At 43.5% G+C, this 53,812-nt stretch overlaps 1 protein-coding gene across 1 annotated transcript; it reads right to left on the bottom strand.

Annotated features, from left to right (window-relative positions):
• Positions 1-2,846: 2,846 nt before the first annotated feature.
• Positions 2,847-16,464, bottom strand: LOC119307784 (dual specificity protein kinase shkD-like). Its single transcript, XM_037583866.1, has 14 exons — positions 16,189-16,464; positions 15,308-16,085; positions 14,263-14,698; positions 13,392-13,995; positions 12,639-12,679; positions 12,478-12,546; positions 11,974-12,074; positions 5,396-5,474; positions 4,831-4,929; positions 4,688-4,756; positions 4,508-4,557; positions 4,333-4,414; positions 3,601-3,695; positions 2,847-3,463 (listed from the first exon to the last, which is right to left on the bottom strand). The coding sequence occupies exons 2-14, from the start codon at positions 15,709-15,711 to the stop codon at positions 3,331-3,333; spliced, it is 2,262 nt and encodes a 753-aa protein (XP_037439763.1). The 5' UTR covers positions 15,712-16,085; positions 16,189-16,464; the 3' UTR covers positions 2,847-3,330.
• Between the last annotated feature and the right edge of the window lie 37,348 nt (positions 16,465-53,812).

Raw genomic sequence — 53,812 nt, 5'->3', positions numbered from 1 at the left:
GCCCGTCGGTGCCCTGCATATAGCGGGGGCGGTTGGTGGGGGGACATTTCAGCCCGCGCTTTTCCCCCACCAACCACCTCCCCTCTCCCCCTCGCCCCGCCGCCGCCCAAGATTCCAGCGAAAGTGGCCGGCGGGAGCACGTGGGAAGGCCTCCAGACGCACAAGGTAGCCCTCCGCCCCCCCTTCTGCGTCGGCGGGTCGGGACCTTGCGGATCTGCGGCATTTTCATCGCGGGCGGCCAGATTTGGCTTTCCCGGCTGCCAGCGGCTGCGCCAAGCTATGGAATTGTCGGGAAGCACCTCGCGCAGCCCCGGCAAAGGCTCATCGGCGCATGCGGGTGCGGGTTCGTCTGCTCGCCGCCGCCGACGGTTTGCCGGCATGGATTCGGCCGGCCATCTGCCGGGCTCGGCCCTCGCGCAGCGGCTCTGTGGCTCGCCGATGCCGCTCATACAGTGCGACGACTGCCCGCGGACAGTGCTGCGGCTGACTTCAGACACGCCGAAGCACCCCGGATGGGTGTTCTTCAAATGCGAAAACGACGGGGTACGTGTTGTTTTGCATTCGGCTCATTTGGATAGCTCATTATGTTTACTCATTTGGAACATCATCATGCATGTAGAAAAATGGATGCTCATTTTGGTTTTGGGAAGGCGAATACATTGATCTATTGATAGAAAGAAAATTGATAGATGTTCATGCACTCCTTAATGCAATCGAAGGCAATGAACCGCATGCATGCGCAACTAAAGGGGAAGCAACGGCTACATCTTTACCAAAGAAGAACAATGAAGAAGTAAAGATCAAGAATCCGCAGATCAACAATGAGTGCATGGAGAAGATATTGCTTCAACTCGTGGGAGCAGTTATGAAAGTTGGAAATCTTCTAAAATGCATACTTGTGGTTCTTGTTTTCTTTGGGCTTGCTTTTCTAGCAAAAATTTGGTGACGTCCTATGTATCCAATGTGGTTGAAAATGCAAAGAAATGCAAATTGAGTGCAAATTTACATTTGGCGGGTTAGGGGGAGGTCGGCCGCACAGGCAGACCCCGCAAAGCGATCCGTAAAACATGATGCGGGTCGGTTTTGCGGGGTCTGCCTCTGCGGCTTTTCGCTGCGGACTGCAAAACAGTTTTTTCACGAACTGCAAACGTGAAATGCGGGTCGGCGGGATACGGGGTCTGCTAGAGATGCTCTAAGCACCTTGGCCTGCAAAGATTCTTTTTCAGTATTCGGTGACAGCTCTAGCATGCATGAAGACATGAAGTTCATGTTCTTGTTGTTGACACGTACTCCCTCCGTTCCGAATTACTTGTCTTGGATTTGTCTAGATACAGATGTATCTAGACTAGTCTAGATACATCTGTATCTAGACAAATCCAAGACAAGTAATTTAGAACGGAGAGAGTACCTTCCGTTTTAAAATAGATGACTCAAGTGTGTATTAACTTTAGTATAAGGTTAAGTTAGTATAAAGTGACGCATTTCTGCTCCGTCGGGTGCCTCGAGGAAGGAGCGGGGGATTTCCTGCTCAAGCCCGTCCAGCCGTCCGATGTGTCGCGCCTCTGCAGCCGTGTCCTCCGCTGAGCGCTGCGTCCTCAGGTTGCACCGTTGACGGCATCACAAGCTACTGCATGGCGTATGGATTCTGTTATGAATGAATTACTTAATCCTGTCATCCCCGCTTTGTAACTAACGGACGGTTAGCATATATTGCTAACCGGCGCATCCCCTACTCACGCCTCTTGTAAACGTCCGTGACGGACACATCCCTATCAGTAATGAAGAGTCACTGTTCGTTCATTTTGCAATGGACTCTGCCAAGAACAACAAGGCCGGAAGAAACCGCAAAAGGCCATAAAAAGTTGCCATTCATCACATCTACCGAGGAGACGATGGCAAAAATAACGGATTCATCTCTTCTATTGAGCAAACGTTCGTCAACAAGAACAAGAACTTCTTCTAGACAATACAAGGATTAAGATGATGGCTTTGAATTAACGAAGCCATCAATTGACCTGGATTACAGTCAACATCAACACCTTGCTAAAACGGAAAGAAAAGCCAACGGCCAAAAGATACAAAGGTGCCTAGCACACAAGCTGAAAGAAAACAAAGAAGCTCCGCTTGTCGAAGAAGACGGCTTTGCTTGCTCGAATGACATGAGCAGCAGCAAGGAAACACCAGCTGCCCTTCAAAACGATCTCGCCATCGGCTGCAACGGGGGCCGAGTACAACGCACACACACCTATTCCTCGCCGAAGAGGGACCCTACACCATCGTCTTGGCTCGAAAGGCGTCACACCGTTGAACTTGTTCACCCTAGAATGAAGACAGGACAATCGCACACACTCCTATTCCTCGCCGAAGAGGGACCCTACACCATCGTCTTGGCTCGAAAGGCGTCACACCGTTGAACTTGTTCACCCTAGAATGAAGACAGGACAATCGCACACACACCTATTCCTCGCCGAAGAGGGACCCTACACCATCGTCTTGGCTCGAAAGGCGTCACACCGTTGAACTTGTTCACCCTAGAATGAAGACAGGACAATCGCACGCCGGTGGCCAAACAAGCGAAGGGCAAGCTGAGGAAGGACGCGCAGCAGCCAGAGAAAGAGAGAGCTCAAGGGAAGTCGGTCCATACTGCTGCTTAGACTCGTAAATTGCCTTTTCTTGTGTGCGAGTAAACTGGAAGGAAGAGAGGCACTACTCAACTACTCCCTCTCATCTAAATGATCTTATATTTCTTTACAGAGGGAGTAGATCGGAGAGCAGACAAAATAGCTACGTTTTGTTTTTTCTTACTAATAAAAGAAATAAAAGTAGAAGTACAGTAGCAGCTTCGGTTGATTTGTGCTGGGATTCGGAATTCCCGCCCAGAAAAAATGAAGAGCAGAAAAAGGCAAGGAAAAAAAACAAGTATGAATCTTACAAGGTTCTTGATGATTGGCAGCTCGTGTACAATTTGTCATCAGAACAATGAACAATCTACAAAGCAACACCGTCCTCTCCGTGTTACAAATGCAAGCCCGATCAATCCGATCGCGTGTTAGTCGCGCATCACCACGGAATGTAGAACCCCAAAAGCGCCAGCCTCGGCTCCCTACTCTAATCTTTGATGCCAGAAATTGCAGTCGGAGGAAGTTCAGGCATATCCTCACACGAATTCAGAGGACGCCTCATCTGCACAATCTTCAGCCTCGGCTGTTCCATGAAACAATCACACAGGAGGCACGAATCTTTTCTTGGGTTAAAACGTCACTCCATCGCCGACCGACAATATTCCCTCCTCACTCACACACCCACCGCCTTAGCAAGAGGTTGGAATCTTCATTCCTCGATGATGCTATTCTTCGCAGCGGCAGATGCATTTCGCTGCACCTGATTCTGGACAGCGTACTTCCTTTGTAGTTCCCTGAGCTTCTCCAGAAGTTCTTGGAACGACGGACGGCTTTGTGGGTCACTGCTTGCGCCAAGGACAATGGTAGTAAGAAAACACGACATGTAAGAAAACCAGCACAGTTCAAAATTTATAAGTCTGAAAAGGCAAGTCTTTAAGAAGAGCGAGAAAAAAAAAGGGATGGCAGAGATAGTACATACGTTTCCCAACAACTGAGTATAAGTGATGTCCAGTAAGGATCTGTTTCACTGGGAATCTCCAACCTTTGGTTCATGAAACCTACTGCACCAATGACCTACATAGGAAAGAGTTTCAGGAATTAATGTACAAATAGGCAAGGGTTTTCAACAATTAATGTACATTCTACCAAGCTTGTCAAATTCTGAGAAAACTACAGGTGATCTAGAAAAGAATTAATGAAATAGAGTTGTATTCTGCAATACTGAGCACCTATGCTGCTACCATAAGAAAATGTCACACTAATCCCGAGACAACTCAAGAACATGAAAACCAGTAAAATATGCTGCTTCTGGTAACTCCAGTTGTTGAATTCCTAGGTGACTAATAATACTAGAAATTGCAATCGCAATTAATGACTAACTTAGAAGCCCATCAACTGTATATTCATATGTCAACCAGCACATAAGTGTCACCTTTCTCATGTTGCTGTGCCAAATTGAAAGAAGCGACATAACCAATCCAAAAGGTATATATTATTCTGAAATTTAAGTCATTGCTTATTGTGAAGCTGCTGAAACAAATACTCCCTCCGTCCCAAAATAAGTGTCTCAACTTTGTACTAACTTTGCTTAGACACTTGTTTTGGGACGGATGAGTATTACTCTTAAGTCAAATCATGGCAATCTGTAACCAATATATGACCAAAACGTGAGGATATTGTCACAGATAAACTACATACAAGCAAAACATACCTGCATTGAATTGAGATTTTCCCAGGGTATCTTCTGAGTGACAAGCTCCCATAGGATCACCCCATAGCTATATACATCAGACCTATATATGTAGCATCACTGAAGTCATTAGCAATTATATACTTTGGCAGATGTGACTACGGGAACTTTGTTGATTAAAATATCTTGTGCTTACTTTTCATCTGAAGGTTCATTGCGCAATACCTCCGGAGCCATCCATTGTGGCTGCATTGGAAAGCGACATCAATAGAGTTAGGAAAACAAGATAATATTTATGCCAACCCCATGAATTTAAAGGATCCATGCTGTATATATCAAATTATCAATCAACCAAATAGATTTTGTTTGTACTTACCGTTCCTTTTCCTGTTTTTGTTGTCAGATAAGTTTCACGCTTGAGACGTGAAAGACCAAAATCTGCAACCTGATTGAGCAAGATGAAATGAGATGCAAGTAGGAACGTATTAAAAGGTTTGAAGAGCAAATGATTGTACTGACCTTAACAGTCCAGTTCTTATCAACCAGTAGATTTGACGATTTTAAATCTCGATGAATGATAGGTGGGCTATAGTGATGAAGATAATTCATGCCCCTTGCCTGCAGAAATGTTAATAAGAAAACGTTATGAAACTTCTTATTGTCCAGGAGATTGGGAGGTTCCTTACTTGAAATGAAATGCAAACTAGCCAAAACTATTCACAGAATTGGTATGTGCTCACTAGCATAATAATAATTCGAAACTTCAGTAGAATCCAGTCACCCAATGGGGGGAATGAATTAATATATTGAAGATACAAGATTCCATGGCCTTTTGCTTTTCAAATATGTTTCTTTCTTGCACTGAAACTACCCGATGTGGCCTTTTTACCTGGAATTCAACTTCTACACATGCCCATTTGCAACAAATACAAAATCAGGCGTCTAACATTTTACATTTTGTACGCAATCTAAGAATAATTCTCTGTTTTTTCCTTCATTAACTGCATTTCCTTTTGGACTAGTAGAAAGTAATCTGATATCTGTGGGAAAATCCACATTCTGCTATTAAAAGAAATGCACTTACAACATCTAAAGCCATGTGAACACGTCGTCTCCAATCCAACTTGGTAGTGCTTCTTTGAAGTAAGCGAAATAAACTTCCACTGCATTTGAGAAATAATGAACGATAATGAGACACAGCCTGTTTTTTCTGTAGGTAAAAAACCATGAAATCTGGGTAGTACGTAGTCATATTCTGTTATAAAAATTGAACAAAACCAATCTTGACGTGCCAGTGAGTACTGAAGCATAAATTCAAAAACTATCTTGATGTACTAGCATGGATAAAAATATACAACTGAACAGCCTACTAAACGGTATGGCCCCACAATTTTTTATCCACCTCTGTCAACAAGTATGGATACGCCATAAGAGAAAAGGAGAAATGTCTAAGTTAAACGAAGGCCAATAACTTCTGTTTAGCATCAAATACACACATTGTTGTACAGTTGCAGACATTCAACTTTAGCTTTTATTAGAATTTACATTGAACATTAATGGTCCTAGAAAATATTATGCAAACTATATGGAACATGTTGGTCTTTATATGCATGTGAGAGAAATCTAGAGAAAGGAGGTGTGATCTTAAGTACTCCCTTTGTAAACTAATATAAGAGCGTTTAGATAACTAAACTAGTGATCTAAAAACTCTTATATTAGTTTACGGAGGGAGTATTTACTTACCAGTGTATAGTATCCGCTATATTTTATAAATACAGAGTGCTTTCTTAGGTTGTGATAGGCTTGGCGAGCCAACGTAAAAACTAGCCAGTTCCATAGGTTTGAAACCCATTTGAGCGAGAGTAGTACTAGGATGGGTGACCTCCTGGGAAGTGTTAGACTGTATTTACATGTGTATATTGTAACGTTGTATACCACCTCATTATATATATATATGTGATAGGCCACCCCTAGAGGGTTGTGCCGGTTCCCCCCAAAGCCTATTGTCTTACATGGTATCACGCTAGGTTACGTCCGCTTCCGCCTAAAAACCCTAAACCGCCGCCGCCGCCACCGCCGCCGCCGCCGCGCCCGCCGTCGCCGTCGCCCGACTGCTATGACGTCCGCCGCTGCGTCCGGCTCCACCGCCACCGGTTTTCTGCCGGCCTCCCTCGCGGCACTTCTCTCGAGGCCGCTGGATGCCGCCTCCCTTCAGGCGCCGATCGGGACACGGAGCGTCGGCTCCCTCTTCGCGCTTCCGCCGGCTGCTACTTCGCCCGGGCAGGCGCTTGTGGCCCACACCGCCGCCGCCCCGTCAACCGCGGCTGTCGCGCCCTCGGCCACTGCGCCGCTGGTGGCGGAGGACGTCGCGCTGGCAGGCTTCGCGGCGTCAACCGCGGCCATCGCGCCCTCTGTCACCGCGCCGGCTGCCCCTCTGACTGTCTCCACGGTGGTCTCACCTCAGCCAGTCTCCTCGATGGGATCGCAGCCGCCGCCGCCGTTTCACTTCGGCCATCTCATCACCATCAAGTTGTCGTCGGACAATTACATCTTCTGGCGCGCGCAGGTTCTTCCGCTTCTTGGGAGTCACTATCTGCTTGGCTATGTCGACGGCTCTCTCCCTTGCCCTCCTGCGCTGGTTGACAGCGTGCACGGTCCGGTCTATAATCCGGCTCACCGTGTCTGGACAGGGCAGGATCAGGCGAACCTCTCCTCCATCCAGGGGTCGCTCTCTCCGGTCGTTGCTGGGCTTGTTGTCTTCGCCAAGACGTCCCACGAGGCATGGACTATTCTTGAGCGCTCGTTTGCGGCACAGTCGCAGGCTCGTGTATCTGGGCTCCGTCGCCAACTTGGGGAGTGTCAGAAGCTTGACTCCACCGCCACTGAGTTCTACAACAAAGTCAAGAGTCTCGCCGACACGCTGGCCTCCATTGGACAGCCCCTCACCGACTCCGAGTTCAACTCGTTTATTGTCAATGGTCTTGATGAGGAGTATGACGCCCTAGTCGAGATCATCAATGAGAGGGGCAACTCCACGCCCATGCCAGCACACGAGGTCTTTTCACGCCTCCTGCTTACTGAGCAACGAGTCGAGACGCGCCGATCCAGGGGCAACGGCGCCCTCTCGGCAAACGCCGCCACCAAGGGTGGTCGCTCATCTGCTTCATCCAGGGCTCCTTCGGGGCAGTCACCACCACCCGCCTCGGCCCCTCCTCCTACTGCGACGCTACCAGGGGCTGGCGGTCCACATGTGTGCCAGCTTTGTGGTCGCGATGGGCACTGGGCCTCGAAGTGTCACAAGCGCTTCCAGCGGGGTTTTCTTGGTCTTGGCAATGACGGGAAGGATACACGCAACTTTGCTCGTCAGGTCGCCATGGCTGATCGTCCGCTGCCGCAGAAGCCACAGGGACACACTCAGTCCTACTCCATTGATCCCCACTGGTACATGGACTCTGGGGCGACAGAGCACCTGACCAGTGAGATGGGGAAGCTTCACACTCGTGAACCCTACCATGGCTCCGACAAGATCCACACCGCCAATGGAGCAGGTATGCACATCTCTCATATTGGTCAAGCATCACTTCTCACTAGACATGCCAATAGGAGTCTTCAACTTCGCAATGTTCTTCGAGTTCCATCTGTGACACGTAATCTTCTTTCAGTTCCTAAACTCACTCGTGATAATAATGTGCTTTGTGAATTTCATCCTTTTGATCTTTTTATTAAGGATCGGGGCACGAGGGACATTCTTCTTAGTGGGAGGCTCTGCCAAGGTCTCTATCGTCTGGAGCATCCTGGCGTCGCTCGCGTCTTCAGTGGAGTTCGGGTATCTCCGTCACAGTGGCATGCTCGTCTTGGTCACCCGGCCACACCTATTGTCCGGCATGTTTTGCGTCGTCATGAGCTTCCTAGTGTGTCTAGTAATAAAGATGTAGCAGTGTGTGATGCTTGTCAGCAGGGGAAGAGTCATCAACTTCCTTTTTCGGAGTCCAGTCGTGAGGTGAAACATCCTTTAGAACTTGTGTTTTCAGACGTATGGGGTCCTGCTCAGACTTCTGTTAGTGGTCATAATTACTATATCAGTTTTGTTGATGCTTACAGCCGCTTTACCTGGCTTTATCTTATCAAACGTAAATCTGATGTGTTTGACATTTTTGTTCAGTTCCAAAAACATGTTGAACGCCTTCTCAAGCACAAAATTGTTCATGTTCAGTCGGACTGGGGTGGCGAGTATCACAACCTCAACTCCTTCTTTCAGTCGCTTGGGATCACTCACCGTTTAGCATGTCCACATACACATCAGCAGAATGGTTCAGTAGAACGTAAGCATCATCACATTGTTGAAGCTGGTCTGACTCTTTTGGCCCATGCATCTGTTCCATTTCGTTTTTGGAGTGATGCTTTCACCACTACATGTTTTCTCATCAATCGTACTCCCACTCGTGTTTTGAATATGAAGACTCCCATTGAAGTTCTCCTTAATGAACAACCGGACTACACCTTTCTCAAGGTGTTTGGGTGTGCTTGCTGGCCCCATCTCCGTCCATATAACAAGCGTAAGCTCGAGTTTCGTTCCAAGAAGTGTGTTTTTCTTGGTTATAGCTCTCTTCATAAAGGATACAAATGTCTTCATGTGCCCACTAATCGTGTCTACATCTCTCGGGATGTTGTGTTTGATGAGCATGTTTTTCCCTTTGCCAAACTCCCTGTGTCCACTACCGAGCCACCTGTCATGCATTCATCCTCTGTTGCTTCTGACCAATTTGATGATGTTGCATATTCTCCTCTATTGTTGCCTAACCATGGTGCAGGCACTGGTCGTGGGGCTCGTTTGGAGATTCTGGAAGTGCCATCTTCCTCTTCGTTGCCATCGCCTTCATCCTCGGCACCTTCTGTTGTGCATGAGGAGCACATGGCGCCCCTGCATGGCCTCGGTTTCCGTGCTCATGCACGGCCGATCGACGTCCTGGCCCGGTCGCCTCTGGCTTCTGGGCTGCCTTCGCCATCGTCGCGCCCTGCAACCCCGCCGACTGGGCCGGCCTCCTCGGTCCCCGTCTCGCCCAGGGCGTCGGGGCAGTCATCACCAGGCCTGGCCTCGCCCGCCCCTGCCTCGCCCAGGGTGTCTGGGCCCTTCTCATCAGGGCCGGCCTCGCCTGCTCTCGCCTCGCCAAGGCCGTCTGGGCCGGTGTCACCGGAGCTGGCCTCGCCCACTCTCGGTTCGCCCATGGCCTCTGAGCCCCTGTCGTCGGGCCAGTCTTCGCCATGCAGCCCGGAGTCGTCTTTCCCGAGCTCGCCTGAGGTGATTCCTGCATCTCCGGCGACCGTCACGTCTCCGTCACCTTCGCCTCCGCCGGCTCCTGCTGCTGCTCTACGTCCACATACGCGCAGTCGGAGTGGCATTTTTCAGCCTAAGCAACGTCACGATGGCACAGTTGCTTGGTTAGCGGCGTGCATGTCTGCTGCTCTCGCAGATCCATCCTCTGAGCCACGCACGTATCAAGCTGCTATGCGCATTCCTCATTGGAGAGAGGCCATGGAGCAGGAGTATCAAGCGCTTCTTCGCAATCAGACATGGACTCTTGTTCCTCCACAATCACGGGTAAATGTCATTGATTCCAAATGGGTTTTCAAAGTGAAGAGGCATTCTGATGGGTCCATTGAGCGCTATAAGGCTCGTCTGGTTGCTCGTGGTTTTCGACAGCGTTTTGGACTTGACTATGAAGACACCTTCAGTCCAGTGGTCAAGCCTACTACCATCAGACTTCTTCTCTCTCTGGCTGTTACTCGAGGTTGGTTTCTTCGTCAGCTTGATGTTCAAAATGCTTTTCTTCATGGTTTCTTGGCGGAGGAGGTTTACATGCGCCAGCCTCCGGGTTTCTCTGATCCGGATCGCCCTGATCATCTCTGTCGTCTATCCAAGGCAATTTATGGTCTGAAGCAGGCTCCTCGTGCTTGGCATGCTCGTCTTGCAATGGCTCTTCGTGCTCATGGTTTTGCATCATCAACTGCTGACTCTTCATTGTTTCTTCTTCAAAGGCCTGAGGTTACTATGTACTTGTTGGTCTATGTAGATGATATCATTTTGGTCAGCTCCTCTCAGTCGGCTGCTACTGCGCTTGTTCGCTCACTTGGTGCTGATTTTGCGGTCAAGGACCTTGGGAAGCTTCATTACTTTCTTGGTGTGGAGGTTACTTCTCGTGCTGCTGGCCTTGTTATGACGCAGAAGAAGTACTCTCTGGATTTGTTGCAGCGAGCTGGGATGCTTAAGTGCAAACCGACGACTACACCCATGTCTACCACTGATAAGCTCAATGCTGTTGATGGTGTGCTTCTTTCTTCTTCTGATGCGACAGAGTACAGGAGTATTGTTGGTGGGCTCCAGTACTTGACGATCACGCCAGACATTTCCTATGCTGTTAACCGAGTCTGCCAGTATCTGCAGTCACCCCGTGACACTCATTGGTCTGCTGTTAAGCGGATTTTGCGCTATATTCGTTTCACGGTGGCTCATGGTTTGCATATTCGGCCGTCTGACTCTGGTTGTCTTTCAGCATATTCTGATGCAGACTGGGCTGGCAATCCAGATGACAGGCGATCCACGGGGGGTTATGCTATCTTCTTTGGCTCTAACCTGATTGCCTGGAGTGCTCGGAAACAGGCTACTGTCTCGCGTAGCAGTACTGAGGCTGAGTATAAGGCTGTGGCCAATGCCACATCAGAGATCATCTGGGTACAGTCCTTGCTTCAGGAGTTAAGTATACCCCAATCACAGCCTCCTGTTCTTTGGTGTGATAACATCGGTGCTACATACCTTTCTGCAAATCCGGTATTCCATGCCCGAACGAAACACATTAAAGTTGACTATCACTTTGTGCGTGAACGTGTCTCTCAGAAGCAACTACAGATCAAGTTTATTTCTTCCAAGGATCAACTTGCTGACATCTTCACCAAGCCATTGCCTTTGCCACAGTTTGAGACTTGCAGGCGCAATCTTACCCTTCTAGATTCATTAGAAAGTGGCTAAGATTGAGGGAGGGTGTTAGACTGTATTTACATGTGTATATTGTAACGTTGTATACCACCTCATTATATATATATGTGATAGGCCACCCCTAGAGGGTTGTGCCGGTTCCCCCCAAAGCCTATTGTCTTACAGGAAGTCCTCGTGAAAGGGTTTCATATCTAAGGGTTGTGATAGGCTTGGCGAGCCAATGTAAAAACTAGCCAGTCTTTTGGATATGAAACCCATTTGGGCAAGAGTAGTACTAGGATGGGTGACCTCCTGGGAAGTCCTCGTGAAAGGGTTTCATATCTAGCCTACCCCAACTTGTTTGGGATAAAAGGCTTCGTAAGTAAGTACTGAGTGCTTTCTTAGGTATAATTTTCAATTTTATTCATAGAATTTGAATTAAACAGTAGAAAGAAAATGGAGTGACATGGCACTTGCTTGTGCCATCCTCTGTAATTAATTTGATAAAGATGAGATTTACCATGCCTTAATGTAATTGTGTTTGTAAAAATCAAACCATTCAACAGGTTTTGTACAAATAGCTCTGGTCATTGTCTCATACGAGTACATTTGAAAAAGAGAGCAACAACCAAAGAATAGATACTTTCAAATATATAGGGTAGTAGCACGCAAGTAGAAGGTAGGGAACATACCGTGGGAGGAACTCGGTAACAATACAGAGGCGGTGTGGAGATGTAACCGCACCCATGAAGAGCAGTATATTAGGATGACGTAATTTCTTCATAAGGGATACCTTCACATACGAATAGTGACAATTTATTATAAAAGAAATAAATCTAAAACGATGTCACGAGACCTCAAGTTAGTGAATACTTTATTTCTATTTCCTGGAATTAACCTTTTTAAAAAATATGTGAAGATCTGTGACCATGTTATTTTCATATTTATTCACATCAAAATGTTTGGCAACCATGGCAATGATAGGTTTTTATGGGCGTCCTGTGAACACAAATTTTCAGAGCAAGTTATTTTGAAAGGCCCAAACTATCAATAGAACATCACAGGTTTGATGCTAGCTGATCATAATCAGGCTAAGAAACTACTGAAAGCCACTCCGCTGATTAGAGAGGCATCGTCTTCTCTTATATATTTCATGAATCAACTAACAAAAGTTGTGCTGAATATGGAAATTTTACCTCTTGTCGAAAGGCCTGTATCACTTCCTCGGAATATTCCTGCCTGGAGAAAACTTTCACACCCACATCCTGCAGCAAAATGCCACACAAAAAGATGAAACTAACAACCAAAAGTGAACAGAGATAAGTCACTCATGCAACAAAGAAACAACTGAACATACCGAGCCATACCACAAGGCATGATATACTGTCCCACAGGAGCCTGTGCAGATCAAAATTGAAAGGGACGCGATTAGAAGACACTTAATATAATAGAAAGCAGTACACTTCATTGTCCCTTTAACATTTTTCTCATGCTTGTACTCTTCTAAAAATATCAAACCCAATATAGCAACTAAATTCACACAGAGTATTTGAAATTTGAGAAGTGTTTGAGCATAAATGCAAGGGAAAGTGTCAGGACCACCCTTCTTGATGTTCTAAGCTCTCTAAATGTTCAGGTCCTAGGGATACACACACTTGAAGTAGGGCAAATTCATATCAAACCAAGATAGCATATTAAGAACTTGAAAGTAGAAATTTCAATCACAAATTTGAAAGCAAACTTAAGCTACCCATGTGAAAGCCCAGAGGTTCTAGGTCTCATTAGGAGTTAGAGCTAGTGAGCTACGTAACCCCACTTGTAATAAAGTTAGAACCAAAGCTTGGCTAAACTGGTGGCAAAATGGATTATTATTTATTCCAACTACATATCCAGTTGTAATATTATCTAGGTTATGCAACAAGCATAGATTCTATAAAACAAATAGGACAGGAAAGGAGCTATTCCAAAGTAATGTCATGCAGACAAAGCCAATTACAATAACCAAACAGTCAATTCTAAAACCGCTGATAGAAACTATGAAACAGCACAGAAACTTCAATGTGATAAAAAATATATACACATAAAAATTCACAAAAGGAGAAGCAGCTACCTTGGCCTACTTGTTCTCCAATTACAAGATCTTCCCACAGGATTTCATAATCCAGACAGTCTGCTTCATGGTCTATTTTGTATAGAGCACTACTATTGGTGCTTCCAGTGCTGCTTGCACTACTTGAGCTGTTATTGTTGAAAGAAGACCAGGAACCTGATGCCTCATTTTTATTAGGTTGGTTGAATTTGGCCACTTGAGTGTCAGAGATTTTCGGATGATTCTGGCCATTCTCTTGCTCACCATGCAATGATGGCCAGGTCACTTGATTTCTGCAATCAGGCCCGTCATTCTCCCGCCCTTTCCAAGGCCATGTTATCCCTTTCTTGTTCAACAATGCCTCTGCTTTTGAGCTCAAGATCTTGTGGAGACCTATTTTCGCTTCTGATTCATCACCATTTGTTTTGGTTGATTTTCCAGGGGAATTCTCTTCGGTGCCGAAGGCGCCATGTGGTGCATCTCCTCTTGGTGTACTTGGTCCACTAGATGGACCTTCCTTGTTATCACGATCAGAGCACTGACTCTCACCACTGCCACCTTCCCGTAGCATGCCATTCTCATCCATCTTGACCCTCGAACGAACTTTATTTGTAACCTTGTTAGCCTGTGTTATTCTAAATATCAGAAAGGAATACAGTAGCAAATAATAAAGAAAACATGCTATAGAGAAACAATGTTTCATTGCTACTCAATGGCATGCATATTTCTACTTTTTATATTACTCCCTCCGTCCGAAAATCCGTCCGAAAAAACTTGTCCCTCAAATGGATGTGTCTACCACCAAGTTAGTGCTAGATACAGCCATTCGAGGGACAGGCTTGGGACAAGCTTTTTCGGATGGAGGGAGTAATAAAGTAGTAACAGAACTCACCAAATTTGTTATCTTGGAGGCTATAGTAGACTGCTGGGGATCAAACGGATTTCTGTTCAACAAACTGGTTTTTCGATTACTGTTGCTGCAACTGCCATCACAACAGGAGGGGCTAGATGATTCTGGATGGGACCTGGCAGAGGTTGAAGGTCCACTGAGTATCTCCTCCAATGCGCGTGAATCACTTGAAACACAAATAATGCCCACCAAACTGCCATCCTCATCATAAAATGGAGTGTTGGTGCCAACAGCTAAAAACCTATCCCCTGCCTTGTTCTTAACTGGAAACTTCCCAGTCCAACTCTCACCCAAAGAAATGCGTCGAAACATATCATTTACCACACTGAGGTCACGGGAATCAACCAGCAGCATGAGTGCATCCTGACCAAGTACTTCTGATGCAGGATAACCATAGAGATTCTCTGCAGACCGATTCCTACATCATGGCAAATGAAAGTCTTTGGTGATAAGAAAGCATTAACAAGAACAAAAGAGAAGCAAAAGTCCATGCAGAACTGCAGACTAAAAAAAAAATGTGATGTTTGTTTAGCACAGGTGGGAAGTAGGTACACGACTATCAAACTGTGTTGCTGAATCGATAAGCAATGCGACTCACACAAAAATGAAGACCCAAAACTTTGACCCATGTGCATCACTCAACTCTTGAAACAACAACGGCACAAGTGCCATGAAACCTTATTGTGTTATTTTACTATTACCAATCTGTTTCAATCATGCAAAAAAGCTTCACCTCAAATCAATATAAACTGTGACATAGCATGGACGATACGTAACTTGTACAGCCTGGGGTTGTACAAAGCTCTGACAAAATACCAGATTTCACCAAGTAGTAAGTTCCATCATCGCACGCATACATGGTTAAAATGCCACTAAAAGCACAACTCCCATTGGATGCATGGTCACTTCATTGCAGTATAACAAGAACAGTTGAACCGATGCCATCATTATCACCGCAGCAGCTCCTCGAGCATTTACAAGCTCACACAAAACAGGTCAGCAAACATTCAAGAAGTAGAAAGCTCACCAGTATATGATCCTTCCATCGAGGTCAAGAATGTGGACGGACTGCCCCAGCGACTGGAGCACCCTGCGGTACTGCCGCTCCGCCAGCCCAGCGCCCGTGGCGCCGCCTTCGGCCGCGGCACGGCCTTCCCGCTGCAGCGGCGACGAGTGCGAGAAGGACGCGGAGCCACGGCCCCACCCCCGCGGGCCTCCATCAAGTCCCCCGGAGAGCCGCCTCGAGGGCGCCGGCGCCGGCGCAGGATGAGGCGGCGCGCCGCGGCTGGGCGAGACGGACTGCGAGCGCCGGCGCTCCCCTCCGCCGCCGGTCGGTGGCAGCGCGAACTTGGACATCTCCTGCTTGAGCTGCGCCTGGCCCACCTCCAGCTGCCGGATCTTCTTCAGGAGCTCCTCCCCGCTGGATTCCATCCCCAGCAGCAGCGTGAACCAGAATCAAACCAGCGGCATCGCCGCCTTCCCGAGCGCTCGGAGGCCGCCTCGCTCACCCTCCGCGGCTCCTGGGAGCTCGAAAGGCCGCTCGCCTGTCGCCTGTCCCGAGGCAGGATGATTCGGGCTCAAAATGGAGCAAGAACCGGCATCAAATCCTCCTCCCGGAGATCCAGCCGCCGGCAGCCCAAGATTTCCCGAACAGAACCGGGCCAAATCCAGGAAAAGAAAAAGATCCTTCCTTGGGAGGGAGCTGTTCTTGGCTTCTGCTTGGAGCAAACAAGTAGCAGCTAGCTGGGGTTGGAAACTTGGAATCTATCTATCCATCCATCACACACACCCAAATGGGCGAACACCTAAACAATTAAATAATCAAGAAACCAGCGAGAGGGAGAGGAAGAAGATAAAAAAAGAAGCAAGCGTACAAGAGGGAGGGAGGGAGGAAATGATATAGGTGACCTGGTGGTGAGTTCCTCCTCCGGCGATTGGTCAGCCGGGCTATAAAAAACACGGCGGCTGCTCGCTGGCCTTGCGCAAGGTGATGATGGAAAGCTCCGGTCTTAGTTTTTATTTGGGCTTTGGAATTTTCCTGAAAAATTCATTTACTTGTCAATCTGCTTTGTTTTATTTATCTATCTTTTGATCCACACAGTAGGAGAGTAGAGGGGAGGGGAGCTGGCTGTCCTTGTCTCTATCCATCTACCTTGCTGCCAATGCCAACCTGTGGCGTCATCTGTCTAGAGAGAGCAGGGAGAAATGGGCGAATTGGTTGGTCCATTTTATCATTGGCCTTTCCCACTGGCGGTTGCCACAATTGGGTTAGGGTTTGGCTTCTAACTGCCTCTTTGGTGTTTTGTGCTGCGTGATGTGCTCTCCCTTTTTTGTGCTACATGTTTGTGGGTGCATGTGGATCTCTTTCATGTTGATTGACTACATTGTTGCTATACAATTTTCCCTTCTTCCCTCACCCATAAGAATTTTATTGTTTCTTATTTTCTGCCAAGCAATTTGGATGAGAAAACACGACAAGATATGATAAATAAGTGTATTATTATTGGATACGCAAGAGCCATACAATATTGAAAGTCAACCATTTGTGTATTTTAAAATAATGTTGAAAACAAGATAAGCTGATTAACTTGCGGTTTGCCTTAAATCGGAATTTTTCCCTTCTAAGATAAGCAATTCATATATTTTGTAATATTTCTTTTCTTTTTTCTGGCAGGGAGAAAAAGAGTTTATAGATAAGCACCAAACATGTCTGCATTACATAATCATGTGCCTCACCAGGCCCTAGTCGAAGCCACAGTGTGCTTCTCCTTTCTACCGGAATTTGCTAAATAATGACTCATGGAGTTCTGCTCTCGCCTAACGTGCTTGATTACCAGCTATCTTTCTTCCTGAAGATATGTGTTGATTTCACGAACCATCATAGAATGCAAAGATCTATCATTGTATCATGTGTGTCAACTAAAGGCGGTCGGATTGCACCACAATAGGCACCGACGTCCACTAGATAGCTAGAGCTAAGACCTCCATGCATGCAGTAAGCTCTGATTTCAATGGCGAGGAGTACTGATGCAGCTCTCGACGGGATAAGAATATGAGCACCCCAGATTCGTCATGCAAGATCATCCATGCACCTGCCTCGTTTTCTCGTTCACAAAAGGAACCATCAATGTTCAAAGTAGTCCAGACCGACGACGGTGATTCTCAGCGTAATGCTGGGATGTTGCCTTGTTCCACATGTGGAAGCACTCTTTGAGGGAGAGGAACACCAACCGACATCTTGCCCTTAACTTGGCCCGCATTAGGGTGGTTCTTGATGGACACCGGCGATTTGACATAGCTCAATAGGAATCGCTTCGATGCCTCCACCTCCGATGGTTTCTTGTGATGCGCAATCGCGCGACTGACGTGCCAGTTGCACCATAATGTCATCACCAATGTTAACTGCCCCCTCTCCGGTAGATTAGCAAGGGTGTGGAGCAACCATTCAGGCCCTAAGTTCACTAGTTGATGAAGCTCCGGAGTTTCCAGTGTTGCACCATTGCTTGCCAAAGCGCCACCATTCATGGACATCTGCAGAGGGCATGAAAAGTATCCTCCAACTCGGTCGCAGAGAGAAGGAATAAGTTGGAAACCTCAAATGTATGATGTTCTTCATTCACCGACCCAAGTAGGCAGAGAATCAGTTGCAACACACTCCTTAGGAGGGACCGATCTCATCTCCATAATAAAGCCCAGAGGGCTCATCGCCCGTTCGATGCCTTGCTTGCTATGATTGAAGAAGGACGAAGAGGTTCATCGAGCACCAACTAGTACGCGCTCCAGACGGTGAACGCGCCACTCAGTTCTGCTTCCCATGCCAGCACATCCTCCCCGAGGCAAGGGGATGATCTGATTTTGACTATCTACTCAATGTCGACTGGAAGGAAGTATTGCTGCAATAAACCAACTCCCCAGTTGCAATGATCGTCCAATAATTCAGATATACCCTCAGCAACCTACATCGTCCTGTGGGCAAATTGGCCTACCAGAGCCTACATTTTGGGATCAATCTTTTTGCGCCAGATTTGAACCGATCATCCATTTCCCACTATCCAAACTAAGACTTTTTGAGAAGTTAAAGGCCATGTTGAACTGCTTGCCAAGTAGGTGAAGAAGCATCAGAAAAATCGGTGTCCTCCATGTTGTCGTTGAGGAAGTATCGCGCCTTGAGAAAACTTGAGCATAAGGTGTCAGGGGCGGAAAGCACTCCCCCAAGCTCATCATGCGAGCAGCGCTTGGTCAAAAAGGCGGACCCCATGAATCCGAGGCTGCCATGTGACTTTGGTCGCATCAGAGCCTCCCAGGCACACTAGTGCTTCCCTCCCCTTCTCGGCTCCCCATCGGTAATTCCGAACCATGCATGTGAGGTCATCACATGTGGTTGCATGTAATCAGAAGACGCTCATCAAGTAACTTGGGAGTGCTTGGGCTATGACCTTATTAACACCTCCTTGTTGCTTTGAGCCATTTGAGAGTCACGTCGAAGGATAAGCCTCTTTGTATTCTTAAACGGCCTTTAGGCAAGCGCTAATTAGGGGTCGACAATCCCAAGTACTTCTATTCGAGGTTAACATTCTCCACTTCTGGAACTTGAGTAACATCGGTCTTTTCACGTGCTTGTTAGTGCTCTCCAAACAAAATAGAGTTTCTTTCAGTATTATTCAATTGCCTAGTAGCTCTTGCATAATTCTCCAAGACTCCTTTAATTTAGACAGTCTCAGCCTCGGTTGCCCGGAAGAATAGCAGCATGTCATTGATACATCTCCAACGTACCTATAATTTTTTATTGTTCCATGATATTATAGTATCAATCTTGGATGTTTTATATATATTTACAAGCAACTATATATCATTTTTTGGTACTAACCTACTAACTTAGTGCCCAGTGCTAGCCGCTATGTTTTGCTTGTTTTTGACTTTGCAGAATATCAATACCAAACGAAGTCCAAATGCCACAAATTTTTTTGGAGATTTTTCTGGCAATAAGAGACTCTGGAAGCTTTTGAAGGGGACGAGAAGATGGAGTAGTGGCCCACAAGGCACTAGGGCATGCCCCGGTAGCTTGTGGGGCCCACGTGGCTCCGTTCGATCTAACTCCGCCTCTATAAATTCTCAAAAATTAGGAAACCAACCAGCAGGGAGTCCATGAAATACCTTTTCCACCATCGCAAGCCTCTATTGTCGAGAGATCCCATCTGGGGACCTTTTCTAGCACTCCGCCAGAGGGGGATTCAATCACGGAGGAGCTCTACATCAACCTTGCCACCCTTCGATGATGCGTGAGTACTTTACCATAGACATACTCATGGAAATATGCCCTAGGGGCAATAATAAAATGGTTATTATTATATTTTCTTAATCATGATAAAGGTTTATTATTCATGCTAGAATTATATTGACCAGGAACTTAAATACATGTGTGGATACATAAACAAATACCGTGTCCCTATTGAGCCTCTACTAGACTAGCTCGTTGATCAAAAGATGGTTAAGGTTTCCTAACCATAGACATGAGTTGTCATCTGATAACGGGATCACATCATTAGGAGAATGATGTGATGGACAATACCCATCCGTTAGCTTAGCATATTGATCATTCAGTTTATTGCTATTGCTTTCTTGATGACAAATACATATTCCTTCGATTATGAGATTATGCAACTCCCGGATACCGGAGGAATACCTTGTGTGCTATCAAACGTCACTATGTAACTAGGTGATCATAAAGATGCTCTAAAGGTATCTCCGAAGGTGTTTGTTGAGTTGGCATAGATCGAGATTAGGAGTTGTCACTCCGAGTATCGGAGAGGTATCTCTGGGCCCTCTCGGTAATACACATCATAAGAAGCCTTGCAAGCAAAGTGACTAAGGAGTTAGTTGCAAGATGACGTATTACAGAACGAGTAAAGAGACTTGCCGGTAACGAGATTGAATTGGTATGAAGATACCGACGATCGAATCTTGGGCAAGTAGCATACCGATGGACAAAGCGAATTACATATGTTGTCATAAGGTTCGACCGATAAAGACCTTTGTAGAATATGTAGGAGCAAATATGGACATCTAGGTTCGGCTATTTGTTATTGACCGGAGAGGTGTCTCGGTCATGTCTACATAGTTCTCGAACCCATAGGGTTCGCACGCTTAACGTTCGTTGACGATATAGTGTTATATGAGTTATATGATTTGGTGACCTAATGTTGTTCGGAGTCCCAGATGATATCACGGACATGACGAGGAGCTCTGGAATGGTCCGGAGGTAAATATTGATATATAGGACGATGATATTTGGACACCGAAAGAGTTTCGAGATGTACCAGATAGAAATCGGGTCACTGGAAGGGGTTCCGGACAACCCCGGGAGGTTAATGGGCCATATGGGCCAAAAGGGGGGAACACACCAGCCCACAAGGGGATGGCGCGCCCCTCCTAGGCCGCAGCTGAAAGCACAAGTGCTCCCTGGGTGATTTTGGTAATTAATGTCAACATATCTCGTGTTGGACTAATACTTTCATCTAGTATATTTCATATAAGTTCAACATTGGAGTGACAGGACAAGAGGATGTGGAACCCCTTCAAGATGTTAAGGACAAACATTGGAAAAATCTCAAGACTCTTCATTTTCATTTTAGTGATCCAAGATCACAAAAATCCATAGGAAAGTCAATACTATTAAAAGGGGATGAGGTGTTGCTTAATGGCTTGCTTGCTCAGAGTGCTTAGTGATATGCTCCAAATCCCTCAACCACTTTCTCATTTCCACATATGTCCTAAACCCAAAGTCAAACTCGGCCCCACTGATTTGATCTATTCGGCGCCACAGAGTTCACTTGACATAGCCACTGCTAGAAACCCTAATCAGTTCGGTCTCACCGATGGGATCTCGGTCTCACCGAGATGGCCCTGCAAACTCTTTGTTGCCTATTGCAATTATTTTGGTCCCACCGAGTTTGCTTGACCAAGTCTCTGTTTGCTTATTGCTAAAATTGGTCTCACCGGGTTAATGCAATTGGTCTCACCGAGATGAGGTTTTGCCCTAACCCTAGCACATCGGTCCCATCGAGTTGACCTTGTCGGTCCCACCGAAAACTCTAACATTCACATTTTGAACCAGAACGGTCTGACCAGTTTCACTATTCGGTCCCACCGAGTTTGGTAAATTATGTGTAATGGCTAGATTTTGTGTGGAGGCTATATATACCCCTCCACCCCTTCTCCATTTGAGAGGGAGCCATCAGAACGTGCCTACACTTCCACTACTCATTTTCTGAGAGAGAACCACCTACTCATGTGTTGAGACCAAGATATTCCACTCCTACCACAAGATTCTTGATCTCTAGCCTTCCCCAAGTTGCTTTCCACTCAAATTATCTTTCCACCATATCCAAATCTGTGTGAGAGAGTTGAGTGTTGGGGAGACTATCATTTGAAGCACAAGAGCAAGGAGTTCATCATCAACACACCATCTATTACCTTTTGGAGAGTGGTGTCTCCTAGATTTGTTAGATGTCACTTGGGAGCCTCCCTCAAGATTGTGGAGTTGAACCAAGGAGTTTGTAAGGGCAAGGAGATCGCCTACTTCGTGAAAATCTACCCAAGTGAGGCAAGTCCTTTGGGGGCGATGGCCATGGTGGGATAGACAAGGTTGCTTCTTCATGGACCCTCCGTGGGTGGAGCCTTCCATGGACTCGCGCAACCGTTACCCTGTGCGGGTTGAAGTCTCCATTAATGTGGATGTACGATAGCACCACCTATCGGAACCACGCCAAAAATCTCCATGTCTACATTGTGTTTGCTCCGTCCAAACTCCTTCCTTCTACCTTCATATGCAATGATTTACATTCCACTGCTATACTCTTAGAATTGCATGTGTAGGTTGATTGTTTGACTTGTGTTAAGTTGCTAAAATAGGCCAAGACTTAAAATTGGGGAAAAGGCTAGATTTTTATTTGGTCAAGTAGTCTAATCACCCCCCTCTACACATACTTTCGATCCTACAACACCCTTTAGCGAGAGAAGGAAAGGGGGGAGTCGGCCTCCCCTTCCTTTCCTCTCCCTCCTTTCCTTCCCTCCTCCGGAAAATTAGGAAGGGGGCGCGGCCAGGGCAGGAGCCTAAGTAGGATTTGGACCTACTTGGGGCGCCTCCTGGCTGCTACCCTCTCCCCCGCCTATATAGATGTGGGAGGGGGGCGCCACACATAACCACGACAATCTCTTAGTCGTGCGTGGCGCCCCCCTCCACCGTTTACACCCTTGGTTATATTTTCGTAGTGCTTAGGCGAAGCCCTGTGAAGATAGCTTCACCATCACCATCACCATGCCATCGTGTTGCCGGAACTCATCCACTAATTTGTCGTCTTGCTGGATCAAGAAGGCGAGGACGTCACCGAGCTGAACGTGTGATGAACGCGGAGGGGACGTATGTTCGGTACTCGATCGGTTGGATCGCGAAGAAGTTCAACTACATCAACCGCGTTAATAAACGCTTCTGCTTACGGTCTACGAGGGTACATAGGCACACTCCTCCCTCTCATTGCTATGCATCTCCATGGATAGATCTTGTGTGTGCATAGATTTTTTTCGTTTTTCATGCAACATTTCCCAACAACGGCATCCGAGCCAGGTCTATGCATACATGATATGCATGAGTAGAACACAAAGAGTTGTGGGCAGTGATAGTCATACTTCTTACCACCAACGTCTTATTTTGATTCAGCGGTATTGTGGGATGAAGCGGCCCGGACCAACCTTACATGTCCACGTACATGAGACAGGTTCCACCGACATACATGCAACTTGTTTTGCATAAAGGTGGTTGGTGGGTGTTTGTTTCTCCTACTTTAGTTGAATCGAATTTGACTACGGCCGGTCCTTGAAGAAGTTTAAAACATCAAACTTGATGAATCACCGTTGTGGTTTTTGCGTAGGTAAGAACGGTTCTTGCTAGAAGCCCGTATCAGCCACGTAAAACTTGCAACAACAAAGTAGAGGACGTCTAACTTGCTTTTGCAGGGCATGTTGTGATGTGATATGATCAAAATATGATGTGATATATTTTGATGTATGAGATGATCATGTTTTGTAATATAGACAACCGGCAGGAGCCTTAGGGTTGTCTCTTTAGTGTATGAAATGCAAGCTCCATGTAATTGCATTACTTTATCGCTATGCGTTAGTAATAGTTGTAGAAGTAATAGTTGGCGAGATGACCCGACGCAACAATGGAGATCAAGGTGTCAAGCCGGTGATGATGGAGATCATGACGATGCTTTGGATATGGAGATCAGAAACACAAGATGATGATGGCCATATCATGTCACATATTTTAATTGCATGTGATGTTTATCCTTTATACATCTTATTTTGCTTAGAACGGTGGTAGCATTATAAGATGATCCCTTCACTAAATTTGAAGATAAAAGTGTTCTCCCCGAGTATGCACCGTTGCCCAAGTTCGTTGTTTCGAAGCACCTCGTGATGATCTGGTATGATAGACTCTACCTTCACATACAACGGGTGTAAGCCAGATTTACACACGCAGAATACTTGGGTTAAACTTGACGAGCCTAGCATGTACAGACATGGTCTCAGAACACTGGAGACCGAAAGGTCGAACGTGAGTCATATAGTAGATATGATCAACATAAAGATGTTCAGCATTCATGACTACCCCATCTCACGTGATGATCGGACATGGGTTAGTTGATTTGGATCATGTATCACTTAGACAACTTCAGGGATGTTGATTTAAGTGGGAGTTCATTAGTAATTTGATTAATTGAACTAAGATTTATCATGAACATAGTCAAAATGTCTTTGCAAATTATGTTATAGTTCAATAGCTCGCGATGTAGCTTCCCTATTTTTTTGATATGTTCCTAGAGAAAACTAAGTTGAAAGATGATGGTAGCAATAATTCGGACTGGGTCCATGATCTGAGGATTATCCTCATTGCTGCACAGAAGAATTATGTCCTTGATGCACAGCTAGGTGATAGACCTTTTGCAGGAGCAGATGTAGACGTTCTGAACTTTTGGCAAGCATGATATTACAGGAGCATCAAGCAGTTTTAGGGCAATTTCAGGGCCTTCTTTGTGGTTGCCTGTTGATTATTATTTAGAGATTGGGAGAGATGGGGTGAGCAAAGTTCTATCAGTATTTAGATTTGGGACTTCAGAACTTGAAGAGCATCAGGTGTGTGCCACTATGCAAGGCACTGGAAGAGAAGTTTTGCCCCACTATGATGGTATCATGATCTAGATCCTAAAGGAGTTATCCAGCAGTCAGTTGCATAGACCTGGAAAAACTACAAATATTCTCATGCTTTGGTGATATTGCACTTTCAATTGGAGAGAATTTTTAGAAGCATTTGATCTATGCAATGTCAATACTACAAAAGGCAGCAGATTTGTCGGTGCCCACAAATGCAACCGATAATGAAATGCTTAACTACATCAATCAACAGAGAAATGGTGTCTTGGAGGCCTGTTTTGTGGCTAAATCACCGTTGAAATTTCTTGGGGGTATCCACAAGATCATCTATCATCCGGATGAATCAGGTGATATCCATCTAAATCTATTAGCACATATTGTTTTCATTAAAGAACAATTACTCTGGCTTGCGATTTTTTTGATGCAGGACAATTGTTCACTGCAAGGGTGATGGTCGTGTCATGGATATATAGCTCGCGTCACCATTATCATGCGCTGCATCTACCCGTGCCATAATGCTCAGCGGACGTATGTGCAAACCGCAGCCTCGGCGGCCCAGTCTACATCAACATGACGCGGCTGACTCGCCAACCGGGTTAGATTTCATACTTTCTTGACCAGGCGTGAGCACCAAACGGCTGTTGCTGCCTTTAAAGCAATCATGTGGCCTGAGTGCCAAATGGTTGTTGCTTCCTTTAAAGCAATCATGTGGCCTAAGTGCCAAACGGCTGTTGCGGACTTGAAAGCAATCATGTGGCCTAAGTGCCAAATGGCTGTTGCTGCCTTTTGAAGCAATCATGTGGCCTAAGTGTCAAACGACTATTGCAGCCTTGAAAGCAATCATGTGGCCTGAGTGCCAAACGGATATTGCTGCCTCTAAAGCAATCATGTGGCTTAAATGCCAAACGGCTGTTGCGGCCTTGAAAGCAAACATAAGGCCTGAGTGTCGAATGACTGTTGCGGCCTTCAAAGCAAATATGCGGCTTGTACACCAACTTTTTCGGTCATGCCTCGAAAGCTGGTCTAACGAATATTTGAGATTTGCATATTTTCTGTTTTGGTTTTCAGATATTTTATGCTCTCAATTATTTGCTTTTTATGAATCCCCTGGTTATACCGACTCCGGGTTATCTGGCTCATATTTGAGTCTTTGGGTTATCACCCGTCCTGGCTTTTGACTTTAAGTCGCTAGTATAATTTTGGCTATAATCCACCATCATAATCTTTTCAAATGATTGTTTATGACCATGAGTCTCTGGGTTATAACCCGCCTTGGATTCGAGCCTTAAAAGTTGACTTATGAATTATATTATTATGCATATTTGCAATTTTTATAACATCTCTGTTTGCAGGGATTATTAGTTCTTGATGTTTACAAAGGCTATAAGCAGCGGGGTTACAAAGATCCCCGATTACAATGAATGCACATTAAGTCGCCATCGGCCAAGAGCCACTGAGTATTTAACTCTGGATTTGCTTGTCAACGGACAAATCTTGTGATTGTTTTCATACCAGATTATATTATTCCAATCTTGAATAGCCAACATGACTGGATTTTCATTATGGTTGTTAACCAGTATTTATTGATTGAGGGTTTCATACCGGATTATATTTTTCAAATCTTTAATAGCCAAACATGGCTGGAATTTCATTATGGTTATCATAACCAGTATTGGATGATTGAGGTTTTTGAAAGCCCCTTCAGAGTAATGGCTATTATTCCTTCATCCAAAAATACCAGCTCACAGCAGAGAGCGTGGTTCAATATTGATATGCAAGGCTTTCAACAACATCATCTGGACAGTGGATATGATTTATTCTACAATGGAAGGAATAGTTCCGAGTCGATGCAAGCACACAACCCAACACTTGGGGGCTACATTATTAAATCAAGATTACATCAAGTATGTAAGTCCCATGTCACCGCAAGCATGTACCATGGCACTTGGGGGCTAATGCAAGTTGCTCTTCAAATCATTACATTGTCAACAGACTCGGTTATCTCAAGAAGATGAGCCGGCCTTATATCTTTTTTCTAAGTCCCAGCACAGTATTTTCTTACTGAGCCGGCCCTTGGGGGCTACACATTGCTTATCAAGTCTATTAAATCAGATATGTATAAGTCCTTGCTTATTATTGCATAATGACCTGGCCTTGGGGGCTACACTGGTTGAAGTTTTATGAGCATAAGAAATTTTCAAGTCCCAGGTTGCTGCAGGCAAGACAACCCGGTACTTGGGGGCTACATATGTGGAACATTCAACTTATGGCTGGTGACTCAGATGAACAATCCGGATTTCTCTAGAGTTGCAATATTTATATTGAAGCAAGTCTTAAAGATATCACTATGTTCCCCTCTAAAGACTTGGGGGCTATAGAAGTTTGCAAAGGTTATCTCCTCCGGGCAATTCAAACAACTTAAACATCATAGGGATTTTTTCGTTGAATTCTGAAGTATTGAAAGTTTGCACAACATTAGACGAATTTTATCAAGACAAGGTAGTTGAAGATAATAAGGGTTAATTTTTCTCCAAGGATCCAGCATCAGTTATTGATATGATAGAGATTCAAAAAAAATTGGAGCTGGTCAACTAGTATTTTTTGAGTGAGCCGGTCCCTTTACATATTCTTATTTTAAGGGTTTAGCATGAATAAATTCAAAACTAAACTGGGGGCTAATGTTGGGGATATTCCCCACGACCAAGACCCGGCTCATAAGGATAAGCCGCCCTAAGGCTTAAGTCATCTCTGGGTTTAAGTTGCCATGACGTTAAGTCATCTTAGATCCTGACCCGGCTGGTGAGACCCGGCAGACAGTCTTTAACCCAGTAGACAGTTGTAAGCCGACAGATAGTCTCTAACCGGACAGACAGTTATGACCTGGCAGACAGTCTTTAACCCAGCAGACAGTTGTAAGCCGGCAGACAGTCTCTAACCCGACAGACAGTTATGACCCGACAGACAATTATGGCCCAGTAGACAGTTATTACCCGATAGACAGATTGTGACTCGGCAGATGCATGGAGTCACAGAGATGAGTCGCCTGGGGTTAAGAAGCCCAAGACGTTAAGAAGCCCACGGTGAGAGGTCAGAATAATTTAAGTCTTAATCCGACTTGGACTCTACATGTAACCCGCCCCTTCAACTTATATAAGGAGGGGCAGGGCGCCCCAAGAGGTCAAGTTTTTCTAGACGTCTCAATAGACAGGTCTCAATCGACAAGTCTTAGACAAGATAAAAGTAGATGCTCTCGAGATAGAGGTAGGAAAACTTCATCCTTGTAACCAAGATCGTCATCATTATCAATATCAATCAAGCAGGATGTAGGCTTTTACCTCCATCATGAGGGGCCGAACCTGGGTAAAATCTCGCGTCTCTCGTCCCACTCAACCCCTCTCAAGCTACCAGTTAGATGCGTTGGCCTCATGACTAAGTCCTTTTCATGAGGACATCTGCCATGACAAATCCAAGGCATTAATAGTTTAAGGCACCATGCTTTATGGCTTAGAACCGGGACTTCAAAACCGTTTTGAACGCCACGGAGCATATGAGATGTTCCAAGAGCTGAAATTGGTATTTCAGACTCATGCCCATGTCGAGAGATATGAGACCTCTGACAAGTACTTTGCCTACAATACGGAGGAGAATAGCTCAGCTAGTGAGCACGTGCTTAGAATGTCTGAGTACTACAATTGCTTCAATCAAGTGGGAGTTAATCTCCCATATAAGATAGTGATTGACTGCGTTCTCTAGTCACTATCACCAAGCTACTAGAACTTCATGATGAACTATAATATGCAAGGGATGACGAAAATGATTCCCGGGCACTTTGCGATGCTCGATAAGGTAGAAATCAAGAAAGAGCATCAAGTGTTGATGGTTAACAAGACCACTAGTTTCAAGAAAAAAGGGCAAGGGAAAGAAAGGGAACTTCAAGAAGAATGGCAAGCAAGTTGACACTCCCGTGAAGAAGCCCTAAGCTGGACTTAAGCCTGAAACTGAGTGCTTCTACTACAAAGGGAATGGTCACTAAAAGTAGACCTGCCCCAAATATTTGGTGGACAAGAAGGATGGCAAAGTGAACAGAGGTATATTTGATATACATGTTATTGATGTGTACCTTACTAGTATTCGTAGTAGCCCCTGGGTATTTGATACTGAAGGAAATATGCCCTAGAGGCAATAATAAAGTTGTTATTTTATATTTCCTTATTCATGATAAAGGTTTATTATTCATGCTAAAATTGTATTGATCAGAAACTTAAATACATGTGTGAATACATAAACAAATACCGTGTCCCTAGTAAGCCTTTACTAGACTAGCTCGTTGATCAAAGATGGTTAAGGTTTCCTAACCATAGACATATGTTGTCATTTGATAACGGGATCACATCATTAGGAGAATGATGTGATGGACAAGACCCATCTGCTAGCTTAGCATACTGATCGTTCAGTTTATCGCTATTGCTTTCTTGATGACAAATACATATTCCTTCGACTATGAGATTATGCAACTCACAGATACCGGAGGAATACCTTGTGTGCTATCAAATGTCACAACATAATTAGGTAATCGTAAATATGCTCTACAGGTATCTCCGAAGGTGTTTGTTGAGTTGTGATACGTCTCCGTCGTATCTATAATTTTTGATTGTTCCATGCCAATATTATTCAACTTTCATATACTTTTGGCAACTTCTTATATTATTTTTGGGACTAACATATTGATCCAGTGCCCAATGCCAGTTCCTGTTTGTTGCATGTTTTATGTTTCGCAGAAACCCAATATCAAATGGAGTCCGAACGGGATAAAAATGGACAGAGCTTATTTTTGGAATATTTATGATTTTGGGAAGTAAAATCAACGCGAGACGGTGCCCGAGGTGGCCACGAGACAGGAGGCGCACCTGCCTTCCCTGGGCGTGCCCCTGACCCTCGTGGGCCCCTCGTAAGGCATTTGATGCCCTTCTTTGGCCGCAAGAAAGCTAATTTTTGAAAAAAAATCTGGGCAAAGGTTTCAATCCAATCGGAGTTACGGATCTCCAAATATAAAAGAAACGGTGCCAGGGCAGAATCCAAGAACGCAGAAATAGAGAGAGACAGAGAGACAGATCCAATCTTGAAGGGGCTCTTGCCCCTCCCATGCCATGGGAGCCAAGGACCAGAGGGGAAACCCTTCTCCCATCTAGGGAGGAGGTCAAGGAAAAATAAGAAGATGGGGGCTTCTCTCCCCCTTGCTTCCGGTGGCGCCGGAGCGCTGCCGGGGGCCATCATCATCAGCACGATCTACACCAACACCTCCGCCATCTTCACCAACATCTCCATCAACTTCCCCCTTCTATATTCAGCGGTCCACTCTCCCGCAACCCGTTGTACCCTCTACTTAAACATGATGCTTTATGCTTCATATTAATCCAATGATGTGTTGCCATCCTATGATGTTTGAGTAGATTTTCATTGTCCTATCGGTGATTGATGAATTGCTATGATTGGTTTAATTTGCTTGTGGTTATGTTGCTGTCCTTTGGTGCCCATCATATGAGTGCGCACGTGGATCACACCATAGGGTTAGTTGTATGTTGATAGGACTATGTATTGGAGGGCAAGAGTGACAGAAGCTTCTAGCCAGCATAAAAATTGATGCATACGGGATTGAAGGGGGACCAATATATATTAATGCTATGGTTGGGTTTTACCTTAATGAACGTTAGTAGTTGCGGATGCTTGCTAATAGTTTCAATCATAAGTGCATAGAATTCCAAGTCAGGGATGACATGCTAGCAGTGGCCTCTCCCACATAAAACTTGCTATCGGTCTAGTAAAGTAATCAGTTGCTTAGGGACAATTTCACAACTCCTACCACCACTTTTTCACACTCGCTATATTTAATTTATTGCTTCTTTATCTAAACAGCCCCTACTTTTTATTTACGTGCTTTTTATTATCTTGCAAACCTATCCAACAACACCTACAAAGTACTTCTAGTTTCATACTTGTTCTAGGTAAAGCGAACACTAAGCGTGCGTAGAGTCGTATCAGTGGCAGATAGGACTTGAGAGAATATTTGTTCTACCTTTAGCTCCTCATTGGGTTCGACACTGTTACTTATCGAAAGAGGCTACAATTGTCCCCTGTACTTGTGGTTTATCAAGACCTTTTTCTGGCGCTGTTGCCGGGGAGTCATGGCATGGGGTGAATATTCTCGTGTGTTCTTGTTTGCTTTATCACTAAGTAATTTTTATTTGCTGTTCTTAGTTGTTCTCTATCTTTAGTTATGGATATGGAACACGAAATACCAAAAAAATTAGGTGTGCTTGATACTCATGGAGATGGGGAACCTCCTAAAACCCTCGATGCTCGTTATGTGAAAGACATTATGTACTACTTTAATAATCCTGAGAAAACCCCATTCAATTATGTTGTGGGAGACACATTGGATCAACGTGAATACTCTAGGGATTATCGCTTGACACAAAAAGGGAAACTATTATGGGATCAAATTCATATGTTACGTTGGTATGCTAGGCAACTATACTTGAACTATGATATTAATTGTTGCTCCAGGATGAAGGCTCCACACCTTCCCTTTTCATGCAAATTTAATGATGATAAAACCTTGGCTTCCTATGCTAATGGTATATATGATTACTATGATGTTGAACAAATTGAGGAATTTGTTGCTTTTAAAGGTGCTTATGAAATTGAATCTTTGTTTGAAAAGTATGAAGCTTTAGATGATGATGTTTATAGGCCTGAAAATTATGCTATATTTAAATATTGCTATGAAAATTATGAATATAACTACAATATTGATGCGTTTATTGAGAAAGTCTCCGCTGTCCAAGAAGAGACTAATATTTTGCAGGAAGCTATGGAAGAAGAAATTGATGAAACTGTAAGCTCATTGGATGAAAAGGATGAGGAGGAGAGCGAAGAACAAAAGGAGGAAGAGCGGATTGATCACCCGTGCCCACCTTCTAATGAGAGTAACTCTTCAACTCATACATTGTTTAATTCCCCTTCGTGCTTACCGAAGGATGATTTCTATGATCCCTTTAATTCATTTGAAATATCCCTTTTTCATGATGCTTGCTATGCTTGTGGCCAAGATGCCAATATGAATAATGCTTATGGAGATGAACTTGCTATAGTCCCTTATGTTAAACATGAAATTGTTGCTATTGCACCCACACATGATAGTCCTGTTATCTTTTTGAATTCTCCAAACTACACTATATCGGAGAAGTTTGTGCTTATTAAGGATTATGTTGATGGGTTGCATTTTACTATTACACATGATTATTTTGATAGATATAATATGCATGTGCTTGTTGCTCCAACTTGCAATTATTATGAGAGAGGAACTATATCTCCACCACTCTATGTTTCCAATATGATAAAATTGCAAGAAACTGTTTATACTATGCATTGGCCTTTACTTGGTGTGCATGAATTGTTCTTTTATGACATGCCAATGCATAGGAAGAGAGTTAGACTTTGTTGTTGCATGATATATGTTATTTTGTGCTCACTACTAAATTACAAATCATTGTTAATTAAAATTGGCTTTGATATACCTTGGGATCTGGGTGGATTCATTACTTGAGCACTATATGCCTAGCTTAATGGCTTTAAAGAAAGCGCTACTAGGGAGACAACCCGGAAGTTTTAGAGAGTCATTTATTTCTGTTGAGTTCTTTTATATAGTTTAAAAACAAAAAAAATAAAGAGGGGAACCCAAAACTTTTCAAAAAGGAAAGTGAAAGTGAGAAAGACGAGCATTGTTAAAGTGGGAGCTAGCCTTGAACTTTGTTCATGCTCACGAGAACTTTGTGAATCTTGATTACAGAAACTTTTCATCAAAAATAATTATCCCCTTGTACAATTCCATTGTATTATAAAAATAATGTGCCAAGGTTTGCCTTTATGATGTTTACAATGCCTGTTGGTTTGTGCGGTGCAGGACAATAACTTTGGCTGCAGTTCTTGATTTTACATTTTTTTATGGAACATCAATTGGTTCTGATTCCTTTTGCACTGTCTTGCTGTACAAATTTTTTATTTTTCCTAATTTTGGCAGAATTTTTGGGGTACCATAAGTATGGTGAATGTTCAGATTGCTACAGACTATTCTGTTTTTGACAGATTCTGTTTTTGATGCATAGTTTGCTTGTTTTGATGAATCTATCAATTTATCAGTGGATTAAGCCATGGAAAAGCTATATTAAAGTAGACACAATGCAAAAACAAAATATGAATTGGTTTGCTACAGTACTTAGAGTAGTGATTTGCTTTATTATACTAACGGATCTTACCGAGTTTTCTGTTGAAGTTTTGTGTGGATGAAGTGTTTGATCGAGAAGGTCTCGATATGAGGAAAAGGAGGAGAGGAAAGAGCTCAAGTTTGGGGATGCCCAAGGTATCCCAAGTAAATATTCAAGGAGACTCAAGCGTCTAAGCTTGGGGATGCCCCGGAAGGCATCCCCTCTTTCTTCAACAAGTATCGGTATGTTTTCGTATTCGTTTCGTTCATGCGACATGTGCAAGTCTTGGAGCGTCTTTTGCATTTAGTTTTCACTTTTCTTTTATGCGCCATGCTGGTATGAGATAGTCCTTGGTTGATTTATAGAATGCTCATTGCACTTTACTTAAATCTTTTGAGTATGGCTTTATAGAATGCTTCATGTGCTTCACTTATATCAATTGAAGTTTGGATTGCCTGTTTCTCTTCACATAGAGAACTGCCATTTATAGAATGCTCTTTTGCTTCACTTTTATTTGTTAGAGCGTGGACATATCTTTTGTAGAAAGAATTAAATTCTCTTGCTTCACTTATATCTATTTAGAGAGATGCCAGGAATTGGACATTCACATGGTTAGTCATAAAATCCTACATAAACTTGTAGATCGCTGAATATGATATGTTTGATTCCTTGCAATAGTTTTGTGATATAAAGATGGTGATATTAGAGTCATGCTAGTGGGAGACTCTAGATTAGTAGAAATACTTGTGTTGAGGTTTGTGATTCCCGTAGCATGCACGTATGGTGAACCGCTTTGTGATGAAGTTGGAGCACAATTTTATTTATTGATTGTCTTCCTTATGAGTGGCGGCCGGGGACAAGCGATAGTCTTTTCCTACCAATCTATCCCCCTAGGAGCATGCGCGTAGTGCTTTTTTTTCAATGGCTTGTAGATTTTTGCAATAAGTATATGAGTTCTTTATGACTAATGTCGATTCCATGGATTATACGCACTCTCACCCTTCCATCCTTGCTAGCCTCTTCGGTAACGTGCATTGCCCTTTCTCACCTCGAGGGTTGGTGCAAACTTCACCGGTGCATCCAAACCCCGTGATACGATACGCTCTGTCACACATAAGCCTCCTTATATCTTCCTCAAAACAGCCACCATACCTACCTATCATGGCATTTCCATAGCCATTCCGAGATATATTGCCATGCAACTTCCATCATCGTCATATACATGACTTGAGCATTCATTGTCATATTGTTTTGCATGATCGTAAGATAGCTAGCATGATGTTTTCATGGCTTGCCCGTTTTTTGATGTCATTGCTACACTAGATCATTGCACATCCCGGTACACCGCCGGAGGCATTCATATAGAGTCATATCTTTGTTCTAGATATCGAGTTGTAATATTGAGTTGTAAGTAAATAAAAGTGTGATGATCATCATTATTAGAGCATTGCCCCAGTGAGGAAAGGATGATGGATACTATGATTCCCCCACAAGTCGGGATGAGACTCCAGACTTTATGAAAAATAAAAGAGGCCAAAGAAGCCCAAATAAAAAAAGAGGCCAAAGAAGCCCACCAAAAAAATAAAAAAAGGAAAAGGGGGAAAATGAGAGAAAAAGAGAGAAGGGGCAATGTAACTATCCTTTTACCACACTTGTGCTTCAGAGTAGCACCATGTTCTTCATAGAGAGAGTATCCTATGCTTTCACTTTCATATACTAGTGGGAATTTTCATTATAGAACTTGGCTTGCATATCTGATGATGGGCTTCCTCAAATGCCCGAGGTCTTCATGAGCAAGCAAATTGGATGCACACCCACTTAGTTTCCAGTTTGAGCTTTCATACACCTATAGCTCTTAGTGCATCCGTTGCATGGCAATCCCTACTCACTCACATTGATATCTATTAATGGGCATCTCCATAGCCCGTTGATACGTCTAGCTGATGTGAGACTTTCTCCTTTTTTGTCTTCTCCACATAACCCCCACCATCATATTCTATTCCACCTATAGTGCTATGTACATGGCTGTATTGCGTGAAAGTTGAAAAAGTTTTAGATTACTAAAGTATGAAACAATTGCTTGTCTTGTCATCAAGGTTGTGCATCATTCAATATTTTGTGTGATGAAGATAGAGCATAGCCAGCCTATATGATTTTGTAGGGATAACTTTCTTTGGCCATGTTGTTTTGAAAAGACATGATTGCTTTATTAGTACGCTTGAAGTATTATTGTTTTTATGTCAAATGATAGACTATTGCTTTGAATCACTCGTGTCTTAATATTCATGCCATGATTAGACATATGATCAAGATTATGATAGGTAGCATTCCACATCAAAAATTATCTTTTTTATCATTTTCCTACTCGAGGACGAGCAGGAATTAAGCTTTGGGATGCTGATACGTCTCCATCGTACCTATAATTTTTGATTGTTCCATGCCAATATTATTCAACTTTCATATACTTTTGGCAACTTCTTATATTATTTTTGGGACTAACATATTGATCTAGTGCCTAGTGCCAGTTCCTGTTTGTTGCATGTTTTATGTTTCACAGAAACCCAATATCAACGGAGTCCAAACAGGATAAAAACGGGTGGAGCTTATTTTTGGAATATTTATGATTTTTGGGAAGTAAAATCAACGCGAGACGGTGCCCGAGGTGGCCACGAGACAGGGGGCATGCCTGCCTTCCCTGGGCATGCCCCTGACCCTCATGGGCCCCTCGTAAGACGGTTGATGCCCTTCTTTGGCCGCAAGAAAGCTAATTTTTGGGGAAAAAATCTGGGCGAAGGTTTCAATCCAATTGGAGTTACGGATCTCCAGATATAAAAGAAACGGTGCCAGGGCAAAATCCAAGAACGCAGAAACAGAGAGAGACAGAGAGACAAATCCAATCTCGGAGGGGCTCTCGCCCTTCCCACGCCATGGGAGCCAAGGACCATAGGGGAAACCCTTCTCCCATCTAGGGAGGAGGTCAAGGAAGAAGAAGAAGAAGAAGAATAAGAACAAGGGGGGCTCTCTCCCCCTTGCTTTCGGTGGCGCCGGAGCGCTGCCAGGGGCCATCATCATCAGCACGATCTACACCAACACCTCCGCCATCTTCACCAACATCTCCATCAACTTCCCCCTTCTATATTCAGCGGTCCACTCTCCCGCAACCCGCTGTACCCTCTACTTAAACATGATGCTTTATGCTTCATATTAATCTAATGATGTGTTGCTATCCTATGATGTTTGAGTAGATTTTCGTTGTCCTATCGGTGATTGATGAATTGCTATGATTGGTTTAATTTGCTTGTGGTTATGTTGCTGTCCTTTGGTGCCCATCATATGCGTGCGCACGTGGATCACACCATAGGGTTAGTTGTATGTTGATAGGACTATGTATTGGAGGGCAAGAGTGACAGAAGCTTCTACCCAGCATAAAAATTGATGCATACGGGATTGAAGGGGGACCAATATATATTAATGCTATGGTTGGGTTTTACCTTAATGAACATTAGTAGTTGCGGATGCTTGCTAATAGTTCCAACCATAAGTGCATAGAATTCCAAGTCAGGGATTACATGCTAGCAGTGGCCTCTCCCACATAAAACTTGCTATCGGTCTAGTAAAGTAATCAATTGCTTAGGGACAATTTCAGAACTCCTACCACCACTTTTCCACACTCACTATATTTACTTTATTGCTTCTTTATCTAAACAACACCTACTTTTTATTTATGTGCTTTTTATTATCTTGCAAACCTATCCAACAACACCTACAAAGTACTTCTAGTTTCATACTTGTTCTAGGTAAAGCGAACACTAAGCGTGCGTAGAGTCGTATCAGTGGCAGATAGGACTTGAGAGAATATTCGTTCTACCTTTAGCTCCTCGTTGGGTTCGACACTCTTACTTATCGAAAGAGGCTACCATTATCCCCTATACTTGTGGGTTATCAAGTTGGCATAGATCGAAATTAGGATTTGTCACTCCGAGTATCGGAGACGTATCTCTGGGCCCTCTCGGTAATACACATCATAAGAAGCCTTACAAGCAAAGTTACAAAGGAGTTAGTTGCAAGATGATGTATTACGGAACAAGTAAAGATACTTGCCGGTAACGAGATTGAACTAGGTATGAAGATACCGACGATCTAATCTCGGGCAAGTAACGTATAGATAGACAAAGGGAATTATGTATGTTGTCATGAGGTTCAATCGATAAAGATATTTGTATATGTAGGAGCCAATATGGACATCCAGGTTCCGCTATTGGTTATTGACCGGAGAGGTGTCTCAGTCATGTCTACATAGTTCTCGAACCCTTAGGGTCCGCACGCTAAACGTTCATTGACGATATAGTGTTGTATGAGTTATATGATTTGGTGACTGAATGTTGTTCGGAGTCCTGGATGAGATCACAGACATGACGAGGAGTCTCGAAAAGATCAAGAGGTAAAGATTGATATCAGATGATGGTATTCGGACACTAGAAGAGTTTCGGAGTGCACCGGGTAGTCATCGGGTCGCCGGAAGGGGTTCGGGACACCCCTGGTAAGTGTTTGGGCCTAATGGGCTAAAGAAGGGGACAAACCAGCCACCTAGGGGGCTGGCGCACCCCTCTCTTTGGCAGGCCGACCCTAGGGGAAGTAAAGAGGAGGGGTGGCCCCTCCTGCCTTTCCCTCCTCGTGAGAGAAAGGAAAGGGGGAGGGAGGGGCTCCTCCTGCCTTCCTCCCACACTCAAATAACGAAGGGTGGGGGCGCGGCTTGGGGAAGACCCCAAGTAGGGTTTGGCCCTACTTAAGGCACCCCTTGGCCTCTCCCCTCTCCCCCACCTATATATATGTGGGAGGGGGCGCCACACAGAACCACAACAATTGTTTAGCCGTGTGCAGCGTCCCCCTCCACCGTTTACACCCTCGATCATAATTTCATAGTGCTTAGGCGAAGCCCTGCAGAGATAGCATCACCATCACCGTCACCACGCCGTCATGCTGCGAGAACTCATCCACTACCTTGCCGTCTTGCTGGATCAAGAAGGCGTGGACGTCATCGAGCTGAACGTGTGCTGAATGCAGAGGTGTCGTACATTCGGTACTCAATCGGTTGGATCATGAAGAAGTTTGACCACATCAACCGTGTTACTAAATGCTTCCGCTTATGGTCTACGAGGGTACATAGACACACTCTCCCCCTCGTTGCTATGCATCTCCATGGATAGATCTTGCGTGTGCGTAGAATTTTTTTGTTTTCCGTGCAACATTTCCCAACAGATATTAGTTCAGTTGCTAAAATTAGTAACTCAAAACAGGAGTTGCAGAATAAACGGAGACTAGTTAAGAGAGAGGTGACGATGTGTATTGGATATGATTCCAAGGTTGATATGATCACCATCGCACACTCCCTCTACCTTCGGGATTAGTGTTGAACCTAAATAAATGTTATTTGGTGTTTGCGTTAAGCATGAATATGATTTGACCATGTTTATTGCAATACGGTTATTCATTTAAGTCAGAGAATAATTATTGTTCTGTTTACATGAATAAAACATACTATGGTCATACACCCAGTGTAAATGGTTTACTGAATCTCGATCGTAGTGATATAAATATTCATAATATTGATTCCAAAAGATATAAAGTTGATAATGATAGTGCAACATACTTGTGGCATTGCCATTTAGGTCATATTGGTGTAAAGCGCATGAAGAAACTCCATGCGGATGGACTTTTGGGATCACTTGATTATGAATAGTTTCATACTTGCGAACCATGCCTCATGGGCAAGATGACAAACTCCGTTCTCCGGAACAATGGAGCGAGCTAATGACTTATTGGAAATAATACATACCGATGTATGCGGTCCGATGAGTGTTGAAGCACACTGTAGGTATCATTATTTTCTGACCTTCATAGATGATTTGAGTAGGTATGGGTATATCTACTTGATGAAAGACAAGTCTGAAAAATTTGAAAAGTTCAAAGAATTTAAGAGTGAAGTGGAGAATCATCGTAACAAGAAAATAAAGTTTCTACGATCTGATTGAGGAGGCGAATATTTGAGTTACGAGTTTAGCCTTCATTTAAAACAATGTGGAATTGTTTCACAACTCATGCCACCTGGAACACCACATCATAATGGTGTGTCCGAACGTCGTAACCGTACTTTATTGGATATGGTCCGTTCTATGATGTCTCTTACCGATTTACCACTATCGTTTTGGGGTTATGCTTTAGAGAGAGCCACATTCACGTTAAATAGGGCACCGTCTAAATCCGTTGAGATGACACCGTATGAACTGTGGTTTGGCAAGAAACCTAAGATGTCGTTTCTTAAAGTTTGGGGATGTGACGCTTATGTGAAAAGGCTTCGGCCTGATAAGCTCGAACCCTAATCGGAGAAGTGTGTCTTCATAGGATACCCTAAAGAAACTATTGGGTACACCTTCTACCACAGATCCGAAGGCAAGATCTTTGTTGGTAAGAATGGATCCTTTCTAGAGAAGGAGTTTCTCTCGAAAGTAGTGAGCGGGAGGAAAGTAGAACTTGATGAGGTAATTGTACCTTCTCTCGAATTGGAAAGTAGCACATCACAGAAAACCATTCCCGTGATGCCTACACCAACGAGAGAGGAAGCAAATGATAATGATGATGAAACTTCAGATCAAGTTACTACTGAACCTCGTAGGTCGACCAGAGCACAATCCGCACCAGAGTGGTGCGGTAATCCTGTCCTAGAAGTTATGTTATTAGACCATGGCGAACCTACGAACTATGAAGAAACTATGATGAGACCAAATTCTGATAAATGGCTTGAGGACATGAAATCTGAGATAGGATCCATGTATATGAGAACAAAGTATGGACTTTGGTGGACTTCTCGATGATCGACAACCTATAGAAAAAAATGGATCTTCAAGAAGAATACTAACACTGATGGTAATGTTACTATCTACAAAGCTCGACTTGTTGCGAAAGGTTTTCGACAAGTTCAAGGAGTTGACTACGATGAGACTTTCTCACCCGTAGCGATGCTTAAGTCTGTCTGAATCATGTTAGCAATTACCGCATTTTATAACTATGAAATCTAGCAAAGGGACGTCAAAACTGCATTCCTTAATGGATTTCTTAAAGAAGAGTTGTATATGATGCAACCAAAAGGTTTTGTCGATCCTAAAGCTGCTAACAAAGTGTGCAAGCTCCAGCGATCCATCTATGGACTAGTGCAAGCATCTCGGAGTTGGAATATACGCTTTGATGAGGTGATCAAAGCATATGGTTTTATACAGACTTATGGTGAAGTTGTATTTACAAGAAAGTGAGTGGGAGCTCTATAAAATTTCTGATATTATATGTGAATGACATATTGTTGCTTGGAAATGATATATAATTTCTAGATAGCATAAAAGGATACTTGAATAAGAATTTTTCAATGAAAAACCTCGGTGAAGCTACTTACATATTGGGCATCAAGATCTATAGGGATAGATCGAGACGCTTAATAGGACTTTCACAAAGCACATACCTTGGAAAAAGTTTTGAAGAAGTTCAAAATGGATCAGTCAAAGAAAGGGTTCTTGCCCGTGTTGCAAGGTCTGAAGTTGAGTAAGACTCAAAGCCCGACAATGACAGAAGATAGAGAGAGAATGAAAGTCATTCCCTATGCCTCAGCCATAGGTTCTATAAAGTATGTCATGTTGTGTACTAGACCAGTTGTGTGCCTTGCCATGAGTTTGTCAAGGGGGTACAATAGTGATTCAGGAGTGGACCACAGGACAGTGGTTAAAATTATCCTTAGGTACCTAAAGAGGACTAAGGAAATGTTTCTGGGTTATGGAAGTGATAAAGGTTTCGTTGTAAAGGGTTACATCGATGCAAGCTCTAACACTGATCCAGATGACTCTAAGTCTCGATCTGGATACATATTGAACGTGGGAGCAATTAGCTAGAGTAGCACCATGCAGAGCATTATAGACATAGAAATTTGCAAAATACATACGGATCTGAATGTGGCAGGCCCATTGACTAAACTTCTCTCACAAGCAAAACATGATCACACCTTAGTACTCTTTGGCTATTAATCTGAAAGGATCGAGAAGAGGTGTCTAGAGGGGGTGAATAGACCCTCAACACACAAAGTTGGAAGTTTTTAAGTTTTGAAGTTGAGATGGTAGATTAACACAATTTCAAGCATACACAATTAAATTCAAGCAAGCATGCAAAGAGTATATGAGCAGCGGAAAGTAAAGCATGCAACTTGCAAGAAAGTAAAGGGATGGGATTGGAGTGTGCAAACGCAATTGGAGACATGGAGATTTTTGGCGTGGTTCCGATAGGTGGTGCTATCGTACATCCATGTTGATGGTGCCTTCAACCCACGAAGGGTAACGGTTGTGCGAGTCCACAGAGGGCTCCGCCCACGAAGGGTCCATGGAGAAGCAACCTTGTCTATCCCACCATGGCCATTGCCCATGAAGGACTTGCCTCACTAGGGTAGATCTTCACGAAGTAGGCGATCTCCTTACCCGTACAAACTCCTTGGTTCAACTCCACAATCTTGACGGAGGCTCCCAAGTGACACCTAACCAATCTAGGAGACACCACTCTCCAAAGGTAATAGATGGTGTGTTGATGATGAACTCCTTGCTCTTGTGCTTCAAATGATAGTCTCCCCAACACTCAACTCTCTCTCATAGGATTGGATTTGGTGGAAAGATGATTTGAGTGGAAAGCAACTTGGGGAAGGCTAGAGATCAAGATTCATATGGTAGGATTGAAATATCTTGGTCTCAACACATGAGTAGGTGGTTCTCTCTCAGAAAATGAGTGCTGGAAGTGTAGGCATGTTCTGATGGCTTTCCCCATGAATGAATAGAGGGTGGAGGGGTATATATAGCCTCCACACAAAATCTAGCCGTTATACACAATTTACCAAACTCGGTGGGACTGAATCGTGAAACTCGGTCAGACCGATTTAGTTCATAATGTGACTGTTAGGCATTTCGGTGGGACCGATATGATCAACTCGTTGGGACCGATGTGCAAGGGTTTGGGTAAAACCTCATCTCGGTTTGACCGATTACACAAACTTGGTGGAACCGATTTTGGTAATAAGCAAAACAGAGAGTTGGTCAGGCAAACTCGGTGGGACCGATTGCATATCTCGGTGAGACCGAAATTATTGCAATAGGCAACAAAGAGTTTGCAAGCGCATCTCGGTGAGACCGAGATCCCATCGGTGAGACCGAATTGATTAGGGTTTCTGGCAGTGGCTATGTCAAATGAACTCAAGTGGCGCCGGATGGATCAAATCGGTGGGGCCGAGTTTGACTTTTGGTTTGGGACATATGTGGGTATGAGAAAGTGATTGAGGGCTTTGGAGCATATCACTAAGCACTTTGAGCAAGCAAGCCATTAAGCAACACCTCATCCCCTTTTAATAGTATTGGCTTTCCTATGGTCTCAATGTGATCTTTGATCACTAAAATAGAAAATGTAGAGTCCTGAGCTTTGAGCTTGAGCCAATCCTTTGTCCTTAGCATCTTGAAGGGGTTCCACATCCTCTTGTCCATGCCACTCCATTGTTGGTCTTATTTGAAATATACTATTTAAAGGTATTAGTCCCACAAGAGATATGTTGACATTAATTACCAAAATCACCCAGGGAGCACTTGTGCTTTCAATCTCCCCCTTTTTGGTAATTGATGACAACATACATCAAAGCTTTAGATAAAGATATAGAGAAAGGCAGGTAAGGCTTTGGAAGGACATGTAACATGCATAGGCTCCCCCTACATGTATGCAATCATGTAAATATGGAACATAAGATCATGTGAGTGCATAATCATGACAGAGAAAGCAATGAGTTACATATATCTTGGCTATATGCATTAGAGCAAATGGTATGAATATAGGAAATGTACCTTCATGCTCATGAGTCCTTCTTGCAAACAATATGTACAACAATACGAGATCCTCATGCACATGAGTGTGATGCATATACTTACCTTGTGGTCTTGAGCTAGCTTTGGAAGAGATGAACCTGAGTAAACAAGGTTAGACAACACAGAAAAATCTATTAAACAGAGAAAGAGCAGCAAACCACAAGAGTACCAAGATTGGGATGACATGTAGAGAGTGAGTACTAGGTACTCTATTTGAGTGTAGACATGTCCCCAAAGGTAAATATATGCAATGAATTCAAAGATTTCCTTCCCTTAGATGTCTTGCTCCCCCTGAATCTTATATGGGATACTGGGAAAAGATAAGGAATAGAAAATCAGAGCAAAGCAAACACACAAACAACATGAACATGTCTTTCCCCTCTAAAGACATGGGACTTCTCTCCTCTTTGAATACCAAGCACCTGGGGTCTCTCTTTGATGTGATTATTTATCTCTCTTTCCCCCTTTTGATATGATTAAGCTTTGATGTGAGCTCTCTCTCCCCCTTTGACATCAATTTCCAAGAAGGGGTCTTCTGAATTGTGAGTCAAAATAGGTTTGGTCCTTGAGTCACATAGCAAAGTAGTAGGGAAAAATAAGGTGCTGGTAGATGATAAGAATCATCGAGTGGAGCTGAAACAAAATGTGCAGGATGCAAATGACAAAGTGTCTCCTCAGCATTTGAAATCGGTAACACCGATTTGTTGTCTTCGTTGGCACCGAGGTAATTCGGTTTGACTGAAAGAGACAAACCGGTGTGTCCGAGTTCAATACAGAGAAAAAGCACTTGTCACCTCAGCTCACTAAGCAAATAAGATCTCACAAGGATTTGCAGAGGATTTGCAATGAATTGGATGTAGGGAATGCAGAAAATAACAGAGAAAAGAAATGACATCTAGATGAAGTTTTTTTTGAAAAAGGGAAACAAATATGCAAGAGACAAATGCAAGAACAAGGAGAAACACTAGAGAACTTCATCTAGAATTGGTCGGTGATAGAGGTCACCTATGTTAGAGTATATTGACTTAGGAGTCAAGTGAGGACACTTGATCATAGGTCATACTCATCATTTAAGCTCAAAATGGGGTTGCCATTTTTTGTTTAAGCATTTTGATGTATTCACATCTTGTTGAGCTGCTTTGACCCATGACTTGGGGTAAAGCTTCTCTAAGATGGAATAACATACCTTGGGTGGTGGTGTTGATCTTGATCATGTAGTTGAACTTGTGTGGGATGCTCAAGGTTGATTTAGTTCATTGGGAGCACCACTTGTGATCATCTACCTACATGAATTAGTTTTGCAAGGAAGAGCACTTGTGTATCCAAAGTGTCTATCATGATATATGATACCAAAAGAAACTTGATATATATAAATTGTCAAAAGGATATGTTTGAAGGTTTTCATGCTTCCTTGTCTTCAACCACCGTAATGTAGAGTCTTGGTGATGTAGAGATTGCTCAAGATGTGAGTGAGTTGCAATCTCATAGATTTAGATTTATCCAAGCACCTACAAGGGTTAGATGACATGCAAAGGTGCAAATATATCCAAGACATATGGTTATCATCATAAGAGAAATATCAAGGACTAGTCATAGGCTCATGCCTTGCATGTATCTAAATGGAGTTCCTACTCCAAGTTTGAAGCATCAATGATGTTCAATTCACCTCTCAAACGGCAAAGCACTTTCTCATCAAGCGGTTTGGTAAATATATCCACCAATTGCTTATCGGTATGAACATGCTTAAGGTTAATGTCACCTTTAGCAACATGATCTCGAATGAAATGATGATGAACCTCAATATGCTTAGTTCAAGAATGTTGCACGGGATTGTGAGCAATCTTAATAGCACTTTCATTGTCAGAAAGCAATGGAACATGTTTCACATATATCCCATAATCTTTAAGAGTTTGGGTCATCCAAAGTAATTGAGCACAACATGAACCAATGGCAATGTATTCCGCTTCGGCGGTGGATAAGGATACCGAGTTTTGTTTCTTGGAGGACCAAGACACAAGAGATCTACCAAGAAATTGACAAGTACCCGAAGTGGACTTTCTATCGACCTTGTCTCCGGCATAGTACGAATCGGAGTAGCCAACAAGATTAAAAGAAGACCTCTTTGGATACCAAATGCCAAAATTTGGTGTATGTATCAAGTATCTCACTATCCTTTTCACAGCCTTCAGATGACATTGTTTAGGGGCCGCTTGATATCGTGCGCACATGCACACACTTAGCATAATATTGGGACGGGAGGCACATAGATATAACAATGAACCAATCATAGAGCGGTAAATTTTTTGATCAACGGGTTCACCATCTTTAGTCAAGTCAAGATATCCACTAGTAGACATGGGTGTACTCATACCTTTGTATTCTTGCATACTGAACTTCTTGAATAAGTCCTTGGTGTACTTTGTTTGAGAGACAAAGGTACCTTCCTTAGTTTGCTTGATTTGCAAACCAAGAAAGAACTTGAGTTCACTCATCATAGACATCTCAAACTTCTCCGACATAAGCTTCCCAAACCTCTCACTAAAATGAGGGTTAGTTGAACCAAATATAATATCATCAACATAAATTTGGCACACAAATAATTCTTCATTAACCCTTTTAGTGAAAAGAGTAGAATCAATTTTTACAATCTCAAAGCCTTTTTCAATGAGGAACTTGGTCAAGCATTTATACCAAGCTCTAGGAGCTTGCTTAAGACCATAAAGAGCTTTGTGAAGTTTGTAAACATGATTGGGTTTCTTAGGATTAAAAAAGCCGGGAGGTTGTTTAACATAAACTTCCTCCTCAATTTCACCATTTAGAAAAGAACTTTTAATGTCCATTTGGTACAAGGTGATATCATGGTGATTAGCATAGGCAAGTAATATGCGAATGGACTCAAGTCTAGCAACAGGGGCATATGTCTCACCATAGTCCATACCTTCGACCTGAGTGTAGCCTCGGGCAACGAGACGTGCTTTGTTGTGAACTACTTGTCCATCTTCATCTTGCTTGTTGCGAAACACCCATTTGGTACCGATGATGTTGTGGTTGTTGTCGGACTTCTCGACCAATGTCCACACTTGGTTTCTCTCAAAGTTGTTTAGCTCTTCATGCATGGAATTTATCCAACCCGGATCTTCCAATGCTTCTTCAACCTTCATGGGTTTAATGCTAGAGATGAATGAATAATGTTCACAAAAATTAGCCAAACGAGATTTAGAGCGAGTGATTCTCCCGGTTTGGATATCATTGTAGATTTGCTCGATGGGATGGTCTCTGGAGACTCTTGCTCGAACTCGTGAGAGCTTTTTTTTTGGTCGGGGTGGAACATCATCTTCATCATCATCTTCTTCTTCTTGGCCTTCTTCATTGTTGACGTTGTCGTTCTCTTGTCATGGTGGAGAAGGAGGTTGATGAGGTTCATCTCGGTGTACTTCCTCGTTTTCTTCATCTTGGTGTGTCCCAGTTGTGGATGCTTCCATATCAACTCTTGGTTCACCTTGTCGTGAGGTAGAAGCTTCCACTTGGACGGACGAGGTACTCTCCTTCACATCCATTGGACGGATCTTGCCAATAGGCAAGTCTTGGATTGCTTCCGAAGGGTCTTTATCTCCTACATCAATTGGCAATGCTCTACTTGCGAGCCGCCAGATTCATCAAACTTCACATCTACCGTCTCTTCAACCTTTCGGGTGAAATTGTTGTAGACACGGTAAGTGTGAGAGTTTGAGCCATAACCAAGTAGAAAACCTTCATGAGATCTGGGAGAAAATTTAGAACAACGATGCTTATCAAGAATGTAGCACTTTGAGCCGAATACTCAAAAGTATCCAACTTGGGGTTTGTTACCGGTGAGGAGCTCGTATGCCGTCTTGCCAAGTAGCTTGTGAAGACACACGCGATTTGTTGCATGACAAGCTATCTCAACCGCTTCTTTCCAAAAGTGTTTTGGTGTCTTGTATTCATCAAGCATCGTTCTCGCCATTTCGATGAGCGTCCGGTTCTTCCTCTCAACAACTCCACTTTGTTGAGGTGTGTACATAGACGAGAACTCATGTGAGATCCCTTCTTCATCAAGAAAGGTGTCCACATTGGCGTTCTTGAACTCTATTCCGTTGTCGCTGCGAACCTTCTTGATCTTCACTTCAAATTGATTTTGGGCCTTCCTATCAAAGTTTTTGAAGATCTTTTGAACCTGTGATTTATCATCGAGAAAGAACACCCACGTAAATCTTGAAAAATCATCAACTATAACTAGACCAAATGAGTTTCCACCGAGACTTTTGTAGGCATTGGGACCAAAGAGATCCATACGAAGTAGCTCGAGCGGTCTTCTCGTAGTCATGATATTCTTCATGGGGTGGCATCCTCCAACCTGTTTTCCTACATGGCAAGCGCTGCAAAGTATATCCTTATCAAACGTGACATCTTTAACACTAAGGATATGATCACCTTTAGTAAGCTTGTCAAGGTTTCGCATGCCCACATGACCTAACCTTCTATGCCACAACTAGCCTTTAGAAGATTTAGCAATTAAGAAAGTTCTAGGTTGAGCCTTTTTAGTGAAATCAACAATGTATAGATCACCTCTACGTATGCCGGTAAAGACCATTTTATGATTATCTCTACGAAATACTTGGCAATCTACTTTAGTAAATAGGACATTGAACCCAAAGTCCGCTAGTCTAGATACAAAAAGCAGATTATAGCCAAGAGATTCAACGAGCATGCCATTTTGTATGGAGCTATCATGTGAGATGGCCACCTTACCGAGGCCAACCACCTTACCCTTTGAGTTATCACCAAAAGTGACATACTTTCGAGGGCCGTCATTTTCAGCAAGCTCACGAAACATATCTTTATCTCCGGTCATGTGATCGGTACATCCACTATCAAGGACCCATTCCTTTCCTCCTGCCATGTAGCCGCGAAGATTAGCCATAAGACCAAAGTGTCTCATTGCATCATCAAGATCATAGTCACTATCATCATCCTCATCATAGTATCCATGTTCAACATCGTCATATAATCGATCAATCCCTAGAGAGAGTGATTCATTAGATAAATGATCATGACAATAATCATCTTTATGAAATCTAATGGCTTCGGAGATGATATTGCTAATGATTCCAACATCTCCTTTGGCACGCATAAGGTCACGAAGCTCAAACAAACAAACATCAAACCTAGGATCACTAGTACTCATTTTATTCAAGGCAATTAACTTATGAAGAACCTCATCTAGATTTTGCAAGGAATAGTTTGGAAATCTTTCCTCAAGAAATCTCTATATAGTATAGGCACAATCAAGAGTAGGCAAGTGACCAATCAAATTTCTAGGCAATCCTCTAATGATAAGATTGATAGTTCTAAGACTGCGAATCATGTCAAGATCCTCGTCAGGAGTGGGATGTAAAGGATCAACAATGGGCGCACAAGGGTTGGTAATGTACTTTCTCAAATGATATTCATTGAAAATCTCAAGCATCTCATTTTTTCACTCATGAAAGTACTCTCCATCAAGTATAGGCACTCTGTCTAAGACTCCCCAACGTAGGCTCATCCATCTTCCTCCAATGGTGATTAAACCAAAGCAATGGAGACCAATGCTTTGATACCAATTGAAAGGATGAGAAGAGGTGTCTAGAGGGGGGGTGAATAGACCCTCAACACACAAAGTTGGCAGTTTTAAGTTTTTCAAGTTGAGATGGTAGATTAACACAATTTCAAGCATACACAATACAATTAAAGCAAGCATGCAAAGAGTATATGAGCAGCGGAAAGTAACGCATGCAACTTGCAAGAAAGTAAAGGGATGGGATTGGAGTGTGCAAACGCAATTGGAGACACGGGGATTTTTGGCGTGGTTCCGATAGGTGGTGCTATCGTATATCCACGTTGATGGAGACTTCAACTCACGAAGGGTAACGGTTGCGCGAGTCCACGGAGGGCTCCACCCACGAAGGGTCCACGAAGAAGCAACCTTTTCTATCCCACTGTGGTCATCGCCCACGAAGGACTTGCCTCACTAGGGTAGATCTTCACGAAGTAGGCGATCTCCTTGCCCGTACAAACTCCTTGGTTCAACTCCACAATCTTGACGGAGGCTCCCAAGTGACACCTAACCAATCTAGGAGACACCACTCTCCAAAAGGTAATAGATGGTATGTTGATGATGAACTCCTTGCTCTTGTGCTTCAAATGATAGTCTACCCAACACTCAACTCTCTCTCATAGGATTGGATTTGGTGGAAAGATGATTTGAGTGGAAAGCAACTTGGGGAAGGCTAGAGATCAAGATTCATATGGTAGGATTGGAATATCTTGGTCTCAACACATGAGTAGGTGGTTCTCTCTCAAAAAATGAGTTTTGGAAGTGTAGGCATGTTCTGATGGCTTTCTCCACGAATGAAGAGAGGGTGGAGGGGTATATATAGCCTCCACACAAAATCTAACCGTTATACACAATTTACCAAACTCGGTGGGACCGAATCGTGAAACTCGGTCAGACCAATTTAGTTCATAATGTGACCGTTAGGCATTTCAGTGGGATCGATATGATCAACTCGGTGGGACCGATGTGTAAGGGTTAGGGTAAAACCTCATCTCGTTTTGACCGATTACACAAACTTGGTGGGACCGATTTTGGTAATAAGTGAAACAGAGAGTTGGTCAGGCAAACTCGATGGGACCGATTGCATATCTCTGTGAGACCGAAATTATTGCAATAGGCAACACAGAATTTGCAAGCCCATCTCGGTGAGACCGAGATTCCATTGGTGAGACTGAATTGATTAGGGTTTCTCGCAGTGGCTATGTCAAATGAACTCGGTGGCGCCGGATGGATCAAATTGGTGGGGTCGAGTTTGACTTTTGGTTTGGGACATATGTGGATATGAGAAAGTGATTGAGGGCTTTGGAGCATATCACTAAGCACTTTGAGCAAGCAAGCCATTAAGCAACACCTCATCCCCTTTTAAGAGTATTGCCTTTCCTATGGACTCAATGTGATCTTTGATCACTAAAATAGAAAATGAAGAGTCCTGAGCTTTGAGCTTGAGCCAATCCTTTGTCCTTAGCATCACTACAAAAAAAATACACTTTCGTGATGATACGTGTTTGTCACAGTAGGTCGCGTTTTCTGTCATGCATGTACATCCATGAAAAATTTATGACAGAATCAAGATAGTCATACCTGTGCTGTCGTACAAGTGTTCCATGAAATTACCAAAATTATCATCACGGAAGTGTCCACTTCCATGATGATAAATCGCGCGTCACAGAAGTGCTTTCGTCAAGGGTGACCGACACGTGGCATCCACCGTAACGGAACGCCGTTAAGCTATCGGGTCGGGTTTTGGATCCGATAACCCATTAACAGTCCCGACCAATTGGGGATTTTCCACGTGTAAAATCATCATTGGCTGGAGGAAACACGTGTCGGCTCATCGCTGGGACAGATGCCATCCACTCATTGGACAGAAGGCGCCTATGATACGTCGACACGTGGCACGGCCCAACAGAGGCCCATTCCTGTGAAAAGGCCGGCCCATTTGACTTGGTCAAAAGGTGACGGGCCGGCCCATGGAAAGCCTGTTAACGACCTGTTCGCATATAGCCCATTTACAGCCCGCTAACCCAAGGTCCATTACGCCCTATTCGAATTAGGCCCAGTAGCATCATCTGGGCCATCCAATATGATTCGAGCCCCTTTTCACTTCTGGCCCATGTATGGCCCATGACGTCTTTCGACCCATATGAGGCCCTACATAACTCTTAGCCTATTAACGGCCCGTGGTGAAACTAGCCCGTAATGAACAGTGTATCACTTTACACCTATTAACGGCCCGTGGTGAAACTAGCCCGTAAAGAACAGTGTATCACTTTATACCCATTAACGACCCGTTATTCCGGTGGGCCGTTTCCAGCCCATGTTATCTTTCGGCCTTCTCAGAGCCCATTTATTCTTGGGCTCATTTCCAGCATTCGTTTACTTACGGCCCGTTACTACCATTTTCTGCTTGTGGGCCAAATTCAGCCCGTGGTTACACTCGGCCCGTTTGTGGTCCGTTAATACGTTGGGCCGTTTTCATAGCATCATCAAATATGGCCTATTAACGATGGCCCGTTATGGTCGGCCCATGAACGACGATTCCAACTCTAGCCCGTTTATGGCCTGAATGTGGTCTGTTTGGCCCATGTTTGGCCAATCGATCATATGGCCCGTATAAGGCCCATTGATGATACGACCCATAGAAGGCCCATTGTTTCTATGACCCGTAGAAGGCCCACTATTTCTACGGCCCGTAGAAGGCCCACTACTTCTACGGCCCGTAGAAGGCCCACTGCTTATACGACCCATAGAAGGCCCACTGTTTCTATGGCCCGTAGGAGGCCCAGTGTCACTACAGTAAATATTAGCCCATGGTTATTATGGCCTAGTTTTAAAAAATAGGTTATTGCAGCCACTAGCAAACCGCAGAAAAAGAACTGCACTGACTACAAGCAAACAAATAAACAAGACAACAAGGAAATAAATAAGCAAGCAACTTACATTAGGCTATCACAGCTATTACACATATTACATCCACTGGGCATCAAAGTTCGCCACCAGTGCAAATATAGGGAACACATCAGCATATAAATGCCGCAGCAAAACAAGTCCAGAACTGAAACCACTTCAGAAGAGCTCAAGAAACAATATCCTGGGTACCCATAATGCTGGCAAGATGCTTAGCAAGCTTATTAACTTTCTCTTGTTTGGCGCTTAAGTCCTCCAACGCTTGCTGTTGCACCAGAAAGTATGCATCTGAATTCTGCAGGGACTTCCTGAGTCCTTCGGCTTCCTGTCGCATAACATATGATCGATGTCTTTCAACTTGAAGTTGAGACTCAAGAAGCCGAACTGATTCAGGCAAATAGTTCGAAGATCTGGTGCCAGCAGTGGTAGCCAGTAACTCAAACACTACATCAAGACAGGACTTTGGGGTTGTCTCAGTGTCTTCAATATATTTTTTATCAGCTTTCTTGGAGACCAACAAGGATGTCTCACTATCTTGGACCTTATCTGCATTACTTCCTTTACCATTGCATAATAGGGTACTCTTATCCAATATTTTATCCGCGTTCTAAAAGAGAAACAAACAAACATCTCAGGTTTACAATGTAGTATATGAAACTCATTTTGGTAAACCAGTTCAGTAGTAAGGTGGACAGGATAACAGCATGAAACAAACATATATCTATGTAGTATGGTCACTGTATGGTCTATATCATTCTAGTTTATGTTGCCAAATCAAGATAGATACAGTTTGAATCATATCTATTTAAGACAAAGCACCATAGACAGAATATAAGTGTGGGAAACTACACAACAATAACAACACTTGTAATGTGCATGGCATGAGAACATAACTATTTATTCAATTGAAACTAAAATCAACATAGAGCAAGTTACAACAGCAAACAGCCAAACACGTTGAAGAAACATGTTTAAAACATACCTGTTGAGCCATTGGAGTTTCAATTGCATCCTTCAAATTTGAAATTAGTTGGTATCAGTAAATACAGTGATGCAAGAGCAAAGTAGTATGAACCATAGCTACAAAACCTGACTTGAGAACAATTCTTCTTCTGCTTTAAGCGTTGACTTCGGGTTCGGAGTGGTGGTCCTCATGATTTGGGCACTGCAGTTGCCTTACTAACTGCTCGTGTTTGGGTGCTCTGTGGTGGAGACGGTGTTGTGTCAATGGGAACTGGGTGTCTATTTGCTGGGGTTGGGGTTAGAAGGGGTGTAGCTGGTTCTCTGTCCAACAGGGTAGGGGTACAATCTGCATGAGTGTGGGTTATGTGTGGTGGGGCTGGTTCTTGGGCAAGTACAACCGTGGTTCTATCTGCATCGACAGGTAGCACGATCTTTTCTGAAGACCGTGTTTTTACTCCCACGGATACTGCCATCACTCCCTCCAATTGAAATGGCTGATAAACAATAAAATTAATTGAATGTACAGACATTGTAAGATAGACAGGTGCAATAGATAGTAGGGAAGAAAACAGGGCATGAAATAATTCACATTTATGTTGTCTAAGCAAACAGAATAGCAGGACATAATTTCGCATATATGATGGCTAATTAAACAGGATAGCATGACATAATTTCACATGTATGATGGCTAACTAAACAGGATAGAATGACATACTTCAAAATATGATGACTATGTAAACATGATGACATGATATAACTATACGATGTGTCTATTAAAGTGGTTGGCATGCCATAAATCACAAACATGCCGTCGATGGAAACATGATGACATGATATAATTCACGGATAGAATGAGATAATTTAAAATATGATGACTATGTAAACAGGATGAGATGATATAACTATATTATGTCTTTAGAAAATGGGTTGGCATGCCATAATTCAGATACATGCTGTCTATGTAAACATCATGGCATGACATAATTCAAATATATGATTTATATACTAAGGAAGTGAGCAGAGGGCAGTCGCATATATGATGTGTCAACTAAGGAGATGGCATTCAATATTGTGTATATAATGTAAAAACTAAGCATTGCAATACAACATATGCATTATATGAGTAATATAACCCTGCCAAGTTTGAGCATACACCTCAGGGGGATAATAGGACTGGTCATCTGCCTCTGAATCCTCCTCTGAAGAGCTATCTGTAACCAGCAAGATATCTGCTTCAGCGGGTAGCATTGTCTGCTCTGAAGACCTTGTTTTCACTCCAGATTTCTTCATCACCAATTCAAATGGCTGATGCACAGGAAGAGCAGTTGAATATACAAACATTGTCGACAAAAGCAATGAGAAATACAAAAAAAGGACGGCATGATATAATTCACATATATGACGCTTGCCTAAACAGCATGGCATTGCATAATTCACATACACAATGCCTTGCAACAAGATAACTTTGCATAATTCACATATATAATGTCTTGCAACAAGATGGCATTGCACAATTCACATATATGGTTATTAGACACTAAACATGTGGCATTCACACAAAGCATGTCTAAACTAAGCAAATGACATAGCAATGCAAGATACCATACGCATGATATGAGTAACATAACCCTGCCAAGTTAGGG

This window comes from Triticum dicoccoides, chromosome 5B (genome assembly GCF_002162155.2).
Source record: "Triticum dicoccoides isolate Atlit2015 ecotype Zavitan chromosome 5B, WEW_v2.0, whole genome shotgun sequence".
NCBI lineage: Eukaryota > Viridiplantae > Streptophyta > Magnoliopsida > Poales > Poaceae > Triticum > Triticum dicoccoides.
Note: the sequence above shows the minus strand (reverse complement) of the source record. Positions and strands in the feature narration are given on the sequence as shown.

Excerpts from the sequence above, each read along its gene's own strand:
- LOC119307784 (XM_037583866.1), bottom strand. The coding sequence starts at position 15,711 with ATGGAATCCAGCGGGGAGGAGCTCCTGAAGAAGATCCGGCAGCTGGAG. Across the intron at positions 14,699-15,307 it reads GATGGAAGGATCATATACTG|GAATCGGTCTGCAGAGAATC; the intron begins GTGAGCTTTCTA and ends GCCATGATGTAG. Across the intron at positions 4,415-4,507 it reads AATGAACCTTCAGATGAAAA|GTCTGATGTATATAGCTATG; the intron begins GTAAGCACAAGA and ends CTACATATATAG.